The sequence below is a fragment of the Eulemur rufifrons genome, chromosome 16, assembly GCF_041146395.1.
Source record: "Eulemur rufifrons isolate Redbay chromosome 16, OSU_ERuf_1, whole genome shotgun sequence".
Taxonomy (NCBI): Eukaryota; Metazoa; Chordata; class Mammalia; order Primates; family Lemuridae; genus Eulemur; species Eulemur rufifrons.
Window position 1 is genome coordinate 41,010,493 of NC_090998.1, and position 69,582 is coordinate 41,080,074.

General features: G+C 49.6%; 4 protein-coding genes across 4 annotated transcripts in view; all 4 read right to left on the minus strand.

The window, feature by feature from the left end:
• Positions 1–487: 487 nt before the first annotated feature.
• LOC138397408 (keratin, type II cytoskeletal 6A-like) lies at positions 488–5,718 on the minus strand. Its single transcript, XM_069491375.1, has 9 exons — positions 5,179–5,718; positions 4,059–4,273; positions 3,650–3,710; positions 3,396–3,491; positions 3,109–3,273; positions 2,494–2,619; positions 1,086–1,306; positions 837–871; positions 488–723 (listed from the first exon to the last, which is right to left on the minus strand). Exons 1-9 carry the CDS (start codon positions 5,716–5,718, stop codon positions 488–490), a joined length of 1,695 nt encoding a protein of 564 aa, XP_069347476.1.
• An 11,684-nt stretch (positions 5,719–17,402) lies between these two features.
• On the minus strand, positions 17,403–22,701 carry LOC138397228 (keratin, type II cytoskeletal 6A). Its single transcript, XM_069491198.1, has 9 exons — positions 22,096–22,701; positions 20,974–21,188; positions 20,565–20,625; positions 20,311–20,406; positions 20,024–20,188; positions 19,409–19,534; positions 18,001–18,221; positions 17,752–17,786; positions 17,403–17,638 (listed from the first exon to the last, which is right to left on the minus strand). The coding sequence occupies exons 1-9, from the start codon at positions 22,633–22,635 to the stop codon at positions 17,403–17,405; spliced, it is 1,695 nt and encodes a 564-aa protein (XP_069347299.1). The 5' UTR covers positions 22,636–22,701.
• Positions 22,702–36,135: 13,434 nt separating this feature from the next.
• LOC138397352 (keratin, type II cytoskeletal 5) lies at positions 36,136–41,826 on the minus strand. The gene is made up of 9 exons (XM_069491271.1): positions 41,177–41,826; positions 40,365–40,579; positions 39,522–39,582; positions 39,316–39,411; positions 39,010–39,174; positions 38,520–38,645; positions 38,096–38,316; positions 37,291–37,325; positions 36,136–36,816 (listed from the first exon to the last, which is right to left on the minus strand). Exons 1-9 carry the CDS (start codon positions 41,726–41,728, stop codon positions 36,497–36,499), a joined length of 1,791 nt encoding a protein of 596 aa, XP_069347372.1. The 5' UTR covers positions 41,729–41,826; the 3' UTR covers positions 36,136–36,496.
• Positions 41,827–63,983: 22,157 nt separating this feature from the next.
• The window catches only part of KRT71 (keratin 71), an 8,996-nt gene continuing 3,397 nt past the window's right edge, over positions 63,984–69,582 (minus strand). Inside the window, exons 3-9 of the mRNA XM_069491750.1 lie at positions 69,239–69,299; positions 68,627–68,722; positions 68,128–68,292; positions 67,827–67,952; positions 66,247–66,467; positions 65,537–65,571; positions 63,984–64,781 (exon numbers count right to left, since the gene is read on the minus strand). Of these exons, the coding sequence (XP_069347851.1) occupies positions 64,570–64,781; positions 65,537–65,571; positions 66,247–66,467; positions 67,827–67,952; positions 68,128–68,292; positions 68,627–68,722; positions 69,239–69,299 (916 nt within the window). The 3' untranslated portion in view covers positions 63,984–64,569. The remainder of the gene's footprint in view (positions 64,782–65,536; positions 65,572–66,246; positions 66,468–67,826; positions 67,953–68,127; positions 68,293–68,626; positions 68,723–69,238; positions 69,300–69,582) is intronic.

Genomic DNA, 69,582 nt, shown 5'->3' on the forward strand with positions numbered 1-69,582 from the left:
CAGACTCTGTACATCATAGGACTGGTCACTTGTGCCTTCATGGGAGCTAGAGGAGAAGTTCACACCGCTTGTAAGGTGGGAGATTTGGGGCCAGTGGAAATTAAATGCAAGTTGCCCTATTCTGGAACAAGCCCCAGGCAGCATTTTTGGTAATGAAAAGGGGCAGAGATAATTTTGTTCTAATGCTCAGCCTCAGAGATAGAACATGGGAGGCAAGAGATTATAATATAGTAACTAACTGAAGCTCCAGTGGTGATGGAATCATGATGTTAGTCGAGAGTTTGACCTTATGATGGTGAGCAAAGGAAGCTCAGGAGGGTCAGGTGTAGACAGAGAGGAGCAGTGAGGGCACTCAGCATCCAGCCTCGGCTCTCACTCAGAGAGCAGGAGAGACCGGAGGCCAGGAGAGGACAAGCGACCTGAGGAGAGGGCTCTGCAGCCAGACCGGGGCCTGAGGCTTGTGGGACCAAGAGCTGGCGGCAGGACTTCAGTGCTTGTAGCTCTTCTTGCTGGAGGTGGTGGTGGTGGTGTACTTGATGGAGGAACTGCTGCCTCCCACGGAGCTGAGGCCACCCCCCAGGCCTCTGCCACTGCTGGAACTGAAGCCACCTCCAAGGCTGTGACCACTGCTGTAGGAGTAGCCGCTGCCTCCGCCCAGGCCTACGCCACTGCCGACACCACCGGCACCGCCATAGCCACCGGAGACGGTGGACTGCACCACGGCTGTTGTGGGGAGGGGACAAGGACACAAGAAGACACGGTGAGCTCCTTCTGCCAGCCAGAGCCCAAGCAGAAGAGTGCCAGGAAAGGGGAGGAAGGCAAGCAAGGGTACTTACAGATGTTGACTTGTCCGACGCCTTCGCCATTCAGCCTAGAGGGGAGGAACACAGGCAGGGTGAGACCTCAGTGAGCCATTCCTGGGCCCGTGTGGGAAGCTCAATGTGAGCAACAGTCCCTGGGAAACTGCTCTTCCAGGGGTTTTTCAGGACTAGCAATTCTGGACATGGCAGGTGTGCCCTGATGCTGTGCTGGGTGCCAGACATCTAGGTGTGCTCAGGTGCTTGAGCAGGTGCTTAGGGACCCACCTGCACTCCTCGCCCTCCAGCAGCTTGCGGTAGGTGGCGATCTCCACGTCCAGGGCCAGCTTCACATTCATGAGCTCCTGGTACTCCTTCAGCAGCCGGGCCATGTCCTGCTTGGCCTTCTGCAGGGCATCCTCCAGCCCTTCCAGCTTGCTCCTGGCGTCCTTGAGGGCCAGCTCCCCACGCTGCTCTGCATCCGCAATAGCGGCCTGCAGGTTGGCGCACTGGAAGGGAAAGCAAGAGTGAATTCACCTGGATCTGGTGCCTTAGAGCACAGGAGCCTGGCTCTTCCATCCCAGTGAGGAAGGTGCCTGGAGCCCAAAATGGACGGTGAATGAACTTTAACCTTCCTTTCCACTACTTTTCTATTCTGTAGTTTTTGTCTAGTCTGGTTCATTTTACAAACACACATACCCCTTTTCCTTAACCACCCTGCATGAGAATGCGGTTTGTCACTGACGGGAGATGCTACAGTGGACATAAGACAAAGGGACATTGGAAGAAATGGAACTGCGTTTTGTTTGGAATGTTGTCCCCACAGTCAAATCAAGATCGTTTATGAATATCTCATATGGACGCCCACTAACTAACAACAACTTATGAGCATTTTTAAGTGAGGGGATGAGTTTTCGCCTGAAACCGCTGAGACCTTGCCACCTTCCCCCCTGAGTCTCTCGCTCACTTGGGCAGCACTGTGCTTGTCCAACGCCCCTTTTCCTCTGTCTTTTTCACCTGAATCTTGAGCACATTTGCCACAATGTTCCTCAGGCTTTCTTGCCTGCTCTTATCTTTCCAAGTTGCTTCTCTGCAATTCCCAAGTCAATCAGTCTTCTTAAGTAAACTCTCCAATGCCTCTAGCCCAGTGGTTCCCCACCTTCTTGGCACCAGGGAACAGTCTCACGGAAGACAGTTTATCCATGTATAGGTGGGTAGAGGGTGGGGTGTTGGGCAGGAGGTGAAGCTCAGGCTGTGATGCCAGCGATGAGGAGAAGCTTTACATACACTAGCTTGCCCAGGGCTCACCTCCTGGTGTGCACCCACATTCCCAGTTCCTAAGTTTCATGGAAGACAATTTTTCCACAGATAGTGGAGGTGAGGAAAGAGGAGCAGTGTGGAGCTCTGCGGCCTTACCCTAACACTCCAATGACCGGTACTGGTCCATAGGGTAGGGGTTGGTAACCGCAGCTCTAGACTGTATTGCTAATGCTCTGATCAGTTGGCATGACTTCTGTACACCTGTCAATACCAGGCACTAAGTAGGAGCCATGTTTCCTAACCACTGGGGAAGTACATGTCACCCTCTCCCTGCTTTTCCCTTAGACCCTGGGGACCTTCCCAGATGATGGTTAATGACTGGCTGACGGTCTAGCAAGGAAGGGGGGCTTCTCTTCACCACCGGCCCTCACCATACCTGCTTCTTGACGTGGTCGATCTCAGATCTCAGCCTCTGGATCATGCGGTTGATCTCAGCAATCTCCTGCTTGGTGTTGCGCAGGTCGTCCCCGTGTCTGCCCGCGGTGACCTGCAGCTCCTCGTACTGCAGTCCAGAGGTGGAGAGAGAGACAGTGTCTATGAGTTTACACAGGTGAACAGTGACTTTCACTTCTGAATCAGGCATGTGTTGTGCTTGAACCTAACGGCTTCTCCTCAGGGTATTTAAGAAAAGTTGATATGACAGGATTGATAAGACTTGTGAAACCCAATCAAGACCATCCTCATTGTGGGACCACTGAGTGCCTCGTCCCTTAGGGCCTGGCAGTGCTCTGTACTATACGACTAAGAGCCAGCACTGAGGGGGAAGCGAAAAGCAAAGATTCCTAGTGCTTCTCAACATGGGAATAATTCTCATTTTTCCTCTTACACTTAGGCATAATCACTACAAATATCTACTCTGACAGTGCAGGGTACATGTCATGTGAGAGGATGCTAGATTCTTTTCAGTAGATTTCCCCAGTGAAGTCTCTAGCCTTCTGGTATGCAGGGTGGGACACGGGGATTTCCTGGCAGCTGCCACCTCCCTGCTCACCTTGGTCTGGTACCAGGACTCAGCCTCAGCGCGGCTCCTCTGAGCAATCTCCTCATATTGGGCTTTGACTTCGGCGATGATGCTGTCCAGGTCCAGGTTACGGTTGTTGTCCATGGACAGGACCACGGAAGTGTCTGAGATGTGGGTTTGCATCTGAGACAGTTCCTGCAGAACACAAGTTTGTGAGGCCACTTACCCCTGTGCCATTAAAAGCACTACCCGAGCCCATGGATCCTCCCCCTTCACAGACTCCATAGAGCAAACAAAAGGAGAGTGGAGATGCTTACTGCGTCATAGAAGGCTCTCAGGAAATTGATCTCGTCTGTAAGGCTGTCTACCTTGGCTTGCAGTTCAACCTTATTCATGTAGGCAGCATCCACGTCCTGGGGAAAGAGCCGACAACGTGCCGTCAGCTGAGCCCCTGCCCCGTCTACCCACAGTTGAGTCTCCCTGCCAATCCTCCTCTCACAGGTGAGCAGAGACACGGAGTCATTTCTGTCCTTTAGCAAAGAAACCTGACAGCCTGGCTGAATCTGCTCACCTTCTTCAGAGTCACAAATTCATTCTCTGCTGCTGTGCGCTTGTTGATTTCATCTTCATACCTGCAGGAAGGAAGGTGTAAGACTCCACTGAGCCAGTGGTGGCAGGAATCAGAAAAGCAGCCCGTGATCCCACACTGTCCCTATGTGCAATATGTCCTGATTTTTCCTTCCTGCCACAGACAGCCTAAAGGCCAATTTTTGTTGCTACTAAATTTTTCACTTCTCTAATCTCCCTGGTCCTTCCCTGGCTCTCCTTTGTACTTGCAGATTTGTTCCTAGGTAGCAGTTTGTGAGTTTCGTTAGCATGGACATGTTTTGCTAGGAATCCTGCCCCCATCTGGACCTGGTCATCCATTGTCTTGAAGTGTGTGCTTCAGAACGCTGAGCCCATTTTCCCCCTTGACTCACTTGTTCTTGAAGTCCTCCACCGTGTCCTGCATGCCTCTGAGCTCCGAGTCCAGGCGGCTTTTGTCCCCAAGGATGCTGTCCAGCTGCCTCCTGAGGTTGTTGATGTACTGCTCAAACAAAGGCTCCAGGCTCTGCCTCGCAGGCTTGGTGCCCTGCTCCTGGAGCAGGGTCCACTTGGTGTCCAGGACCTTGTTCTGCTGCTCTAGGAACCGCACCTGGAGAGGAGACAAGACGGTCATTTGCCAGACAGGAAGGAAGCAAGAAGTGTCTGTGGCATCATGTTTCCTGGCAGGTCTGCAGTGTCCCACGGTGCTGGGATCCTACAGTGCATGCGGATGGCTCAGGCTGCGTTCTGCTCCCTAAAACCTTTTCCCTTTGCACCCCATAGATTTAACTTGGGAAATTCTCTTATGGAACATTCAGGTGTTCTCCCCTTCTAAATTTTTGAACACAAAAGTGACTTTCAATATTTCCTCCCCATTTTCCAAATATAACCAGAAATCTAGTTTTCAAATAGTGTGTAGCTGACACATTGTGCCCAGTTTTCCTGAGTGACAGGACCTCAGTCAGAGGCATGCTGTGTGCTGCCTAATGACCAGATTCCAGTCCAGCGTCCCCTTCAGTGCTCGTGTCTGCCTTAAAGTATTCTAATTTTATGGTCATTGTTTTTAGGGTAAATTGACATTTCTACATATTGTATAAATATTTCTAAGTCTCTGTTTTCTTAATGTACAGACAATATTTTTTTCTGTTCTTTTTAAAAGAATTCTTTTCTTGCCCAGAAAGAAATTTATCAACTCACATACTACCATCAATTTCTTTGTGGTCTCTGAGCCACCTGAGAGGGAAGAATGAACCCATGCCATCTCTCCTTGCCCCATCTGGGATTCAATGTTATGAAAAGGTGAGAGCTCTTCCCGGGCAGGGATGAGGCCCCTTAACAGGGTCAGTCGTTAGATGCATCTCATCACCTGCCGCCAGCTGTCAGCATGGGGCATCTGGCATCCCCGTGCAGAGCTAGTCTGAACCCCTTGTCCCTCTTTCCTACGTGTCCCCCAGTAGGAGGATTTTTGTTTCTTGCATCCAGAGACTCTGTGGAGGCCACGGCCTCATGTCTCACCTTGTCGATGAAGGAGGCGAACTTGTTGTTGAGGGTCTTGATCTGCTCGCGCTCCTCGGTCCTCACCCGCTGGATGGTGGGGTCGATTTGCAGGTTCAGAGGGGTGAGGAGGTTCTGGTTGATTGTGACCTCTTGGATGCCTCCAGGGGGGCAGACGGGGAAGCCAGAGCCCCCATAGCCACCACCAAAGCCGGCTCCACCACCGAGCCCAAAGCCACCACCAGCTCCACCGCCAAAACCGAATCCACTGCCGGCTCCACCGCCGAAGCCATAGCCACCTCCAACTCTGCTGCCATATCCACCGCTGATGCCACAGCTGCCCCCTCCGAGGGAGATCCTCTTGGAGCCCCCCAGGTTGTAGAGGCTCCGGCTGCCGAAGCCAGCTCCTCCACACACTCCACCAAGGCCACCACTGCCCCGGGAGCGGGACACGGAGACGCTGCTGAAGCCAGAGCGAGAGACCCCGGGGACTCTGGCCGAGCCGGCACTGAAGCCACGGTGGCTGCTGCTGTGGCTCCTTATGGTGGATTTGCTGGACATGGTTCTAGAAGACGAGAAGGCTGAGAGAGCGCGAGAGGCTGGAGGCTGGAGGGAGAGGAGCAGGACTGTGAGGCGAGCTCCGGGCAGCAGTTTATATGTGGTGAGCCTGGGCTGGGCTCAGTCCTGGAAGGTGAGCTTGCACATCGGGAAGGGCTGGGCTTTACGCACGGTGAGATCACACCTGGATTAGTAGAAAAGTTGTGAAATACCAAGATTGCATTTTTTGTTTCCTTTAGTCAGGGAAAATGCTCCTGCCTCCAGCTTTGACTTGATGTCAGCACAATAAGACTATTCTCAATTCATGAAGTTACGAGTTAGTCACTTTCTCATACAAAGGTCCTGCATGTTGTGCTGTGTTCACAGTGTCCTGAGTGATCGCCTGTTCCCCGCCTGCTCCGTCTACCAGCAGAGATTTTGGAAATTTAAAATCATTTTAAGCTAATAGAGTGATCTACAGATTCAATGCAATCCCTATTAAATTACCAACATCATTCTTTACAGACATAGAGAAAATAATTATACACTTTGTATGGAATCAAAGAAGACCCCGTATAGCAAAAGCAATTTTAAGCAACAAAAACAAAATGGGAGGTATTAATTTGCCAGACCTCAAACTATACTACAAGGCCGTGGTTCTTAAAACAGCCTGGTATTGGCACAAGTGCAGGGACACAGACCAGTGGAACACAACAGAAAATCCAAATATAGAACCATCCTCATATAGTCACCTAATTTTCGACAAAGCGGGAAAGAATATACTCTGGGGACAAGAATCCCTATTCAATAAATGGTGCTGGGAGAATTGGTTAGCCACTTGTAGAAGACTGAAACAGGACCCACAGCTTTCACCTCTCACAAAAATCAAATCACGGTGGATAACAGACTTAAACCTTAGGCGTGATACAATCAGAATTCTAGAAGAAAATGTAGGAAAGACTCTTACAGACATTGGCCTAGGCAAAGAATTTATGAAGAAGACCCCCAAGGCAATCACAGCAGCAACAAAAATAAATGAATGGGACATGATTAAATTAAAAAGCTTCTGCACAGCCAAAGAAACAGTCCAGAGAATAAACAGACCACCTACAGAATGGGAAAAAATTTTTGCATACTACACATCAGATAAAGGACTGATAACAAGAATCTATTTAGAACTCAGGAAAATCAGCAAGAAAAAATCAAGCAACCCTATCAAAAAGTGGGCAAAGGACATGAATAGAAATTTTTCAAAAGAAGATATAAAAATGGCTAACAAACATATGAAAAAGTGTTCAACATCTCTAATCATCAGGGAAATGCAAATCAAAACCACAATGAGATATCACTTAACCCCAGTGAGAATGGCCTTTATCAAAAAAACCCAAAACAACACATGTTGGCGTGGGTGTGGAGAGACAGGAACACTAATACACTGCTGGTGGGACTGCAAACTAGTGCAACCTCTGTGGAAAGCATTATGGAGGTATCTTAAACAGATTCAAGTAGACCTGCCATTTGACCCAGCAATCCCATTACTGGGCATATACCCAAAGGAAAAAAGGTCATTCTGTAACAAAGGCACATGTACCCAAATGTTTATAGCAGCACAATTCACAATAGCAAAGATGTGGAAACAACCCAAATGCCCATCAATACATGATTGGATTAGTAAACTGTGGTATATGTATACCATGGAATACTACTCAGCTATAAGGAATGATGAAGATACAACATCTCTATGGTTCTCCTGGAGAGAGTTGGAACCCATTATATTAAGTGAAGTATCCCAAGAATGGAAAAACAAGCATCACATGTACTCACCAGAAAATTGGTTTCCTTGATCATCACCTAAATACAAATCTGGAAACGACACCAATTGGACATTAGACTGAGGTGGGGGGTGGGGGAGGGGATGGGGGTATGCCTACACAATGAGTGCATTGCGCACCGTTTGGGGAGTGGTAACACTTGAAGGTGCTGACTCGGGAAAGGGGGAAGGTGTAATAATGTCCTTTATATCAGAGGTGTTGAAGAAGAGGAAGAAGATGGGGAAATGAGAGAATAGCATCTTTTCTGGGTGGTTTTTTTTTTTTATATATATATTTCTAGACAATAAAGATTTGTTTGTTTTTCAACTTGAAAAAAAAAATAAAATAAAATAAAATCATTTTAAGCTAATAGAAAGATCACCACTTTTTTCAATGATTTCAAATGTGAAATATTGCTTTTCTTTCTTTATGTAATATTTCAAACATGTCGGAAAGTAGAGCACCAGCACAATGGGCCCCTATATCTGTGTCACATAGCTTTGCAAACATTATCTCGTGGCCAACCTATTTCTTCTGTACTTCCACCCTATTTACTCACCAACTCAATTATTTGAAAACAATTTGAAGAAATGATATTATTTCTTCAACAAATGATTCAATATTAATGTCTAATTGATAGTCCCTTTAAAAACATAGCCAACTGTTATTTTTCATCTTAAACATTTATGTATTTATTAACACCAAGTCTCTATTCAATTTTCCATTATCCTTTTATGTATTATTTATTTATTTGAAACAATTGTCCCGACTGGTATTTCAGTCTTTGAGATTTCCTGATTGCTTACTCACAGTGTTTCAAATATGCTATATGTCCTTTGTATTTCTGTAAACAGTTAAAACTTGAGGATTAATAAAATTCTCTTATTTATTTACACTTTCCAGATGTGGATATAGGCCAATGCCTATTTTTATATTGAATATAGTTACTTACACATTTATTTCTACATTTACAAATTGAACAATTAATATACATTTAAGGAAAAACATACAAGGTAAGGCCATTCTCCAGCCACCCAGTTTTTGTGTATATAAGTAAGCAGTGTTATTAGTTCCTTGTGTATCCTTCCAGGAACTTTACCTGGAAATGTTTCTGTGCTTTTTCTGGGGAATATGTGAGATGTGTGTATTGGGGTGTGTGTGTGTGTGTGTGTGTGTGTACACATATATATATGGCTTTTACTGTGTTTTATATATAACATTTGCATACATATATATATTAAAATTTTATATATAAATATGACATACATATACTCTCTTTTCTAATTATGCTTATATTGTTTCTACTTTGTCTTCCATATCTACATATTCTCTTTAGTCCCTTTTTAGTAACTGTTTGCTCTTCTCCATCTTTTCATGTAAGTAAATTTTTATACATTCACCAATGTCTTCCCTCTTCTTGCTGCTTTCACTTTGGCCGTCATTTGTATTTTGCCTTTATTTTTTCTCTGTTCCTTTTCTGAGCTCTGCAAGATAGTGTTTTATGTTTTATTGTCTCAATATATGGTCCATTCTCTTATTTTATAATGGCAATTATTTCACTGAATTTATTGGCTAATATTTTATTGTGCCTTTTTTGTGTTGAGTTTTCTTTAAGTACATTTGGTTTTCCCTATTCCCTTCAGTTTTTAATGCATAGATCTTTTATGGATCATGGAATAGTTCCTTTCTGAATACTGGTCATCTTTGAATGCGATGAGCATGTTCTGAACCTGCCATTTGCAGAAGTATTCTGCCAGTAAGAACCAGGACCATGTACAGGCTAACATGGGTTCTCATGGTGACACAGGGCTGGGTGACTAATTCTTTTAAGCATTAATTCAACCAAGCCAACTAAGATCACTGCAGAGTGGCTCACCAATCACAGGCTCTGTACTTTCTTTGCCTTATTAAGAAAATACTGCCAATATGCAATAAAATGCCATCAATTTGACTGGGCCATGGGGTGCCCAGATATTTGCTCAAACATTAGTCTGGATATGTCTGTGAAGGTGCTCCTGGAAGAGATTAAAATTTGAATTGTTATACTAAGTAAAACAGATTGTCCTTCCTAATGTCAGTGGGGCCATTCAATCAGTTGAAGGCCTGAGCATAATTAAATGGCTGAATAAGTGGATCATCCTTCTGCCTGCCTCAATGTCTTTGAGCTGGGACATTGCTTTTTCCCCTGCCTTTTGACTTAAACTAAAACATCAGCTTCTAGATCTCAAGCCTTTCATGGTTTTGACTAGAACTACACTTTTGGATCTTATGATTCTCAGGCCTTGGGACCAAGTCTAGAACTAGAACTTTGGCTCTCCTAGATCTCTAGCTTGCCATCTTGGGGCTTGTCAACCTCCAAAATTACATCAGCCAGTTATTGATAACAAATCAATATCTCTTTCACTCTCCTTCTCTGTCTTGCCATACATATATGTACATATAGATGTAAATATGTTTCCTATTTTTCTATTTCTTTGGAGAATAGACTCATGCACATACATATTGGTTTAAGAATTGTTAGCCATACCTCTTAGGAAACAATCTTATCAGACAAAGTACAGTTCTTACACACAGTTCATACAATTGCTTTTGCCTTTAGTCTCATAGATTCCACTTTTTTCTCGAGTTACTTAGGTCAGCCTTTCCTTCTATCACCCCCTTCAGTGAAGTTATCTAATACATTTGTAGTGTGCTTATATCCTTTTGTCACATTATATATTCCATCCTAGGATATCTAAACCTCATACATTATTCTTTAAAAGTTTCAAACATTAGGGTTCACCTATAGTATAAATGTCTATGGGTTTTTCTCAATTAAAATCCCAGCAAGTTGTTTTGTGTATGTTAAAAAACTGACTCTGAAGTTTATATTGAGAGGCAAATGGCCCAGAATAGCTAACACACTATAGAAAGAGAAGAACAAAGTCAGAGGACTATAACTATCCTACTTTAAGACTTCTGATGAAGCTACAGTTATCAAGACACCATGATATTTGTGAAAGAATAGACAAATAGATGAAGGACCAAAATAGAGAGCCCAGAATTAGACCCACATAAATATAGTCGACTGAACTTTGACAAAGAAGCAACAGCAATACAATGAAACAAAGACAGTTTTTTCAAAAGATGTTGCTGGGACAACCACACATCTACATGCAGAAAAATGAACCTAGACACAGACATCACACTCTCCACAATAACTAACTCAAAATGGATCATAATTCTAAATATAAACACAGAACTATAAAACTGCTAGAAGATAGCATAGGAGAAAAACTAAATGACTTTGGGTATGCCAATGACTTTTTAAATATAATACTAAAGTCATGAACTATGAAAGAAGTAATTTATAAACTGGGCTTCATTAAAATTAAAACGTCTCTATAAAAGATCCTGTCTTCTCAAGAGAATGAGAAGTCAAGTCACAGACTGAGAGAAAATATTGGGAAAAGATATATCTGATAAATGATATGGACTCTTATTCCAACTATACAAAGAACTCTTAAAATTAACAATAAGAAATAAACAACCTGACTATAAAATGGGCCAAAGTCTTTAACAGACACATCACCAAAGAAGATATACAAATGGCAAATAAGCATATGAAACATGCTCAACATCACATGTCATCAGGCAAATGCAAATTAAAACAATGAAATAACACTACACACCTACTAGATTGGCCAAAATTCAGAGCAATGACAACACCAAATGCTGGCAAAGGTGTGGAGCAACAAGAACTCTCATTCATTGCTTGTAGGAATGCAAAATTGTATAGCCACTTTGGAAGATAGTCTGGCTAGTTTTGTACAAAATGAACATACTCTTGTCATAAAATTAAGCAATGACATTTCTTGGTACTTACTCTAACGAGTTGAAACTTATGCCTATACAAAAACCTGCACAAAGGTATTTATAGCAACTTTATTCCTAATTGCCAAAACTTGGAGGCAACCAAGATGTATTTAGGTAGGTGAGTGAATAAACAATCTGTGCCACATCAGACAGTGAAATATTATTCAGCACTAAGAAGGAATGAGCTATCAGACCATGAAAAGACATGGATGAAACTTAAATGCACATTATTAAGTGAAAGCATACAATCTGAAAAGGATACATACTGTACGATTCCAACCATAAGACATTGTGAAACAGGCAAAACTATGAAGACAGTAAAACGATCAATGGCTATCAAGTGTTAAGGGAGGACGGGGTGTCAATAGACAGAGTGTAGAGGATTTTTAGGGCAGTGCAACTATCCTGTATGATATTACAGTGGTAAAAAGATGTTATTATACATTTTTCCAAACCCAGAGTGAACCCTAATGTAAACTATGAACTTTGGGTAATAATGACATGAATGTAGACATTAACACTTTGATTGTAACACATGTACTACTCCACTGGGGGTTGTTGATAATGGGTGAGGCTGTGATGTTGTGGGGGACAGAGGTATATGGTAAGTCTTTGTACCTTCTGGACAATTTTTATGTAAACCTAAAACTGCTCTAAAGAATAAAGACAATGTGGATGAACCTGGAGGATGTTCTGCTGAGTGAAATAAGCCAGGCACAGAAAGATAAATACTGTGTAATCTCACTTACATGTGGAATCTAAAAATGTTCAACTCACATAAGTAGAGAGTAGAATGATGGTTATCAGAGACTGGGGATGGGGTAGATAGAGGGAATGGGGACTTGCTGGTGAAAGGAAAGAGAGTTTCATTTAGACAGGGGGATAGGTTTTCAGATCTATTGCACAGCAGGGTAGAAATAGTAAGAACATTTGAATATTGCAAAATAAGGGAGAAAATTTCAAATGTCTCACTACAAAAAATCATAAATGAGGTGATGAATATTTTAATTAGATTGATTTAATCATCCCACATTGTATACTTGTGTCAAAACATCATATTGTACATTTATGCAATTATGATTTGTCAATTAAAAATAATATTAATTTAAAAAATCTCCCTGGGCCGGGCGCGGTGGCTCACGCCTGTAATCCTAGCACTCTGGGAGGCCGAGGTGGGCGGATCCTTTGAGCTCAGGAGTTCGAGACCAGCCTGAGCAAGAGCGAGACCCCACCTCTACTAAAAATAGAAAGAAATTATATGGACAGCTAAAAATATATATAGAAAAAATTAGCCGGGCATGGTGGTGCATGCCTGTAGTCCCAGCTACTCGGGAGGCTGAGACAGGAGGATCGCTTGAGCTCAGGAGTTTGAGGTTGCTGTGAGCTAGGCTGACGCCACGGCACTCACTCTAGCCTGGGCAACAGAGTGAGACTCTGTCTCAAAAAAAAAAAAAAAAAAAATCTCCCTGAAATATTCTATGAATTTGAACAAATGCATAATGTCATGGTTTCACCACTACATTGCCACAAGGAAGAGTTTTACCACCCTAAAAATTACCCTGTGTTTCACCTCTTCACCTTGAAAAGATCCTTTGCCTTCCTATATAATCTTTATTCAGTTTGTTGATATTTAAAAAATAGCTTGTTGGAATTTTGATTGGGATTGTGTTGATCTATATATCAAATTAGAAAGAATTGATATCTTAATAATATTGAGTCTTCCAATCCATGAGTATGGAATAGATCTTCATTCATTTACATCTTTGATTTCTTTTATCAGTATTTTGTAGTTTTCCACATAGAGATTCTCTGCATAATTTCTTAGATTTATGCCTAAGTACTTAATCTTTTGGTGCATGCTGAATGGTATTGATTTTTAATTTGAAATTTCAGTCCTTCATTTCTGGTATGTAAGAAAGTACTTACTTTCATCTGATAACCTGTGTCCTATAATTTTGCTATATTTGCTTATTACTTCTAGGAGGGTTTTGGTAGAGTCTTTGGGATTTTCTACGTAGCCTATAATGTCATGGGAGAATAAAGACAGTTGTATTTCTTAATTTCTAATCTATATAACTCTTATTACTCTTTCTCATCTTGTGACTGTAGTTAGACTTCCAGTACAATGTGAAGGATAGTGGAGAGACAGGACATGCTCACCTTGTTCTCAGTCCTAGGGAGAAAGGGTCCATTCTCTCATCATCAAGTATGATGTTAGCTGTATGATTGTTTTTAGACATTGTTTACCAAGTTTAGAAAATTGCTTCCTAGTCCTTCTTTTCTCAGAGTTTTTTTTTTTTTTTAAATATGAATCGATGTTGGGTTAAGTCACACACCTTTTTTGCATCAGTTGTTATAATCATCTGATTTTCCTTCTTTCCAGCCCTGTGATGTGGTGGATTGTATTGATTAATTTGGAAGGATGAACTAGCCTTGCATATCTGAAATAAATTCCAGCTGGTCCTGATGTATAATTCTGTATATATTTGCTCAGATGTAATTTGGTAACATTTTGTTGAATATTTTTGTGTCTATGTTTGTAAGAGGCATTGGTCTATAGTTTTTCTTTCTTGAAATGTCTTCGTCTAGTTTTGATGTCAGTATAATACTGGCCTCCATAGAATGAGTTAGAAAGCATTTTCTGTGCTTTTATTTTCTGGCAGAAATGGTAGAGTATTGGTGCCATTTCATTTTTTAATGTTGGTAGAATTACCCAATGAAAATCTCTAACCCAGTGCTTGCTTTCTTAGAAGTTTATATATTATTAATTCAATTTCTCTAATAATTATATGGATAGTCTCATTATTTGTAGCTATTGTAAATGGGGTAATAGGATTGACTTCTTGATTTCTTTCTCAGCTAGTTTGTTGTTTGCATATAGAAACACCACCGATCTTTGTATGTTAATCATGTATTCTGCAACTTTACTGAATTTGGTTATCAATTCTAAGAGTTTCTTGGTAGAGTCTCTAGGGTTTTTTATATATATGTAAGATCATGTCATCTGCAAACAGGGACAATTTGACTTCCTCCTTTCAAATTGGATGCCCTTTATTTCTTTCTCTTGCCTAATTGCTATGGCTAGGACTTCAGGTACTATATTGAATAAGAGTGGTGAGAATGGGCATCTTCTCTTGTTCCGGTTCTTAGAGGAAAGCTTTTAGCCTTTCCCCATTCAGAAAGACGTTAGTTGTGGGTTTAGCATATATGACCTGTATTAGGTTAAGGTACTTTTCTCTATACCTAATTTATTACGGGTTTTTACCATGAAAGGATGTTGAATTCTATCAAATTATTTTTCTGTATCTGTTGAGATGTTCATGTGGTTTTTGTCCTTCATTGTATTGATGTGATGTATAACATTTATTGATTTATCTCATTCCTGGGGTGAATCCCACTTCATCATGTTGTATTATCTTTTTAATGTGTTGGTGGATTTGGTTTACTAGTATTTTGTTGAGGATTTTTGCATCTTGTGTTGATGTCATCAGGGATACTGGCCTGTAGTTTTCTGTTTTCTGTTGTGCCCTTATCCGGTTTTGTTATCAGGGTTAAGCTGGCCTCATAGAAGGAGTCAGAAAGAATTTTCTCTGCTTCAGTGTTTTGGAATAGTTTGAGAAGAATTGACACAGGGACTAGTTTATAACAATAAATGCTTACATCAAAAAAAAAAAAAAAAACTAGAAGATTCAACCTAAAGATGAACCTTAGAAACTAGAAAAGCAAGAACAAAGTCCAAAATTAATAGAAGAAAAGAAAGAATAAAGAAGAGAGGAGAAAGAAATGAAATTGAGACTAAAACATACAAAAGATTAACAAAACAAAAACTAGGCTTTTGAAAAGATAAACAAAATCTACAAACCACTAGCTAGACTAAGTAAGGACTAAGTCTAAGAAGACCCAAATAAATAAAATCAAAAACAAAAAAAAGACATCACAATGGATACCACAGAAATACAAAGGATCATTAGAGACTACTTGATCAAGTATGTGCCCATAAATTCAAAAACCTAGAGGAAATGGATAGATTCCTGGACACATACAACCTACCAAGATTGAACAAAGAAATAGAAATCCTGAACAGACCAGTCCAAGTAACGAGATTGAATAGCAATGAAAAGGCCTCCAACAAAGAAAAGTCCAAGGCTGCATGACTTCACCACTGAATTCTACCAAACTTTTAAAGAATAATTAATACCAATTCTTACAAAACTAAGTTATCAAATTGGTGACAATTGTCGGTAGTATTCCTTTATTGTATTTTTCATATCCAAGCACCATAGGATTTAAAGCTGTTTAAATACATATGTAGAGATAAACTATTTTAACCTCCTTTTTGTGTATTACTATATCCTAGATAATTTTCCTTGTCGATTATATTCTCTTTCATTATTGCTCAGGGGTACCTGTGGTAAGTGTGCTTGGATTTCAGAAGTCAGTCTTCACCTTACTGCCATCAGGAAAGTTCTGGGCAGAAAGTGAGGGGTTCCCATGTTGCTGGGGAAACAGTTAGAGGGGCTCGGTACTCACAGAGTAGGAACTAGAAGCACCAGTACAATCCAAGATGATGTCTTCGGTAATACGAGAATCTGAGAGTTAGGAGGATAATCACCACTCGTGGACACAACAGGAGTGAAGCGGCTCCAGGACAGTGTGAGTGAACTGACCAACCCCAGTCCTCATCCTGGGTTTTCCCTCATCCATCCCTGGACGTTAAACTGGGACAGGGATGAGATCCTGTCTTCTGAGCGACAAGCACTTGGTCTCTTCGAATCTCTATGAGAGGCTTACGGTGTGAGAAAAGGGGATTTTCTCCTTCTACTGTCTTCACCCCTCAAGGGATAAGAATCTGAGTTTTGTCCTGACTCTTTGGACCCTTAACTTGACCAGTTTGAGTGCTCCAATTTTCCCTGTTGTGCACAAGGTTTCCCAGCTGTGCATGTGCACACACCTTTCTACATTAGTACTGTGGCTTCAGGATGCATTTCTAGAAATTAATTCCACTTCGGTAGTACACACACTTTCCTTGACCTTAATACATGTTGTCAGGCAAGTTTCTTGGTTGTGAAGCCAATTTTACTTATTATTAATAATAAAATATCTGATTCTCTTGTCAAATGTCCCTTGCTCTAATTGATCCGGAATACATTTCTAATCCGGGCATTTAGGCTGAGTACTGGCATAGGGTGAGAAACAGGCTTAGAAACCATGGCAGAGGAACTGTGCCTGTGGTTCCTAGTATGGACGGTTAAGAGCGTAGAGTGACGGTGGACCAGACACCTCCCACTCCACTTGCCAAAAAGGTACATGGACTTTGATGTGGGTAGACACCCTAAATGTGAAGACCTTAAATCACAGTTGCTGAATCTCTCTAAAGGAGGAGAGTTATGTATACAGGGAATGCATTATCATTTAAAAATGAAAACTCCTTTATCAGATGAAAAAGTTTGACAACCTTTGGCCCCAAAGCAAGACAACATCAAACACTATATTATAAATCTGCTTTATTTAGCAATTACAAGGAAGCAAAGAGCAGAGAAAACATCATAGGGATACAGACTCTGTACATCATAGGACTGGTCACTTGTGCCTTCATGGGAGCTAGAGGAGAAGTTCACACCGCTTGTAAGGTGGGAGATTTGGGGCCAGTGGAAATTAAATGCAAGTTGCCCTATTCTGGAACAAGCCCCAGGCAGCATTTTTGGTAATGAAAAGGGGCGAAGATAACTTTGTTCTAATGCTCAGCCTCAGAGATAGAACATGGGAGGCAAGAGATTATAATATAGTAACTAACTGAAGCTCCAGTGGTGATGGAATCATGATGTTAGTCGAGAGTTTGACCTTATGATGGTGAGCAAAGGAAGCTCAGGAGGGTCAGGTGTAGACAGAGAGGAGCAGTGAGGGCACTCAGCATCCAGCCTCGGCTCTCACTCAGAGAGCAGGAGAGACCGGAGGCCAGGAGAGGACAAGCGACCTGAGGAGAGGGCTCTGCAGCCAGACCGGGGCCTGAGGCTTGTGGGACCAAGAGCTGGCGGCAGGACTTCAGTGCTTGTAGCTCTTCTTGCTGGAGGTGGTGGTGGTGGTGTACTTGATGGAGGAACTGCTGCCTCCCACGGAGCTGAGGCCACCCCCCAGGCCTCTGCCACTGCTGGAACTGAAGCCACCTCCAAGGCTGTGACCACTGCTGTAGGAGTAGCCGCTGCCTCCACCCAGGCCTACGCCACTGCCGACACCGCCGGCACCGCCATAGCCACCGGAGACGGTGGACTGCACCACGGCTGTTGTGGGGAGGGGACAAGGACACAAGAAGACACGGTGAGCTCCTTCTGCCAGCCAGAGCCCAAGCAGAAGAGTGCCAGGAAAGGGGAGGAAGGCAAGCAAGGGTACTTACAGATGTTGACTTGTCCGACGCCTTCGCCATTCAGCCTAGAGGGGAGGAACACAAGCAGGGTGAGACCTCAGTGAGCCATTCCTGGCCCCGTGTGGGAAGCTCAATGTGAGCAACAGTCCCCGGGAAACTGCTCTTCCAGGGGTTTTTCAGGACTAGCAATTCTAGCCATGGCAGGTGTGCCCTGATGCTGTGCTGGGTGCCAGACATCTAGGTGTGCTCAGGTGCTTGAGCAGGTGCTTAGGGACCCACCTGCACTCCTCGCCCTCCAGCAGCTTGCGGTAGGTGGCGATCTCCACGTCCAGGGCCAGCTTCACATTCATGAGCTCCTGGTACTCCTTCAGCAGCCGGGCCATGTCCTGCTTGGCCTTCTGCAGGGCATCCTCCAGCCCTTCCAGCTTGCTCCTGGCGTCCTTGAGGGCCAGCTCCCCACGCTGCTCTGCATCCGCAATAGCGGCCTGCAGGTTGGCGCACTGGAAGGGAAAGCAAGAGTGAATTCACCTGGATCTGGTGCCTTAGAGCACAGGAGCCTGGCTCTTCCATCCCAGTGAGGAAGGTGCCTGGAGCCCAAAATGGACGGTGAATGAACTTTAACCTTCCTTTCCACTACTTTTCTATTCTGTAGTTTTTGTCTAGTCTGGTTCATTTTACAAACACACATACCCCTTTTCCTTAACCACCCTGCATGAGAATGTGGTTTGTCACTGATGGGAGACACTACAGTGGACATAAGACAAAGGGACATTGGAAGAAATGGAACTGCGTTTTGTTTGGAATGTTGTCCCCACAGTCAAATCAAGATCGTTTATGAATATCTCATATGGACGCCCACTAACTAACAACAACTTATGAGCATCTTTAAGTGAGGGGATGAGTTTTCACTTGAGACTGCTGAGACCTTGCCACCTTCCCCCCTGAGTCTCTCGCTCATTTGGGCAGCACTGTGCTTGGCCAACGCCCCTTTTCCTCTGTCTTTTTCACCTGAATCTTGAGCACATTTGCCACAATGTTCCTCAGGCTTTCTTGCCTGTTCTTATCTTTCCAAGTTGCTTCTCTGCAATTCCCAAGTCAATCAGTCTTCTTAAGTAAACTCTCCAATGCCTCTAGCCCAGTGGTTCCCCACCTTCTTGGCACCAGGGAACAGTCTCACGGAAGACAGTTTATCCATGTGTAGGTGGGTAGAGGGTGGGATGTTGGGCAGGAGGTGGAGCTCAGGCTGTGATGCCAGCGATGAGAAGAAGCTTTAAATACACTAGCTTGCCCAGGGCTCACCTCCTGGTGTGCACCCACATTCCCAGTTCCTAAGTTTCATGGAAGACAATTTTTCCACAGATAGTGGAGGTGAGGAAAGAGGAGCAGTGTGGAGCTCTGCGGCCTTACCCTAACACTCCAATGACCGGTACTGGTCCATAGGGTAGGGGTTGGTAACCGCAGCTCTAGACTGTATTGCTAATGCTCTAATCAGTTGGCATGGCTTCTGTACACCTGTCAATACCAGGCACTAAGTAGGAGCCATGTCTCCTAACCACTGGGGAAGTACAGGTCCCCCTCTCCCTGCTTTTCCCTTAGATCCTGGGGACCTTCCCAGATGATGATTAATGACTGGCTGACGGTCTAGCAAGGAAGGGGGGCTTCTCTTCACCACTGGCCCTCACCATACCTGCTTCTTGACGTGGTCAATCTCAGATCTCAGCCTCTGGATCATGCGGTTGATCTCAGCAATCTCCTGCTTGGTGTTGCGCAGGTCGTCCCCGTGTCTGCCCGCGGTAACCTGCAGCTCCTCGTACTGCAGTCCAGAGGTGGAGAGAGAGACAGTGTCTATGAGTTTACACAGGTGAACAGTGACTTTCACTTCTGAATCAGGCATGTGTTGAGCTTGAACCTAACGGCTTCTCCTCAGGGTATTTAAGAAAAGTTGATTTGACAGGATTGATAAGACTTGTGAAACCCAATCAAGACCATCCTCATTGTGGGACCACTGAGTGCCTCGTCCCTTAGGGCCTGGCAGTGCTCTGTACTATATGACTAAGAGCCAGCACTGAGGGGGAAGCGAAAAGCAAAGATTCCTAGTGCTTCTCAACATGAGCATCCTTCTCACTTTTCCTCTTACACTTAGGCATAATCTCTACAAATATCTACTCTGACAGTGCAGGGTACATGTCATGTGAGAGGATGCTAGATTCTTTTCAGTAGATTTCCCCAGTGAAGTCTCTAGCCTTCTGGTATGCAGGGTGGGACACGGGGATTTCCTGGCAGCTGCCACCTCCCTGCTCACCTTGGTCTGGTACCAGGACTCAGCCTCAGCGCGGCTCCTCTGAGCAATCTCCTCATATTGGGCTTTGACTTCGGCGATGATGCTGTCCAGGTCCAGGTTACGGTTGTTGTCCATGGACAGGACCACGGAAGTGTCTGAGATGTGGGTTTGCATCTGAGACAGTTCCTGCAGAACACAAGTTTGTGAGGCCACTTACCCCTGTGCCATTAAAAGCACTACCCGAGCCCATGGATCCTCCCCCTTCACAGACTCCATAGAGCAAACAAAAGGAGAGTGGAGATGCTTACTGCGTCATAGAAGGCTCTCAGGAAATTGATCTCGTCTGTAAGGCTGTCTACCTTGGCTTGCAGTTCAACCTTATTCATGTAGGCAGCATCCACGTCCTGGGGAAAGAGCCGACAACGTGCCGTCAGCTGAGCCCCTGCCCCGTCTACCCACAGTTGAGTCTCCCTGCCAATCCTCCTCTCACAGGTGAGCAGAGACACGGAGTCATTTCTGTCCTTTAGCAAAGAAGCCTGACAGCCTGGCTGAATCTGCTCACCTTCTTCAGAGTCACAAATTCATTCTCTGCTGCTGTGCGCTTGTTGATTTCATCTTCGTACCTGCAGGAAGGAAGGTGTAAGACTCCACTGAGCCAGTGGTGGCAGGAATCAGAAAAGCAGCCCGTGATCCCACACTGTCCCTATGTGCAATATGTCCTGATTCTTCCTTCCTGCCACAGACAGCCTAAAGGCCGTTTTCTGTTGCTACTAAATTTTTCACTTCTCTAATCTCCCTGGTCCTTCCCTGGCTCTCCTTTGTACTTGCAGATTTGTTTCTAGGTAGCAGTTTGTGAGTTTCGTTAGCATGGACATGTTTTGGTAGGAATCCTGCCCCCATCTGGACCTGGTCACCCATTGTCTTGAAGTGTGTGCTTCAGAACGCTCAGCCCATTTTCCCCCTTGACTCACTTGTTCTTGAAGTCCTCCACCGTGTCCTGCATGCCTCTGAGCTCCGAGTCCAGGCGGCTTTTGTCCCCAAGGATGCTGTCCAGCTGCCTCCTGAGGTTGTTGATGTACTGCTCGAACAAAGGCTCCAGGTTCTGCCTCACGGTCTTGGTGCCCTGCTCCTGGAGCAGGGTCCACTTGGTGTCCAGGACCTTGTTCTGCTGCTCTAGGAACCGCACCTGGAGAGGAGACAAGACGGTCATTTGCCAGACAGGAAGGAAGCAAGAAGTGTCTGTGGCATCATGTTTCCTGGCAGGTCTGCAGTGTCCCACGGTGCTGGGATCCTACAGTGCATGCGGATGGCTCAGGCTGCGTTCTGCTCCCTAAAACCTTTTCCCTTTGCACCCCATAGATTTAACTTGGGAAATTCTCCTATGGAACATTCAGGTGTTCTCCCCTTCTAAGTTGTTGAGCATTCCAGTGACTTTCAATATTTCCTCCCCATTTTCCAAGCACAGCGAGAAATCTAGTTTTCAAACAGTGTTTACCTGAGATATTGTATCCAGTTTTCCTGAGTGACAGGACCTCAGTCAGAGGCATGCTGTGTGCTGCCTAATGACCAGATTCCAGTCCAGCGTCCCCTTCAGTGCCTGTGTCTGCTCTAAAGTATTCTAATTTTATCGTCATTGTTTTTAGGGAAAATTGGCATTCTACATATTGTACAAATTTTTCTAAGTCTCTTTTCTCTTAGTCTACCAAAAATATCTTTCCCTGTTCTTTAAAAAAAAAAATTTTACAGACTCCAGAGTGTAATTTACCAGCTATAATTGACTACTGTCATATTCTTTGTAGTCTCTGAGCCACCTGAGAGGGAAGAATGAACCCATGCCATCTCTCCTTGCCCCATCTGGGATTCAATGTTATGAAAAGGTGAGAGCTCTTCCCGGGCAGGGATGAGGCCCCTTAACAGGGTCAGTCGTTAGATGCATCTCATCACCTGCTGCCAGCTGTCAGCATGGGGCATCTGGCATCCCCGTGCAGAGCTAGTCTGAACCCCTTGTCCCTCTTTCCTACGTGTCCCCCAGTAGGAGGATTTTTGTTTCTCGCATCCAGAGACTCTGTGGAGGCCACGGCCTCATGTCTCACCTTGTCGATGAAGGAGGCGAACTTGTTGTTGAGGGTCTTGATCTGCTCGCGCTCCTCGGTCCTCACCCGCTGGATGGTGGGGTCGATTTGCAGGTTCAGAGGGGTGAGGAGGTTCTGGTTGATTGTGACCTCTTGGATGCCTCCAGGGGGGCACACGGGGAAGCCAGAGCCCCCATAGCCACCACCAAAGCCGGCTCCACCACCGAGCCCAAAGCCACCACCAGCTCCACCGCCAAAACCGAATCCACTGCCGGCTCCACCGCCGAAGCCATAGCCACCTCCAACTCTGCTGCCATATCCACCGCTGATGCCACAGCTGCCCCCTCCGAGGGAGATCCTCTTGGAGCCCCCCAGGTTGTAGAGGCTCCGGCTGCCGAAGCCAGCTCCTCCACACACTCCACCAAGGCCACCACTGCCCCGGGAGCGGGACACGGAGACGCTGCTGAAGCCAGAGCGAGAGACCCCGGGGACTCTGGCCGAGCCGGCACTGAAGCCACGGTGGCTGCTGCTGTGGCTCCTTATGGTGGATTTGCTGGACATGGTTCTAGAAGATGAGAAGGCTGAGAGAGCGCGAGAGGCTGGAGGCTGGAGGGAGAGGAGCAGGACTGTGAGGCGAGCTCCGGGCAGCAGTTTATATGTGGTGAGCCTGGGCTGGGCTCAGTCCTGGAAGGTGAGCTTGCACATCGGGAAGGGCTGGGCTTTACGCACGATGAGATCACCCACAGTTTCTAGAAAGGTATGAAATACTAAGAGTGCTTTTTGGATTCCTTTAGTCATGGAGAAATTCTCCTGCCTTCCAGCCTTGACTTGATCCTCACACAATACGCCTGGATGTAAATTCACTGAAGTCATGAATTAGTCATGTCCTCAAACAAAGGAGAAAAGGAGCTGATCTGTGATAATTGTCCCTTCCCTGTGCTTCATCAGGCACTCCCTGTGTGCCCCCTTCCCACACAGGCTTTCTGCTTGTCTGGCACCACCCCTCCCATGCCAGTGGGAGTCTCCCTGCGGCGCACTGGCATTTGCCCGAGGCCTGAGCAAGAAGTGGCCTGCTGTGTCTGCTCCCCACGTTCGAACCAGTTCTCCTGGGGCTCCTCGCTGTCCTTCCTGGTGGCCTGGGCATGGGCATGGGGCTACTATGGGGATAACACCATTCTTGGTAAGGTAGGAGGGACAGAGTAGTTGAGCTCCTACACTGGAAGGATGGCCTTTGCTCTCTTTCCTGTGTGATACGCTGCCCACTTGGCACTCTCCTGAGAGAACACAGGAGAGGACATTGCCCAAGATGCCTCTGCCCACAGACCTGACTTCTGCAAGGACTTTCTGCCCATGCTGGCACCTCCCTCCCCAGGGTTCACTTTGCCATTGAGCTTATTCTCATGTTAATCTGCCTGTTCAGTGAAATTCAAAGACACCCTTCTCCCTGCTGTTTTGGAACATTTACTTAGAGCTTAATTTAAAGGTCTAAGATGAATAGGACAAAAATCATTAAGGAATCCACAGAATTTTTATTCCCACAGATTTTGACATTTCTTAGAGAATCCAGAACCAGACAGTTTAATGGGGCATGTACGGAAAGTTGAGGGGCATATAGAAGCAGTGAGTCATAAAAATGTGCCCTTACAAGTGTGACGATGTCACAAGTAAATTCCATATTTTTATTTCTAATCTTGGTACTTGAAATGTTAATTCCCTATACACCTTTTCAGGCTGTCAAATGAGAGTGGTGCTTGGTTTAGAGGTGAATGAAGTTCATTTTTTTACAGTCCATGCATTAAGTACTGTGTATGAGGAGAACTGAGGCAACTGTGGGTATGTTATTCCATGAGAACATATGCTTAAATGAGCAAGCATAAGAGGAAAGACAGACTCTCACATTCAGATGAGCCTGAGGACAGCTCTCATCACCATTGTAACAGCACTGCCATCTCCCCAACATTCTGGGGGACAAGGCATTCAGGAGGGCTGGGTGTTCCCCATCCAAATGAGGTGCTAACTCAGCGTCTGGTGGAAAGAGGTACCTTCTCCAGACAACGGAAGCAGCTCCCCTCCCTCCACCCTGGTTGCACAATGGTTGACCAAGAATGTGCTTCCACCCAGTTCTGGGAAAGAAGTGTTCCTTCTCATGGTATGTGCTCTGATCTGCTCCACTCTCTTGGGATAGAGGGTTTAGGCTTGGCACGGGTGATGCTGCAATGGGTAAGAAGGTTGGCAAGTCAGGTGGGAGCAACATTCATTTGCCCAATGTCCTGTGTCTGTGCCGATGCGCAGTGTCTACGGCTGCTTTCACACTACAACAGCAGGGTTCAGTAGCTGCAACAGAGCTTGTACGACTCCCAAAGCCTAAACTATTCACTATTTGTCCCTTTAAAAAAACATTTGCCAACCCCTGGTTAAGAGCATTGGCTCTGGAGTCAGAGTGCTCAGGCTCCTGACCAAGCTCCCAGGTGTCCTTGTGAAAATACTTAATCCCTTTGTGCTTTGTTTCCACACCTGTAAACTGTGGGCGAAGACAGCACTAACCCCAGAGTGTCGTTGTGAGGCTCAAATGAGATAATTTATGTGACGGTCTTAGCACAGTGTCTGGCACGTCTGGTCTCAATGAAGATGAGCAAATATTATTCTTACAGGGAAATAGGAGAATGTGTGGTATGCAGGGATCTATGAGAAGCTTCAAGAGCTGGAACACAGGTGCAATACCTGGGTATGTGGCAGCAGGGGGGCCACGGGGAGGACGGAGAGGGAAATGAAACCAGCATTTCCGGCTTGTGCCACCTGAGTAAGGACCTAGGAAGCTGTGCGGAGAGATTCGCCCTGGCTCCCCAGGCTGTGTAGCGCCACAGAGGCAGAAGAGCGATGCGCAAGCTGCAGGCGCTCCTCCGAGCAGCAGCACAGGCAGACAGGATTTCCGCTCCGGGGAAGGCAGCCTGTTGTCTGAGCGGCTGGAAGGAAAGGTGGTTGGAGAGAGTCCTTGGCAGGAGGCTGGCAGGCTGCTCTCCCTGGTCTCCGGTCACGGTTCCCTGCTCACCCTCTGCTGGGTCTCACGCTGTCCTCTGGGTTGTGCACACAGGGACAGATTGCCACCAGCCAGCACAGGGGACCTCATCAGTTCCTCTTTTAGTATTGATTTTATATCTTTTTTATTGTGAGGGTGAACTCTTCCCTGAATGAAGAATGTAATTTAATCACAGCAGAGATCTCACACTCAACCATTTAGCCTATCAGAGGATGGGTTAACTTCAACATCTTACCCAATCCCAGGCTTGGCTTGTGCACCAGACACCACCAGCAGTGTAAAGTATCATGTTTAATTTCCTGACACAAGTATTTATAAGACATTCACACACACACACACACACACACACACAAAGAGCTTTAATCCCCATCACCATCTGCAGGGAATGCTTTGGGGACCAATTCCAGTAACCTGGTGGCGTGAGGTCAGTGGGAAGACCCAAGAGAGGTGATGAGGGCATCTAAGACAATGGAGGGGGAGCTGGGGAGGAGGAACCCCCACTCCCCCACAGATCTGTTTCTGATTCCACTTCTCCCCAGCCCCACCACCTTTAAAGGGTCAAGTTTGTACTTGGTTCATTTGCCCTTGATTTTCTATGTCCTTCTTTATCAGGGTGTTTCCCAGCCCACTCTCAGACTGCCATCCCGGGCTGAGCCCTGCTTCCTCCCTCCCCCAGAGTCCAGCTGGTCCTCTCCCCTCTGGCCTCTGCTTTATCCTCCCCGAGAGGGTAGTGTTCATAGGCAGTGGGGGCTTCCTGGGTGGTTAGAGAACTGGCTTTTCAGATGAAATCCCTGGATCACATCCAGCAGTGGAGCCCAGGGCAGTTCTGTTTTCCCAGAGGAGCCGGGTGGTGAAGGCATGAACCTCATAATAAGATTAGAACAAAGGGTGTTAGTTTAGGCAACTATGTGAGAGAAACAGAAGCAAGCAGGTGAGTAACTGGAGTGACAGCGACCTCCTCCCCGGCAGGCTGCTGAAGCCAGCCTCTTCTCCCTGCCAGGAGAGCTTCGGCCGGAAGCCATCTCTGACTGCCGTCGTGTGTAGAATGCCTTTGTTGTAGGCTCAGGGGTTAACCTGCACTTCTGGAATTGTTCCCAGCGTGGAGAAATGGCAGAGGGCACCCCTGCAGCCTGAGCTCATGGAAAGTCTGCCTCATGAGGATTTGCCTGCTGTCTGCCTCCCTGGGTGGAGCTGGCCACCGGGAATGAGGGCTAGGCTATTGTCATCATCATCAAAAGCTTAAGACTAAGTGCCTAATCCTGCAAGCCACAGCTCAGGATGATGCTGTTCAGAGAGAATCCCACAGACCCAGTTCTTCCCTAGGGAGCACCCACTGAAAGAAAAACAGGTGCAACTGCACGTGTAAGGGACACAGATAGCAGCGCCGAGGCTCGGGTGGAAAGTGCAGCCTCCTGCGGGAGAGTGGTTCATAAGGACTGAAACTCTCAGAATCGCATTGCTTGGTACCTAGGTTGTTTGTGAACATGTAATATGCACTTAACAGTAGAGCTTCCTTTGTGTTTTTCAATTTTCACACACGGGCCACGCATTTTTCACAGAGAACACTGCAACAGGCTGCGTATCTGGACACGATCCCTGAGTGGCTCTCTCTGCAGCTGCAGGAAGTCTCTGACAGCTCCATTTTCCTGTGGGACCTCAGGACGGTCGTGGAGACCAGAGGGCACCGAAAGAACATTTTCCCCAGTACTTAACACGATGCTGGAGCACTGGTCTGCCTCTGGAACTGTGGTCACAAATCCAGAGGGGATGTGTCAAGAGCCTCGTCCTCACAGACTTGAGGGGGCAAAGGGAAGCACCGCGGCTGCCCCTTCAGCTGTGAGATGTAGAACGTGACAGGGTGTGAACTGGGACACTCACTAGCCTGCAGGATCCATGCGTGTCCTGTGCTTCGAGGGACATGAAATCACTCTGATCGTTCCCTTGTAAACCGATTTTGGTACGTTTTCCTATAAAACCTAGTTACGGAGCATCACACTTTGAAAGCGCTCAGCTCTTCTTGACTCGCCCAGTCCGTGCTGGGGCAGGTAGGTGCATTGGGATGTCTGAGTCCCTGAGAGTGTGTGATTGGGCTGGGCTCTGAAGGGCACGTCTGGAGGAAGGGGACAACCCTCGGCTTTCCTGGCCAGTGTGGGGACCCCTGAGGAGGAGCGATGTGTGTCCTGTGAAGGCACATTTGGTGATCTGAGGCAGGAAGTGATGGCAGGGTGAAAAGAGTTGCTTTAGAGAAGACGGGAGGTGGGAAAGGGGTGGGCTGGACACAGGATCAGCTGGGGCCAGCCTGGGCGAGCAGGGTAAAGGCACAGGTGAGGGTGAGGGTTCTGCCGTCACGTGCCCGAGGTCCTCGGCAAGGACGGGGTGGAAGGGAGCTCCAGAGGGACAGTAAAATCTCCAAGAAGAGTCACCAGCAACTGGTTTTTTCCTCTCTGCACTGCCTCCTCAGGTCCCCACCTCCCTTCTCATCCTGTCTCCACTTGGAGCTACTGGTTTCCACTTCCTCACCGCTGCAGGGCCTGCTGTACAATACTGTGTCATTTTTTTTAAGTGCAGTTGGGGAAAATTACTCCAACAATCCCCCAAAGACATACACTAGGCACCTGGCTTAGACTATGCAGGTGATGGGCTGCGTGCAGCCCGATAGCAGGATGTCTGACTACCTCTGCCCATGGCTCACCTCCCTTTATGTCAGTAAAGGGGAAATATCTTGTTAATCGTGATATCTTGGGTAACTCCCCCAAATTTGGACTGCTTTGGAGTAATTCCTACCCCTAAAATTTATCTCCAAATCATTTGACTCTTAGAGTACAAATACTGTAGAGAGCAAACAAGCCTCTGTCTCCTCTGAGATTTCCTGGCTGTTGTGACTACCTCTGTCTGTTCATCCCTTATAATCTCACTTTAAGCCTAGGGTTGGGATTAGTGACAGATCGTTGATGCTCTGGCACAAGTCTGTGGAACTAATGCTGCAAGTGAGGCCTCAGGGGAGCTGCTAAATTGACTTTCTCTCTCCTTTGCTCTGGCCTCCCCTCAGCAGCTTCAGGAAAAGAGCCTGGATTTTTCCAGATAGACACAAGAACACGCAGCATGACTAGGGAAGTCTGGATCCCGTGGCAGAGATTGTGGATTGGCCATTCCAGGTTCCATTTCCAACACACTCCTTTCCTTCCTATCTCCACGACAGAAACTGGAAAAGTGAAATAGTTTTTCTTTTTTTCAAAAAAAAAAAAAAAAAAAAAAGAGAATTTTGTTTATTGAAGTATAAATGCACAGATCTTAAGTGTAGAGTTCAATCTATTTTGACAAATATAGGCACCTCTATAACCCACACATTATTAAGATATAGAGTATCCCCATTACTCCAGAGAATTCCTTCGTGCCCCTTTCCTATGAATCCCACTGCCCCAAGAAAACACTGTTTTGATTTTTCCACCAAGGAAGCATACAGTATATACCATGTACATATATATGTGTGTGTGTGTATATATATATATATATATATATATATATATATAAAATGTGTATATGTACTTTTTTGTGTGTCTGGCATTTTTTACTCAAAAATTGTTTTTGAGGTTCATCCAGGTTGTTGTGAGTGTTAGTGGATGAATGGTGTGCCATTGTATGACTATACCACAGTTTGTTTATCCATTCCTGCTAATGAGTTCCTGGGGTATTTCCAGTTTGGGATTGCCTTCAAGAAAGCAATTATAAACATAGTTCTGTGGACATATGCCTTACTTTTGCTTAAATAAACACCTGGAAATGGAATTACTGCATCAAGCGTAAATGTATATTAGTTTTCCAAAGTAGTTGTACCATTGTAAAAAAGAGACTTTACTTTTTAGAACAACTTTAGATTCATGGCAAACTTGAGCAAAGGTCCAGAGAGGTACCATATACCCCTGCCCCCGCACATGTGTAGCCTCCCTGTTATCAACATCCTCCACCAGAGTGGGACATTTGTTATGATTGATGAACCTACATGGATGCGCCATTATTACTCAAAGTCCATAGTTCACCTCAGAGTTCACTTTTGGTGTTGTAAATTCTATGGGTCTTGAAAAATGCATAATGACACATATCCACCATTATATTAATAGTATACAGAACAGTTTCACTGCCTTAAATATCCTCTGTGCTCTGTTTATTCATCCCTTCTTCTCTCGTAACCATTGGCAACCACTGATCTTTTTACTATCTCGGTAGTTTTGTTTTTTACAGAATGTCATATAGTTGGAATTGTATGGTATGCAGCCTTTTCAGATTGGCTTCTTTCACTTAGTAATGTGTGTATAAGTTTCCTCTGTATCTTTTTATGGCTTGATAGCTCATTACTTTTTAGTGCTGAATAATATTTCATTGTCTGGATGGGCCACAGATGTTTATTCATTTGCCTACTGAAGGACATCTTGGTTGCTTCCAAGTTTTGGCAATTAGGAATAAACTTACTGTAAATATGCATGTGCAAGCTTCTGTGAGAGCATAAGTTCTCAACTCATTTGAGTAAATACCAAGGAGTGCAATTGCTGGATCATATGGTAAGAGTACGTGTAGTTTTGTAAGAAACTGCCAAACCGTCTTCCAAAGTGGCTATACCATTTTGCATTCCCATGAGCAATGAATTAGAGTCCTTGTTGCTCCACATCCTTGCCAGCATTTGATGTTGTCGGTGTTCTAGATTTTGGCTACTCTAATAGATATTTAGTGGTATCTCATTGTTACTTTAATTTGCATCTCCCTGATGATGTAATATTTTACAGCTTTTCACATGCTTATTTGACATCTGTGTATCTTCTTTGGTGATGTGTCTGTTAGGGACTTTGACCCATTTTATAATTGGATGGTTTGTTTCTTATTGCTGAATTTTAATGATATGAAATTATATTTTATTCTTTATACAGTTTGGATAACAGTACTTTATCAGATATGTTTTTGCCAATATTTTCTTCCAGTCTGTGGCTTGATTTGTTATTCTCTTGACAGTACCTTTTGAAGAGTAGAAGTTTTAATTGAAATGAAGTCCAGAATGTAAATTATTTCTTTTGTAGATCATGCCTTTGGTGTTGTATCTAAAAAGTCATCACCATACCCAATGTCATCTAGGTTTTCTCCAGTGTTACCTTCTAGGAATTTCGTAGTTTTACATTTTACATTTATGGGTATGTTCAATTTTGTTTTTTTTTTTTTTTTTTTTTTTGTTGAGACAGAGTCTCACTTTGTTGCCCAGGCTAGAGTGAGTGCCGTGGCGTCAGCTTAGCTCACAGCAACCTCAAACTCCTGGGCTTAAGCGATCCTACTGCCTCAGCCTCCCGAGTAGCTGGGACTACAGGCATGCGCCACTATGCCCGGCTAATTTTTTCTATATAGATTTTTAGGTGTCCATATAATGTCTTTCTATTTTTAGTAGAGACGGGGTCTCGCTCAGGCTGGTCTCGAACTCCTGACCTTGAGCAATCCACCCGCCTCGGCCTCCCAGAGTGCTAGGATTACAGGCGTGAGCCACCGCGCCCGGCCTACATTTATGGGTATGTTCAATTTTGAATTAATTTTTGAGGAGAGTGTTAGCTCTGTGTTCAATTTTTTTTTTTTTTTTTTTTTTTTTTGGCATGTGAATATTCAGTTGTTCAGTACCATTTGTTGAAAAGACTATCTTTGCTTCACTGTATTGCCTTTGCTCCTTTGTCAAGGACTAGCTGACTATATTTGTGTGGGTCTAATTCTGGGCTTTCTATTATGTTCTATTGATCTATTCATCAATTCTTTCCCCAATAAAACACTGTCTTGATTACTGTAGATTCATAGTAAGTCTTGAAGCCAGGTATTGTCAGTCCTCTGACTTTGTTCTTCTTCAATATTGCATTGGGCATTTTATGTCTTTTGCGTCTTTATAAGACTTTAGAATCAGATTTTTTATATACACAAAATAACTTTCTGGGGTTTTGATTGGGGTTACATTGAATCTATAGATCAAGTTTGGAAGAACTGACAGCTTGACAATATTGAGTCTTCCTATCCTTGAACATGGAATATTTCTCCATTTATTTAGTTATTTAATTTCTTTCATTAGAGTTTTATGTTTTCTTCATGTAGATCTGTACATATTTTGTTAGATTTATACCAACTATTTCATTTTTGGAGGTGCTAATGTAAGGTATCATGTTTTTAGTTTCAAGTTCTAATTGTTCATTGCTGGTATACAGGAAAATGATTGTCTTTTGTATATTAACCTTGTGTCGTGCAATCTTGCTATAATCCCTTGTTAGTTTCATGAGTTTTTTGGTTGAATCTTTTTTCTACATAGACAATCATGTCATGTGATACAAAGTTTTATTTGTTCCCACCCAATTTGTATACCTTTTATTTCCTTTTATTGTCATATTGCACTAACTAGGACTTCTAGTTGATTTTGAGAAGGAGTGATGAGAAGGGATACCCTTGCCTGTTCCTCATTACACCATTAAGTATGATGTTAGCTGTAGGTTTTTTGAAGATGTTCTTTATCAAGTTGAGGAAGTTCCCCTCTACTCCAACCTTGCTAAGAGTTTTTATTATGAATGGTGTTAAATTCTGTGAAATGCTTTTTCTGTACCTATTGATATAATTGTGTGATTTTTTAGCTTATTTTGTGATGGATTGTATTAAGTGATTTTCAAATGTTGAACCAACCTTACGTACCTGGGATAAATCCCACCTGGTCATGGTGTATAATTATTTTTATACATTGTTAGATGTGATTTGCTAATATTTTGTGGGGGATTTTTGCATCTATGCTTGTGAGAGATAATGATCTGTGGTTTTTTGTACTTCTAATATCTTTTTCTAGTTTTGGTATTAGAGTGATACTGGCTTTGTAGAATGCGTTAGGAAGTATTTCCTGTGCTTCTATCTTCTGGAAGAAATTGTAGAGAATTGGAACAATTTCTTCCTCAAATGTTTAGCAGAATTCACCAGTGAACCCATCCAAGCCTGGTACTTTCTGTTTTGGAAAGTTATTCATTATTGATTCAACTTCCTTAATAGATACAGTCCTATTGAATTTATTTCTTCTTGTGTGAGTTTTAGCAGATTGTGTCTTTCAAGCAATTGGCCCATTTCATTTAGGTTATCAAATTTGTGGGCATACAGTTGTTTATAGTATTTCTTTATTATCCTTTTAATGCCCATAGAGTCTATAGTGATGTCTATTCATTCATTTCTGATATTGATAAATTGTGTCCTTTCTCTTTTTTTCTTAGCCTGGTTAGAAGCCTATCAATTTTATTGATCTTTTCAAAGAAATGGCTTTTAATTTCATTGACTTTCTCTGTTAATTTCATATTTTTAATTTCATTAATTTCTGCTCTAATTTTTATTATTTCTTTTCTTCTGCTTACTTTGAATTTAATTTACTATTTTTATTCTACTTTCAAAGGTGGAACTTAGATTATTGATTTTAGGTCTTTCTTCGTTTCTATTATATACATTCACTGGTATAAATTTCTCCCTACACACTCCTTTCATTGCATCCCATAAATTTTGATATGTTATATTTTCATTTTATTTAATTCAAAATATTTAAAAATTTCCCTTGAGATTTCTTCCTTAACTCCTGTGTTATTTGGAAGCATGGTGTTTTATCCCTACATATTTTGTGATTTTAAATCTATCTTTCTGTTATTCATTTCTAGCTTATTTCCATTGTGGTCTGGGAGCATACATTGTATGATTTCTATTCTTTTACATTTGTTAAGTGGTGTTTTATGCCCCATAATGCAGTTTATCTTGGTAAATGTTCCACGTAAACTTGAAAAGAATGTGTGTTCTGCTCTTTTTTGGATAAAGATGAGAGTTATATTCAGGTGATTGATGATGCTATCGAGTTCAACTGTCTTTACTGATTTTCTGATAGAAAATGAATAGAAATATTTTCTAATAAAAAATAGAGGGATTTGAAATCTCCAACTATAACAGTGGATTCATCTGTTTCTCCATGATATTCTGTAGGTTTTTGCCTCACATATTTTCATGCTTTATTGTTAAGCACATATACATTAAAGATTGTTATGTCTTAGAATTAAGGATTGTTATTGAGCCTCTGTATCATTAGGTAATGCTCCTCTTTATCCTTGATAATTTTCCTTGCTCTGAAGTCTGTCTTGTCCAAAATTAATCCAGCTACTCCAGCTTTCTTTTGACTAGTGTTGGCATGGCATGTCTTTCTCCATCTCTTTACTTTTAATCATGTCTTTATGTTTAAAGTGGGTTTCTTATAGACAACATATAATTGGTTCTTGTTTTCTGATCCATTCTGATAATCTCTGTCTTTAAATTGAGCATTTAGACCATTCACACTTAAAGTAATTATTGATATATTACTAGTTGGATTAATATCTACCATATTTATTACTGTCTTCTGGTTATTGCCCTTGTTCTTTCTTCCTTTTTTTGTCTTTCATTCTTTTTTCACTTTTTGTGGTTTTAATTGAGCATTTTATATGATTCTATTTTCTCTCCTTTCTTAGTATATTGATTATACTTCTTGTTACTCCTTCTTTCAGTGGTTGCCCTAGAGTTTGCAACATACATTTACAACGAATTCAAGTCCACTTTCAAATAACACTATACTGCTTCATAGGTACTGCTTTGGCTTGCAATTTGGCTCTGCTATTTGCCTGCAAGCAGGCACTTTAGAGCTGCTGTGTGCTGGCTAGTGGGCTCTTTGAGTGGTGTTGCTGCCCGCTGTCAAGCTTGCACTTTGAGCTGTGTTGCTTTGTGCTGCATTTGCTGAGTTTTATCAAGCCTCTTTATAAATTTAACTGACCCAAGTCAGAGGTTTCAATAATTGGCATTTGGAGACAGGAGTGTGAGATTGGGGCCCACCTTAATGTGGCCCTGGGTCATGTGTCTCAGCTCAGACATATCTGTGTGTCTCATATTGAGTTGTGTTTCATGATTCCAGCATAAACCAGGACTGATGCTAGGTCCAGGGGAGTGGCTCTTACCCTATGACTATTGCTTGTGTGTCTCAAGCAGGTGCTGGCCCTCATTCTGTGGAGTGCTCAGGCAAAAGATTTATAACCTGTGTGATATATGGTCCCACCAGCTGATCACTCATGTGGAGGAAGAGCAGTTACTATGTGGCATGCTGAGGCCACGTTTCTAAAAGCAGGTGCCTTGCTAGGACCCTCTAAAATGTTCTGGCTGCTGCCATTGCTACCTATGCCTCTGGTGCCAAAAAAAGATCCTCATTCTCTGGGCTATAGGGAAAAACACACATGGCACACTCAAGGGGTTAATTCAACTATTTCCATGGGGAAGCCCCTTAAGCCTGATGATACTGATTTGTGGCTTTCTGGAGAATGAAATTTATAAATACGACCAGGGTAGAGAGAATTCCTCCTTTGCCAAAGTATTCAGAAAGGGGGGCTGGGGAGGAGGGAGACCTGGAAACAAGGGGAGGAAATAAAAAACTGATACAGAAGTCCAAAATTTGATGTAATTAAAAATCCAAATTTTACAAAAAGAATTTATACACCAAAAAGATAAAAAAGATGTGCAGATTGGTTTTGTGCCCCTACCACATAGATCTGAATTTACTTTCACATCTGCTGAAATACAATTGACAAATTTCATGGCCTCAATCCATGCTGGAGCACAAATTACACTTATACCTGGGCATCCACTGACTTTAAACAAGGCACCCCTGTAATCTTGGAGAAGTTGCTGAACACAAAATAGAGAACAAACAGGTATACCTCACCTTAGTTATCAGAACTACTGACTTGCCTAACTTCCTGGTGATCATAGCATCTCCTAAAGTATACCACAGTGGGCACGGACAGCCTGACTCAATAAATAATAGATTAAAACTAAGTTAAGTCCTTGGCACTTACAAATTAGCTTGACAAAGTGGTTCCCTGTGGGCCTCCCCTGGCCCCTTTAAAATAGTTAGCGTGCTCCAAGGTAAACTCAAGTAGGACCAAGAAGGAATGGAACCCATTAGACAGAAATCTATTTAGAGAAAGGGTGATTATATCTACTGTTTTGCCCTCAACAATCTAGTTTGGCCTATTTTTAAACTTGGGAAGAATGAACAGTGCCTCACAGTGGATTGCCACAACCTTAATGCCTTGGTCACACCCATTAAGGCCCCAATATCATTGAATATTGATATCAATATTGATACCCAATATCACTGAAATTACAGACTTACCCAGGCAGCAATTGGTAAATATTTTCTTCTTATGGATTTGGCTAATAACGTTCTGTTGATTCCCCATTTCAACAGCCTCTCAGCCCCAGCCAGCTTCACCTCTGAAGGGATGCAACACACCTTTCCTGGAGTACCTCAACAGCATTGCCATTGCAGTCTTTGCAGAGAAGACCTTGAATGCACCTGACTTTCTCCAGCAGCACAGATGTGATTTACACTGATGAATCCTCCAAGGGGATTGATGTGACCACTCAGTCAGGACATACAAATACTCACAAAGGAGCTCACAAAAAGAGGGTGTGCCATTGTCCTACGCATAGAGCAACGTCCTGCCACCTCAGCTAACTTCCTGAAATTATTTGGCAAACCATCCCCGACACTGTCAAGAAAGAGCAAATGATCCTGTCAGTACCCACAATGGTAGAATAGGCACAACATCTTTTAGGCCTGTTGGGTTCTGAAAGAAACATACGCTTCATTTACAAATTTTACCTAAACCCACTTACGCTGTTACTTGCAAATCGGGCCACCTTGAATGGGCCTGCCTTCAACAAAAGGCTCTAACATCCATCCCAAGTGCAGTACAACAGACACTCCCATCAGTGCCCTCCACAAGCTCCTTCGTTGCAGAGGCTTTACCAGCCCCTCTCATGCTTCTTGGAGAGTCCAGACCACCCCTGATGGCCACTCTCCCTTCAGGGTTATCCCATCTCCCCGTAAATTGTCAAAGGAACCAACCACATCTGGATAGATCGACCCTCATGGGGTCTCTAGGGTGGTTGCAGACCTGGAAAAAACAATTCTGCACAATAGTTTATATTATAAAAGCATTTTATTGAACACACTCTGGAGGAAGTCAGAAACCAGAACAAAATTTGGGGTTGGGGTGGGGATTCTGCTTTGATGGTTTAGATACTAGAAAACTTTGGATTCTGGTTAAATCAAGGACGTGGGGACCTAAATGCGGATTTGAAGCAGAATATAGAATTGCGACATGGGAGACAAGAGACTGGGGATTGGGCCCTCCCAGGAACCAAAGATTGTGGTTCTGCAATAGGCTTGGTCTAGACTAGTCTCCAGAAAAAGGGGAAACTTGGCCGGGGCAACTGCCTAGAAGAGGCCGTCTCCACGGGCTGGGTTGCTGCACTTGGGAGGCAGTGTCTTGCAGCAGGCTCTTAGCTCTTGAAGCTCTTCCGGGAGGAGGAGGTGGTGGAGACAAACTTGACGCTGGAGCTGCTGCCTCCGCCGCTGCCAAAGCCCACCCCCAGGCCTCGGCCACTGCCTGCACTGAAGCCAGAGCCCCCCACACTAAGCCCACTGCCCAAGCCTCCACTGCTGCTGGAGTAGTAGCTCCCACCGCCACCTCCGCCAAGACCTCCACCGAGACCACCACCAAGACCACCACCAAGACCACCACCGAGACCTCCGCTGAGGCCACCACCGTAGCCACCGCCACCGCTGCCATAGCCAGAGGAGACGCTGCTTGTGACGACAGCTGCAAGGAAAAGAGGGAGAACTCAGTGACATCAGTGTGTCAGGTGGATCCTATGTGGCCAACTTATTTGAACCTGCTGGCGTTGGAGACTATACCTGCCCCCTTTTACAGAGTAGCACACAAGCTCCGGAAGAACAAAGTCATTTAGTTAAGGTCCCTAAAAATGCTGGTGAACTTAAGGGGCAAGGCACAGTGCTAGGTACTGGGGGCGGGGGAGGGAAAGGCAGGGGCAAGGTCCAAGATGTGGAGGATGCGTGGCCACATTGTCTTATCCAAGAGGTAAGACATGAGCGGTCAGGACAGTGCTTCCCGTCCTGATCTGTGTCCTTCCCGCCACACCCACTTTTCACTATGTGTGTTAAATAACCGTATGCTGGGATGGGCATCTCTGGTATCTAGAAACAGCAGGATTCTGAGTTGGCACCAAATAACCCCCATTATCGTCATTGTTAATGACTGTTCAAAGTTACTTACAGATGTTGACTGGTCCAACTCCTTCTCCGCTCAGCCTGAAAGGGGAAAAATTAAAATTAAATTATAACTCCCATAGTAGTGATTAGAGCTCATTTCATAAGCCAGGAATCCGTGTGCCCACAAAACTGCTTAAATTAGAGGGAGTTTCTGGAGGGACTTTCCGATGAAGAGAGATTGACCTAGAAACAAGTTGTCAAAGGCAGATTATAATTCCCATCATCCTCCACCCAGTGCGTGGAAGGCATGAGTAAGAGGTTGCGGGGAAATATGAATATGTATAAAGCAGTTTTTGCCTGGGAGGAGCTCACATTCTGTGGGAGAACTCGGCAGGGACAAAAATGCCTCAGACAAAGGAAGAAATGAGTGGTGGCAGAAGATTGAAGAAAATGGAGCATGTTGAGAATCCAAAGGCAGGTGAGTTGAACTCAGCTGGAGCAATCATGAAAGGCTTCCTGAAGGAGGAGGTCCTTGAAGAATGGGGAGGGCAAGGGGGGATATGGGTATGGCACAGACATTGAGGTTGGGAAAAGAACATGCCCAAAAGCAGAAATGGAGCATGTTAAGGACATGTTTGTTGAGTTTCTTAGTTTTCTGGAGCAGAGGCAGGGCCTGAGAACACTAGTGCAGCAAAAGGCCAGAAAAGAGGGTTGAGGCCGGCTGCATGCCCACGTGTCAGATTGAAATCAGACTGATGACGTGTCATTATCACACACCAGACAGCGATCCCTTGTACGTGTGTTGTGCGCCCTGCAGTGCAGAAGCTTCACTTTATCCAATGAGAGGCCGGGCGCCTCTGTGTGCCCACCTGCACTCCTCGCCCTCCAGCAGCTTGCGGTAGGTGGCGATCTCCACGTCCAGGGCCAGCTTGGTGTTCATCAGCTCCTGGTACTCGCGCAGCAGCCGCGCCATGTCCTGCTTGGCCTTCTGCAGGGCGTCCTCCAGCTCGGCCAGCTTGTTCCTGGCGTCCTTGAGCGCCAGCTCCCCACGCTGCTCGGCATCGGCAATGGCGTTCTGCAGGTTGGCGCACTACAGAGGGGAAGGAGGGAAGAGTGGGGACACTGGGCACTGGTAGCTGAGCAGGGCCTGAGGTGTCTCTTTCTGAGATTCTGGGTCAGGAAAACCAAACTATCTAGAGCCCCGGAGAGAACCCGGTGCATCTGTCCTGGTCACTGTGGGTCTCCCTTTCAGAGCTCAAGCCTCTCCCTTGCTGCCTTTCAGCCTCGCCCTACCTGCTTCTTGACATTGTCGATCTCAGATCTCAGTCTCTGGATCATGCGGTTCATCTCAGAGATCTCATGCTTGGTGTTGCGGAGGTCATCGCCGTGCCGGCCAGCTGTCTGCTGCAGCTCCTCGTACTGATGCCACCAGAAAAGAGAAAAGGTTCTGTTTACATGAGGATGAAAAGCGCCTTCCCAAAGTTCGCAGCCCGTGAGCTGCCAAGCGGTGGCACGTGGTATGGTTATCTAAGGTCTGGTTCAGGCTGATTCAGGCTCTCCTAGCGGTATGAGATTCAGAGTGTGATAGCGGTGTGAGATTCAGAGTGAGAGTCTGTTTTCAGATTCTTGGGTATTTTTGGAAAATGCACACAAGGCTGTTCCCAGAACTCATCCCAACAGGCCTTAGCAGGTTTCAGGAGCCCCCGCCTTAGTGTCGCCATGGCCTGCAATCCTAGACACGTGTCCGTACCCTCACTCAGGAGACATCCACCAGAGCACCCACCTTGGTCTGGTACCAGGACTCGGCCTCGGTCCGGCTGCGGTTGGCGATCTCCTCGTACTGGGCCTTGACCTCAGCGATGATGCTGTCCAGGTCCAGGTTGCGGTTGTTGTCCATGGAGAGGACCACAGATGTGTCAGAGACATGTGTTTGCATCTGGGACAGCTCCTGCGGGGAGATTTGAAATCAGTCATCTGATTCTGTGTTATTCAATGTCAGTTTCATTCAAATCTTCCACTCATTGTGGTACGTCAACTTGAGAAAAGAATAATTGAAAACTTGCTTGAAAAATTGAGGTAAGTTTCTTACCGCATCAAAGAACATCTTCATGAAGTTGATCTCGTCCATCAGTGCATCGACCTTGGCCTCCAGCTCCACCTTGTTCATGTAGGCAGCGTCCACGTCCTGGGGAAACAGGGAGGTTGGCACGCACACACTTCCACCCTGCCCTAAGTGAGCTCTGCTCTTAGGAGGGCATGGCCACAGGCCACAAGTTCTCTCCTACCCACACCCACCTTCTTAAGCATCACAAACTCATTCTCGGCAGTGGTACGCTTGTTGATTTCATCTTCATACCTGGCGGTGAAAGGGAAGAGAAGTGTTTGTCAGAGGACGAGGAGTAGATGAGGGGTCTTTGTTGCATAAAGTCAAGTGTGAGGCTGCTTTCCCTGTGGGAAGGGGTTCCTCCCATCTAGGCAGAGAGGGAGGGGACACTGGCAGTGTGAGTCTCTGGGCCAGGTCCTTACCCATGAGGATCTTGCTTTCTCTGTAACTGCCTACCAGAGAATCATTCTATTATTGCAATAATTCAGTTGCTTCAAGAATATTCCTATAGAAAAGCTGTATACTGTTTCTCTCCAACTCCACAGCTAATCAATTTCTCTAGTGCTTTTCTCAGCTTTCACAGGCTTTTTTAAAAAAGAAACAGAACAAAAAACTAGCCGCTCAGTGGCTGCTGCATAAGAGTATAGAAATTATTTGAGCCACCAAGCTGGGTTATTATCATCACTTCCTGCTTTGAGGCGAATCCATCCAAAGGCCTGTGCAGTGTACTTTGAGTTTACTGGGGAGGACAGCACAGAAAGCAAGAGTTACATGACTGCATGTTGTACCACGTAGTGCCAAGGGTGCAGTGCTCGTTGCTCTGGCTGTTGGCTAAGTGCCTTGCAGAGAGGCTGAGCCTAGGGCTGAAACTTTCTAAACATGGACCTGTTGTTTTGTTTTAGTATCGTAGGTATCCATAGAAGGTATGTACTTGTAGCCCATAGGGAAGGCATAAGTAGAAGACTGGTTATGGTTATGACACCCCTCTGGTGCCAAGAAGCTATCACCCCCCCCATCTTCAACCCCCAATTCACTTGTTCTTGAAGTCCTCCACCAGGTCTTGCATGTTCCTCAGCTCCGAGTCCAGGCGGCCTCTCTCCCCGAGAATGCTGTCCAGCTGCCTCCTGAGGTTGTTGATGTACTGCTCGAACAAAGGCTCCAGGTTCTGCCTCACGGTCTTGGTGCCCTGCTCCTGGAGCAGGGTCCACTTGGTGTCCAGGACCTTGTTCTGCTGCTCTAGGAACCGCACCTGGAGAGGAGCAGAGTTTGAAGATGGAGGAATTTGGATTTCATGTTTCAGTGATAACTCACTAACGGGCCTCCCATCTCCTGCTTCCCCCACAAACCTTTCCCATGTGCAGTAGCTGGCCCTGTGGCCCAGGATGGGAGGTCCAGAGTGAGGCACCCAACCTCACTCTTCTAGGGGATACAGGACACTTGTCCAGGGCACAGAGAGCATTAGGAATGGCTGGGTGGCCCAGGGCAGTGGTGGCTGCAAAGGCACTCAGGCTGCGGCCAACGCACTCGTCTGCCTCCCTGTTGCAATCAGCCCCGTTACGCAAGGCACAGAATTCACCCCTCTGTCCAAAAGCAGTCAAGGAGCCCTTATGGGGTAACCTCTGACTGGGAAGAAATAAGACTGTCCCCTCCAAGCTGCCCATCTAATTAAGAAAGTGCCCACAAATCCAGGACACAGAAAAAAAATGGAAACACGTAACTGCAAACTATGAAGCTATTTTCACAAAGACAAAAAAACCTTCCCTCTCCCCTCTGTTTTTGACATTTATTCCAGACTCACAGCGATTTTTTTTCTTTTCTTTTTTTGTTACAAAAGATCACGTCTCACCTTGTCGATGAAGGAGGCGAACTTGTTGTTGAGGGTCTTGATCTGCTCTCGCTCCTCAGTCCTCACCCGCTGGATGGCAGGGTCGATTTGCAGGTTTAGGGGAGTCAGGAGACTCTGGTTGACGGTGACCTCTTGGATTCCTCCAGGGGGGCACACGGGGAAGCCAGGGCCACCAAAGCCACCTCCAAAGCCAGCTCCACCACCGAGCCCAAAGCCACCACCAGCTCCACCGCCAAAACCGAATCCACTGCCGGCTCCACCTCCGAAGCCATAGCCACCTCCAGCACCGGCACCAAATCGATTCCTGAAGCTGCCGCCACTAGCGCTGATGGAGATCCTCTTGGTGCCCCCCAGGTTGTAGAGGCTCCGGCTGCCAAAGCCACCCGCTCCACCAGCACCCCCAAGGCTGACCCTGCCGAAGCCACCACCGCCACCCCCAGCCCGGGACACAGAGGTGAAACTGGTGCGGGAGACAGATGGGGTGATGGCAGAGGCGGCGCTGAAGGAGCGGCTGCCCCCACTCCGGAAGGACACGCTTGACTGGCGAGACATGGTGGCTCGTTCCTCGTGGAGCAAGAGAACCGGGCACTGGTGGGCTGGAAGGTGCTGGAGAGAACAGAGCTCAGCAGGACGCAGAAGGTGGCTCTGTTACCCAGGAGCAGCAATGCCCCCTTTTTATCCCCTCCAGAACTGGGCTGGGCGGGAGAGCTGTCGAGCTGAGTGATTAAGTGGGCTGGGCATGCCCGGGGGGCAGCTGTGAGCTCACCCGTCACACCTGCACAGTGCAGGGTGCAAACTCTTTCTTCCTGGCAGGCTCTGCTCAGTTAGAAATAACCTTGCCTTGCAGCACTGGTCTCTTGGCAGCAAGTTGGCGATGCTGCCAGCAAGTCTCTCTGCACTATGGGGGCTGCGGGCTGGGAGCAGCCCAAGGAGGGTGCCAGGAAGTGAGGGGCATGGGCCACGGCCACTGTCCTGGAGACCCTTACAGGACCAGGGGTGACAGACCCCAGCACAGCACACATGGGACATCTGCCCTTCCACTTAGGGGAGCTGTCAGTGGGGGCAGAGGCGTCCACCACCTGGCAGTGATGTGCTCTCACACCTTTCCAGGCAGGTTGCTGCAGGGATCTCACGTCTTGGAAAGGCAATCCACGACCCGATACCTTGGGTATGTGCCAGAGGGAAAAACCGCTTTGTCCTTCCCTGCGCACTTTCTTTCCTGGGGAGGACAGCTGTCCCAGAGCCCACTGGGCAGGTTCCCCTGCAAGGTTCAGACCAGACAGGCTCCCCCAGACCTCAAGTTCCAGAGAGAGAGAATGTGGGAAGCCCTCCGCCCCTGCTTGCAAAGCTCCTCCTAACGTAGCATTGTCTGTCCCCTTTGACCTTTTCCTTGCTCTTCGGCCTGAGCAGGACCCTGCGGGGGCTGAACAAACCCGGGGGTCCCGCGTGGTCCCTTACGAAAAGCCCTGAGGCTCAGCAGGCAGTTGTGTCTCCCTTCTGGGGAGCTGCTCTGCGGGCTCCAGCCCCCCAGGTGCGTTGCAGCCAGCTCCTGGTTCTTCCACGGGAAGGAATGACTCACCGTATCTGTTGGTACAGGCTGGAGGCCGCCACAAACACATACCTGCAGGAGCTTCTAATCTCATCAGAAACATGTTGAGAGCCGGCCGGCCTGTTATAACGGCAAACCTGCCTGCTCCACGCAGCGGGAACGGCTGCGCTCTCTCTGCGCCCAGCCCAGGCTGCTTCGGGGCCAAGGGAATGGAAAACGGGATTCTGAGACTATGGACTGTGCAGCCAGAAAGAGTAGACCCCGCAGGTTTGCAGGCCCGGGCGGCCGGCACAGAGCCTGGCAGCCGCTTTAGGGAGGCCCCGTGAGATCCCCTCTGCAAACTTGTCTGCGGGGCTGTCCTACCAGGTGGGGGGAAGGGGACTGTGGTGAGGTGTCCCCAGCCACACCCCCTCTTTCCGCAGCAGACCTGCATAGGGCCGCCTCTCTGCCTCCCCAAACAGAAGCAGGGCTCGGGCCCTTAAGAACTGTGGGGGCCTCTGTGGGCCAGGGCTAGAGGCTTGGAACAGGTTCCAAGCCTCGGGCTGAGGGGCTCCGTCCTCAAGAGTAAAAAGAATCAGGACCCAGCCCAGGCTCAGGAATCTCCAGTCTGGGCCTGTGGTTGGCCACAAGGAAGCCGAGGTTGTGGGAAAATGACTCCACTTGCCGGGGTCAGCCAGGGTGGTGGTTGCTGCCCCGAGGGCTGTGGTGAGAAAGCAGCTGACAGTGAGTCCCGTCAGACAGACCGACGGCCAGAGCTGGCCTGACAGGCCCTGGGCAATGAGGCCTGGGCTGCCTGTCTGCCTGGAGAATTTCTGAGACTCTCAGATGAATTCTACCGAGCTCACCAATTGCACACTTGGTTGCCTTTTGAAGATCATGTGAGTGTCTTGGAGGCCTGAGAATTATTGGGGGCCCCTCAGCTCCTGATAGAACAGGCTCAAGCCTGAAGCAAGTGCCTGGGACTCTTAGGAGTTCCTCCTCTCCCCTGGAAGATCACTATCAAGGCATGTCCCCTCTGCCACACACACACACAGGTCCTGGGTAGAGCCCCACTGCCCTCGGGGAAGCCCCTCCCTGCCCCAGACACTGGGACATTCTCTTCTCCCCATTCACCCTCCTCCCAGCTGTGTTGTGAAGAGACAGGACTTGGCAGAACAGGAATGCATTCTGGCCAGTCTGAGAATGACTAGCGTGTGCCAAGCTCCGATCCAGGTGCCAGGGACCAAAGGTGGGTGTGTGGCGAGTAGCTGTAGCAGGGAGTGTTTGGGTGTCTCGGCAGGGGAAAGTGGTGCTCCTCTGTCCGAGCTCTGTGGGAACCTTCCCCAGGCAGCAGGGCAAGCCCTCCTTCAGTGCCAGATGTAGACGGGCATAAATAATGGAGCTGCCCCCTGTGGGGCGCCGGGCACCAGCACCACTGCAGGGTGGGACAGTCCCACCCCAGGCTGGAATTCCACTGTGGCGGGAAGAGCCGATTACAGCGCGCTCCAGCGAGCGTGTGTGTCGGCCACCCCACCGAGGGAGTCACCTAGGCTTGGCAGGACTTGCCACTTGCTTCTTCTCTGGCATTGTTTTCCACATCAGCAAGACACAGTGAGGGCTAAGCGATCTCTCCGGCAGCTGGCCCTGCTGCTCTCCCCGTCAGGGAAGGGGCAGTAGGATGACTGGCAGCCCCCCTCCCAGAGGCGTGGGGGAGTGGGACATGGGCAGGGCTTCCCAGGGAAGCACTCACAGGCACCAGGCAGGGAGAACCTTTGGTTCACGGGGCAAGGAGTAGGCAAATCCTGCCACCCCAGCCCAGGACTCTCCCCTCAGAGCCTCCACCCCAATCTGGATGTCTTCAATAGAAGATATGTTTAATAGGGCATAATAAATACGGTCCCCAAGGTTAGGGAACAGCTTGGCATAGCCCACGCCCTCAGCCAGCCTGAGCGCTGGAGGTACTCAGCTAATGTTCTTTTCACTGAACTGATATGAAGTCATCTCCCTCCATTCCTTTCCCAGATCTTTATGTGAATTCCCCATATTATATATACATACTATGCATGAGAGTATAACATAGATGCATATGATATATATTATGTACATAATATTAATATATATATTCCCATATATTTATGTGACTCCTCCAGCCACATGCTGAGTCCCAGAGTCCTGCCCATCTGCCTTTGTCTCTGGGTCCATGCCTACAGGGCAAGTCTCTTGTCCACTGCGAACCGGGCACCCTTTGAGACAGCGTTCGTGACTCTTTCTTCCTTAGACTGCTCCCCCGACCCCAAGCCTGGCGAGCATTCTGCATCTGAGCTCACCAGTAGCCCCCATGCCCTGCCCCAGCCCCCAGCCCCCTCCTCCAGGACAGAAAGGAAGCTACAGTGTTCCTGTCCTTGCAGCCCTTCCACCCCTTGCGTGGTCAGCACAAAAAGTGGGGAGCAATAGTTGAGGCTTGAGTCACCTTATTCACTGGGCTGTGGTTGGCAGCCCCATCGGGGAGCCGGGAGCCAGATTCGCAGGATGGGGCAGGGCGGATAGAGTGCTGTGCCAGCCCCAGATAACTCTTCCCAAAGCCCTAGCCTCCGGGAGGAATTGAGAGAATTTTCCTGCCTCCACCCAAAGCCAGCGGGAACCCTGCCCCCACCCCAAATCTGATCTCAGCTGGTTTCTTGGGATCTCAGGGACACAGGAGATTGGCCCCTCCGTGGACCAGGGAGCTGGACATACCATGCCTCCCTCATGCAGCTGAGTCCGGCCGAGGCTGCCTTGCAATGCTGGGAACCCCGCCCAGTGTCGCTAGGACTTTCGGGTCCAAGTCTGAAAACAGGCCTGGGTAGACACGCAAATGTCCAGAGGTAAAGCCACCACTCAGCCTTGGCTCAGGCGGGCTTTGCAGGCAGCTCCCTGCTGCCATTATTGGGGTCATAGTGACAAGTGACCTTCTGGAGTTGAGTTTTCCGGTGCAAGGGCTTCACACAAATTGTGGGTCACAGCACAGGCGCAGAACCTCATGGCCCCACTCTGGACCATGTCTTAATCCTAATCAAACCCTTGAATGGTTCTGGGCCCCGGGACCTGTGGCCCACCTCTCACTGCAGTGTCCCCCTTGGGGGCTGGGAGACAAGGGCGGGCCCGGGCTCACTGGTGGGGAGGGGGCCGTGCCAGCTGGAATTTTAGCTGAGAGCTCACTGGGGCTGAGCAGGAAGGGCAGGGCAGACCTGCAGGAGGCCTCGGGAGCAGCTTGGCCCCCATCCCTCAGATTCAGCAAGCAATCGGCCCTCGCGGGCAAGAGCACAGCTTCCCTCCAGCAGGCCCCTGCAAGTCTGGGAATGCGCTTCCCTTGTTTGAAGGGTGTTTTGCCAACGACATCGTAATGTCTTTGAAATCCCCCTCGGTTGATTGAAACTATGGGCTGGAAATCAACAAATACTTTAATTAGTCAGCGGGACTAAAAAAGGACATACAGCAGAAACCTCTGCGCTTTGCTTTCTCACACACAGTGGTTTCACTTTTTAGATAAACATTTATATAGGACTTACCGTGTGCCAGGCGCTGCCCTTCACACTTTACGTGTATAAATCTAACATCGGAACATGCAAAGAAAGGCTTTTACTGTGTTCTCAGGGTTTGCTTTGGCGGCACACATGGGCATGCGTGTCTGGGACTCTGGGAACTTACAGCCTTTCTGTGCAGTGGAGCAGCAGGGACACGACTCGTTTACCCAGGTCGTGCCTCGCAGGATCAGAGGCACGGAAGGAAGCTTTTTGCACATTCCTAACTTGCCCCATGTTCCTTTTCTCCCTGCTCCTGTCTGTCCCCTCCTCAGCAGGCATAATTAGGGACGGACGGCAGAGGTAGACTGGCGCCGCCTTCTCTCAGAGTTTGGGTTTGGTGCACCTGCTCCTCGTCCTGAGAGGGAAGGCCAAGGCACAGGGGACAGAGCCCTGCGTCCGCCTGGCTTTCCCTTTTGCTTTGGCGAGCTCCTAACCTGGGCGAGTCAGTGCACAGTGGTGCTATGTTGGTAGAGAAAAGAAAGTAAACAATGGCGTCGAGGCTGGGGATGTCGCCTCTCGCAGGGCCATCTTCGGGAAACGTGCTTGGCGTGTGGATGGTCTTCAGGGCACACGGCACCTTGCGGGCCCCAGGCCCACCCTGCGCACACACTTGCACCTCCTGTCTTCACGTCCCACAAGCACAAGCCACCACTGACTTCGCCCACTGTCCACCTGGACCAATAATCACTGTCGAGAGTTAGTGGAAACAGAGTAAGGCTTTTTCCAGGGGAGACACAATGTGAAAAGCAGCTGAGAAAAGAGAGCAGGCGCGAACACTAGTGCCAGTCACCGAACCAGGACTTCATTCAACATGCGTGTCTGAGCCGTTGCCGGGCGCCATGCACTGGGTGCTTCTGGACTTCGGCTGTGTCCCTGTGTCCTTCCCATGTCCTCCTCCAGACCCCAGGGCTGAGAACAGGGCTGGGTCTCCTCCCCAGAGCTCCTCACCAGGCCAGGACGGTAACCCACACCACTTGGCAGTGACAGGGTGGCCGAGCCAAGGCTGGGTTAAGGAATCCTGCCTGCCTTGGTTTCAGAAAACACCCAGACCCCCGATCCATCCACAGAGGAAGAGGCTGAGTTCAGGGAGGTGAAGCCCTCAGCAGAGGGGGTGACAGCCAGGGCCAGGTCCTGGTCCCCTCCTGCATGCTGCCCATTGCCCTGCGATGCCAGCAAGACCGTGTTTGTCTCCCACTCCAAGACTGCGTGTGTTGGTCCCCTTGGGAGGACCATTTCCCGAGGCCTGAGTGCACCGGGGGGCTGGCTGCTGGCCGCTGACCGCCGTGGGTGATGGCGGTTTTACCACTCTCCCTCTCCACTGTGGAGCCCTGAGAACTTCTGGTGCTGGCTGGTCTCTCCAGGGAGCTTTTCCCCTGAGGCATTTGCCTGCAGCAGGCCACTGGGTCCCACCAGCCTGTGGGCGCTGACCACCCCACCCCACCAACTGATATGAGGAAGGAGAACTCACACGAGCATGGCTCCATCCGCCCCTGTTCAGAGCCCCGCACTGCCCTTGGCTGGCTCTCTGGTCAAATCTATGTCCTCTGAGGCGTTTTCAAGGGCCCCCATCATTCCTCGTTCTGTTGACATGTCCCTGGGTCCCCACGGCCTTTCAGCCCCAAGGCCACCCTGCAGCCAGGGGATCCACTCCACCCTCACCTCTGTGTCTACCCGCTTGGTGCTGGCTCTGCCCCTTCCCTCTGGACTCTCCATGATCCCACAACAATTCAAAACACGAGCTGGGTCAGTGCGCCGGATGTGCTTCGTGGCATGATGGAAGATGATCGCAGTAGCCGCAGTTAGGTAGCACTGGGTGTGTGCCAGGCAGGGTTCCGGATATGTCAACTCCTTTACCCCTCACAACCTCATGGGCTGGGTCTATTGTCGTCCATTTCACAGAGGAGGAAACTGATGTCCAGAGAATATAAGTATCCAGTAGGCAGTGGAGCCTAGACGTGGGCCCAGGCAAGTGTGGCTCCAAAAGCCCTTGTCTCCACCACTGCGGATGTTCAGGGTGTCGGCGCACAACCATGATGCGACTGCAGAGGACGACTCCGGACAGGCTCTGAGGGCAGCAAACACGGTGGGTCTTAGATGCCACTCAGCAATGTCCCTCAGTGTCTTCTAGAAACCCCGAGGGAGCAGGCCCTCTATCCTGGAGTAGGGACAGACAGATGGACCCTTGGGAGAGCCCCTCTCCTCTCTGGACTGCCAGAACCCAGGGTGGGGCAGCTGAGACTCTGGGGAAAGACTCCAGGGGATCGGAGTTATTCTGTGCCGTGTCTCCAGGGACAAAGCTTGGGGACCACCACTTGACACAGCTCCCTACTGCCCCGGCACCAGGCCCAGGGCAAAGGCCCAGACGCCTCCTTGGACCATCCTTCCAGCTGCCTGCAATGCGCTGACAACTGCTGCCCTAGCACCTTGGGGCGGGTCTTGGCTCAAACTTCAGCTATTCCTTCATTTCTCATTTCTCCCAACCCCACAACTACTTATGGCCAAAACTCCCAAACATGCCCCTACAACACTTCGCTCAGGATGAGCGGAGGCCACGAACACGAAATGGAATGACCCAGCTGGGGAGTTATTTGGCATTTTTCTTCCTTTTTTTTTTTTTTTGGTTTTATAACATTAACGTTTAATTTTGTAAGTAGGAATATCGATGTTTATATACATATATATTTTTAAATTGTGTCAAAATACACACAACATAAAATTTATTGTCTTAACCATTCTTAAATGTACAATTCAGTATTGTTAAGTACATTCACATTATTGTGCAGTTATTTGGCATTTTTCACCCTTTAGGATGAGCCAAGCCCCCAGTGGCCTCAGAGATGACCTGCTCCTTACACAAGGCCACCCCACTTAGAAAAGAAATTAATCCCATTTCATTGAGACATGGAGCCTCATTGCTTTTGGTGACACTCGGCCTGATTTCCTTCGGCCCTTCGTTGAAGTGCTTGCTATGCGCCTGACATCGTGCTAAGATTTAACATATACTATCTTATTCACTACTCACATTATCCACAGGTATTAAGGACTATTATAATATTATCCCGGTTTTGTGAACCTCAAAAAGGTTCTAAAGTTGTACAGCTAATACGTGCCCAAACCGGAGTTGGACGCCAGGTCTGTCTGCTCCTGGTCCGTGTGCTCTCAGCTAGCACATAAGTGGTGGTGCTGAGGGGTCTTGAGGAGCACGGCACCTCCATGATCTCCATCAGTGGCTCATACATTAAAGCCACCTCAAATAGACATCTCACCTAAACAGCACAGTGCGCTCCTCTGCAAACCAGCTTGGAGACAGACCAGCCACGCCACTGTCTCCTTCTAGCCAGATCACCACCTCTAAGCCCCAATCCCTACCCAGGAAGAAATTCCGGGGTGCCACAAGGGTCCACAACACCATGACTCCTGAGCAAGATGGATCTTCCCAACCCTCTAGATCTATGAGTCCCAAATGCTCTCCACCTACCCACCAGCCTCCCAGGCAGGGGCCCTGCCAAGGAGTGAACAAAAGCTCTATTCAAGATGACCCTCCCCCGCCCGCCAGGCCCTGCTTCCTTCCTCAGCCGCTGAGAGTCCCAACCGGTTTCTCAGTCTCCCTGAGGGCTTGTCCCACCCATCGGCCTCCACACCCTCCAGGCCACCCCAGAAGGGAGAGCCCCGGTGTCCAGGGCTAGGGAGACATGCGGCGGCTACTGATGCCTCGCAGCCCACGCCATGCCCGTCTCCAGCCACCAGCTGACCTGGGCACCTCTGAGGGCTGGGCCCCCTCACTCTGGCATCAACCAGGGCCTCCTGAAGGCTGGCACACTGCCCTCAGCAGAGAACAAAAACACGTTATGGTCTGCACGGCCTCAGACATAACATGGCTCCATTGTTCTGAGCGTGGAAAATGAGCTCACGCTAACCCTGAGAACTGAGGTTAGCCAGGTCCCTGGGTAAGAACCTCCTTTGCTGGAGAACACGCAGTAGCTTCCCCCTGGCCTCATCCTCAATGCCTCTGGGTCCCCCTTGCTCACCATCTTCCCTACCGTCCGTGGTAAGCAGGATAATGACTCCCAGTGATGTCCACGTCCCAATCCCTGGACCCTGGGAATGTTTGTCATGTCGCACGGCAAAGGGAAACTCAGGCTGCAGGTGGTGTGAAGGGTGCTAGCCAGCTGACCTTAACATGGGAAGATGACCCTGGACTATCCAGGTGGGCTGACTATGATCCCAAGGGTCCTTAAATATGAACAAGTGAAGTGGCAGAGGAGGTCAGAGTGATGCCATGGGATGAACTTGACCCCCTGTAGGAGCAGATGAGCGAGGAGAAAACTCCCCCAGAGCCTGCAGAGGGATGCAGCTCCGCCAAGACCTCCATTTAGCCCAGCGAGACCCACTTCAGACTCTGACCTCCAGGTCCGTGACGTGGCGCATTTGCACTGTTTTATTGCTGAGTTTGCGGTAACTTGTAGCCGCAGCAGGACGCCACCTCTAGACGAACTGTCTCTGTCTAGGTTCTGCTGCGGCCAAAGGGGTCTGCTCTTTGCCCTCCACACTCAGGTTACCCTCTCCCAGCTTCCAGTCCCCTTCCCTGCCCCCCAGCCCACCTGCCCTCCTCACCCTGAATCCGGCTCCTCACAGCTGCCCTCCTGCTGAGGCCCACTGCCCACTGCACACACTGTGCGGGGCAGCAGACACTGGGCCAGTCTACAGAGCAGTGAGCAGGCCACTGTCACCACCTGCTCAACGCCACCAGGCTCCTCTGCTGGACGTGTGCTTTACTGCCCCGGGGTCTCTGTGCATTCGGGTTTTGTCTCCCGGTCTCAGATTGAGTGCTCGCTGTGGGCTGTGTCCCGAGTCCACCTTCCTCAGACTGGCTTTCTCTCCCAGCCTCCACAATCCCCCGCCCCTGGGCTCTGCAGGAGCTGTGCCCAGCGCCAAGGGACAGGCTCAGGTGCTCACTGTCCCACCAAGGGCAGGAGGAGCTCGGGCTGGACTCACACCTGCCCTGGCTGCACGTTGACGGGTGAGCCACCCAGCCCATGCCTGCTCCACCTGGGGGCTCGCCGCTCCTGCGTGTCTGGCCTGCTTGCAGCAGAGCACCCTACCTTGCCAGCCTTCTCCTGGGTGTTAGAGGGGATCGGTCTCTCGGTAGATCAGTGGCCTCATTTCCTGGACAACTGACTCCGCCCACTGCTGCTTTTACCCACCTTAGTTTCATCCCCAACGCCTGCTGCCAGCTGCAGGTCCTCACGCCGGAAAGGCCGAGCAAGGCAAGAGGGCAGTTTGCAGGAAAGGGTCTGGCTGGTGAGGCAGGTGTCTGTGCTGAAATGTGACACAATGACTGGTTATATTATCTCTCTGAGTTTCTTGGCCTGATGGGACAAACGTAGGCATTCCCAAGTGGCCCAGTTGCTTGTGGGGGAGGTAGAGGAAACCATCCCCACCCTTTCTCCAGACAGCCCCAAAGGGTTCACCCCAAAAGGAATGGGCTCCATCCATCTTCTCTAGGCCCCAGAGCCTTCTTGTGTGGCAGAGAACAGGTGCTCCCTTTGTGTTAGAATCTTGACAGAGACTCCACTCCTTGCGAAGAGGGGCATGCCTAATAGGTTTATCTCATAATGACCTCAGCGGGGAACACAGGCTAAAGACAGAGCCTTTGACCTGAAAATAGCTTTGGGCTGCTCAGGAATCCTGCCCTGCACTTCACCCTCCACGCTCGTGAGTGTTCCCACGGCCTGCACCCTCTCCACACCCCTCCAGGGACGTGGGCATGGCTGGGTCCCAGCTCTTCCACTCTCGGGGGACAGCTCCAGATGGACGTGGAAGGGACAGAGCAGGGGAGACCTTGAGCATGCACCCCAAGGAAACCAGTCCAGCATGGATGTTCTAACACCCAGACCTCGGGCTCAGATTACCAATTTGGGTCCCACCTCGTGAGTCACTTGGGCAGGCATCTCCGAAGGCCTCCAGCACCATCAATCACTTGATCACCTTAGTCAGGTCCCAGGGCTCGAGCTCAGCCTCAGGCTGGGTGGCAGGTTGGACACATTCTTCCTTCTGATCTGCTCAGTCCTGCAGTTTTCCATGGCCAAGAATCCTGAGATGTCTGAGGCAGGGTCTGCATCCAAAAATCCCTGGAGGGTGGAGGGGAGGAGCACTTCTCTGATGCTTCCAGAGTCTGCACTCCTGCTCCTGTCATCTCGCTCTCGAGCAGAGGTGGCCCTTCACCCACCTGGGAAGCATCTCCTGCCAGGCAGCCACGCACTGGGCCTGGAGTGACGGCGGCCACCCAGCCACCCGTTCCCAGGCCCTCCTCTGAGAGCACACTGGCTCTCTCTCCCCTTCACCGCCCCTTGCTGGAGGGTCTCGCCACCCTTGCTGGGGGCACCAGTGGAGGGGAGCTCACCACGCACGAGAACCCCTGTCTAACTCAGACGGTCCCCACAATCAGCACGGTCCTCCTCACTGAGCATTGAAATCTGCCTCCCTCCAGCACCACCTCCACTCCGCAGAGCTGCACAGAAGAGACCAGGCCTCTACCTCTTTGACAGATACGTCTGTATTTGGAGATATTTCTTAGTCTCGCTCCCCCAGGGCACTGACTCGCAGGGAGAACAATGTGATTATATCCCAAGCTATCTGCTGCTGCCAGCCCTGCTTACAGCCCTCGGAGCCGGAGCCGTCTGTAGCCCTGCAGCCAGCCCTAAACCAGCCCAGCCTCGCTGGCCTGCCCAGCCGGTGCCCCTTCAGCCACCGCTGATATTTATGGCTCCTTAAATATCTCCCAAACTGCAGTCCTTCGAGTGCCACTGTCAGGAGTTTGGCCATGTTCACAAACCACCTGTACTATCATTGTTTCCTCTAATACATTTTCTAAAATTGGTTTACATGTTCACCTAGTATATTTATTTCATAAGAAAACTTAGTTAACTACCAAATTACATATTTTCTAATATATATCAACATAATGCTGTGACAACCATAAAACAGCAGTGACACGAAGCCTGAAATGGTTTTGTGTGCCCACAGTGGCAGGCCACCCCTGGGTGGGAAGCACGGCTTCACACGCCTGTGCTCCCTCCTCCCCCTCCTCGAGCCTTTGCCCCAGACGCCTTCCTGACACGGCTCCAATTTACTCCTTCCCGGGGCCCTGGGGACTAGGGCTAGGCCTTGCCTCTGTTTCCTGGCTCCCTGTCCTCCTCCAGCCTGGAAGTTTGGAGAACAGCTCTCTGATCTCAAGCCTCTTCTCCCACCAAACAAGGACTGCTCCCCCGCCCATCCCCTGCACTTAGTGGAAAGGTGGGCTATGGAGCAAGGGGCGACATCTGGGCTGTTTGACATCGTCAGGACACCCAGCTGTGAGCCTGGACGACCAGGTACACCTGAGCCGGAGTTAGGGCGGCAGGGAGTAAATTTCTGTGATGATAGATCAAGTGTCTGCAAACCACTAATGAGCACTCGGAAAGTCAATTACAGTCCTTAGAGGGTGAGAGGGTGAGTGTAGCGACAGCAGCTTCTGACCAGGCCGTCAAAACAACAGGGGCTGTGGGAGGTTCAGCCCAGGTGTGCGCTGGGGGAGGGGGGTGACCAAGGCACCCAACCCTGCCCCACCTGTGATAGGTAGTGCCTACCCAGAGATGCCAGGAACCACACTCACTGCCCTCTGGCGAGACCCGGGAGAGACTCCTGAAAAGCCTGTCACCTCGAGGCCTTTGGCCCCCCTGGTCACAGGGCCCCTTGCTGGGCCTTGGCTGTCTCTGGTAGTTCCTGCCTGTCCCCAGTGCCAACTCCAGCCTCACCTTTCCCCTCCCAGACCCTTACTGTTGGTCCCACACAGCATCCCCAACTTCCCCGGGAGCCCTAAGGGCCCCTGCTACTCCAGGACTCGGTTCTGTGTCTTCAGATGCCAGATCTGAGACACAAGAGGGAGGCAGTGACATTTCTCTCTCCCCTGTCCACGCTCTGGCTCCTCAGGATAGGAGAGAGCGTGGGCTGCCACTTCTGGCTGGGGGCCCTAAGTGGCTCTAAATTTCCTTATTTACATAAATTGGGGTGCTAACAAGATTGTTAAGGCTCTAATAAGGAAATATCCTTAAAGAATCCAGCTCACGGCCTGACGCACAGCCCCAGTTTAACAATAGCTATTTCATTATTCCTACCTTCCACGTTTATCTCCACATGTATTTCCCATTCCCATCTACTCCTTTGCTATTCCTTCCTCCTGTCCTCTGACACCCGAAGCTTGGCCTAGGTGTCCCAAGTGTGGGTGCTGTATCCAGAGCACCCTTCTACTTAATCAAGAGTGGCCTTTGCCCTGGAACTTTCCAGCTGCCCTCTCCCCACAGAGCCAGACGTCTGCAAGGCTACTTAGATGTGCTCAGGGAAGCCACACTGCCCTCTTCCAGCCCAGCTCAGCTGACTAAAACCCCAGAACCAACCAGCAACCCCCAGCCCACGCGCAGACCTGTGCAAGCCCTTCGCCCAGGTCCATCCTCTGGAAAGCAAATTGCCGCACTGCTGGGCAGGCCATGGGTGTCTGCAGGGTGTGGATGGGGCTTAGATGTGTAGGCTGGGGACAAAGCCAAGGGTAGGAAGAGAAAGGGGCAGCTGCATGCCAGGTGCTGGGAGCTCTCTCCACGCTGCCATGTTAGGACATGGAAGTCCGAGGAGTCCAAGAATAAATACTCCATTGGAGTATTGATGCCTCCTGGGTCCTACCCTGGACTTGGTAGGAACAAGAGCACCTCTACCCACTCCTGGGCCACTGGCCTGGAGACATTTTGGAAATGGAGCCTTAGTCTTGATGTATGGAGGAGCTGCAGGATGTCTGGGGTTCTCAGGAGGGTCAGCAGAAGAGAGAGCCACGAAGCGTTTGGCTTGCTCCTTGGGGCTGGCTGGGCTAAGGGTAGCCACACAGAGAGGAAGCCCCAGGGACAGTATGCAAAGCTGAGGTGTGAAAACACCCAGACCTTTTCAGAGGCTGATGTAAGCTAATAACCTTATTAGCTGTTTTTGTTGTTTTTTGCCCTTAGGCATTTTCATAATAATTGTCCCATATTCTGTGCCATTTTCTCAGTTCTTTTGAGTGTCCTGAACTCAACCATCTTCACATAAGGGGAAAGACTTTACGTTTGTTTTCGTCAGTGATTATCCTAGACCCAGACATCTAGAACTAAGTTACTCTCTGGAATAGACACACAAATGTGTGAGTTGGGCATAAAATCATACATTGAATATATCCTTATCTAGATAGAGTCACCTGGGCCTGATTCTTCCACCTGCTATGTGACCTCACTGAGATTAGGTTCCCCATCTGTAAACTGAGGCACTGACCTAGTCGCTCTCTATATGAACCCTAGGATCACCACCACTCATAAACTCTGGTACTTACCCTCTATTCTTCCTTCCCTATTCTGTAGTCACCCAGGGCTCTCATCTTCTTCCCAAAGCATCATTCACATGCCTGCTCCTTTGCTTTTGCTTTCACAGCTACTGACACTCGGAATTACCTTATTCCACCTTTTATCCCTTAAGAAGGCCATGTTTTAAATCCCAGCTCAAATGGCCCTTCATCCAGAGAGCACCACCCTCCATCACCCTGTTGGAAGACCCACTTTGGAGGCTGGAAAGGAAATCTGGAAGCTCATCCAGCGCAGCCCTCTCATATGACAGACAAGGATACTGAGGGCAAAAAAGGGCAGTGACTTGGGGACAGATCCAGGTCTGGAACCCAAAGACCTTTTAACTTTGCCACCTCCGGGATTTACAACCGTCGGGGCCACCATGATAGCTTGCACATGTTATTGTCTTCGTGGGCATCTGTGTCTCCTTTAGCCCATAAGACCTCTGAGGGCAGAATCATATTGTGTTCATTCTATGCCCCTCCTGTGCTGCACCAATGCTCCAGCATAATCCCTGTGCCAGATGGGACTCGACATGTCTGTTAAGTCTAACTAAAAATAAATCCCATTTTGATCCCTGCCAAAAAACCGTATGTCCCATTTGAAGACTTCCCTGTGTTCTTATCTCTGACTGGTGGTGTGGTAGAGAAAGCTCAAGGGGTTTGAAAAAGCCAATTGTTAAATTTTAAAGAATTTTGTGAGCCTGTTATCAATCACTGCCGTAATTCAAATTAAATTATCTACAGTTATAGTTAAATAAATTACATGAAAAACAAAGAAAAGAAATGCCTAAAACTCATTGCTTTCTAATTTTACTACACTCCACTATTATCCAAGTTCTTGTTATTTACATTCACTGAATCTACACAGTGGAAATACTATATGATGGCAGGTGCTGCACATCTCTTTCCAACTCTGTAATCAGTGGTATCATGTTGGTAGCTTGAAATCACCATTGTGGGAGAATTTACACCAAGGGAATTGGCAAACACTGCAAACCAATCTTGGCTACTTCATCACAAGCATCCTCATCATTTCATCCAGTTGGTTGCAGTAGACATCCACCGCAATGGATTGAGCAGGTTTCATGATGCTGTAGTGGATGATACCAGCGCTGGACCACCAAATAGACACCATTAGCTTTCATGATGAATATTCAGTTTTGAACTGTGTTTCAGCACTTCATCTTTATCCAACCATTGTACCGAGTGCTTGCAATTGTCAAAAAGAATCCATTTTTCATCACACATAACAATACAATGTAGAAATGGTTTGCCTTTATGTTGTGACAGCAAAGAAAGGTAAGCTTCAAGATGATTTCTCTTCTGATGCTTGTTTAACTCATGTGGAACCCATCTCTCCAGCTTCTTTACCTTGCCCATTTGTTTCAAATGGACCAATATTGGTGGACTAGCAATGTCAAATCTTGCTGCTAATTCATGCATAGGTTGAGATGGATTTGCTTCCACTACAGCTTTCAGCTCATCATTATCCACCTTGGTCTCAGGTCGCCCATGTGGTTCATTTTCAAGATTAAAATCACCAGAACAGAGCTTCTCAAACCTTCGGTGTACTGTGAATTCATTAGTCACATCCTTCCCAACACTTTGTTGATATTTTGAGCTGTCTGCGTATCATTTCCATGACAGAACTCATATTAAAAAGGAACACAAATTTTTGACTTATACATGGCTTCACAAAAATTGCTCTAAAAAAAAATCTGAAAGATAATCAGAGACAAAACATGCGTTGAAAGACTGAGGATGCACCTTCCCAATAAAAATAAAACAAGAAGTGTCAAAGTGAAAAATGTCAGAGATATCAACTGTCCAACTTAGTACTTAAGGAAATCGAACATTTCATTCTTAATAACCTGCTAGCAGCCCTCTTTAAAGTAAATCACTATCTTAGCAGCATATATATGCCAGGATCCAGGCACAGTTTAAGGTGATTACAGGGTTTCAGTTCAGGGAGAAGAACAGGGGGACGTACCATTGTGGTGGGGGGAGAAGGACATTGTGGGCTCTGAAGCTCTGTGTCAGTCCCCTGAAAGAGGCCAAGTTCCAGAAACATGAGCTAATGCACACTGGGCAGGGGCACAAGATGAAGAAGTGGGGGACAAACACTCGCTGCTGGGAAATCAATTTAGGACCAGAGTCCCCAGAGAAGCCCTAAAAATCACCCACAGTTCCCTGGGTGGTCTTCATGATATCTAACAATAACAGTAGTAATAATAATAATTATAATTATAGCACCTCACGTCAATTGTGCCATTACTATGGGCCAGGCATTTTATGCCTAAATCACAACAATGTGAGCAAATAGTTATTGTTATTATTACTGTTATTGTTATGATTTTTATCCTCACTTTTGCAGAAGAGGAAGCAGACACGGGAAGGTGAGTGCTCGCTGGAAGAGGCAGCCCTACTGGAGTCGGGCCGGAGCCCAGGCCCTTCACCCCCTGTCCCCGCCCCTGAGGGTCATCGCCCTCGTTCCTGACATTCTCTTTATGTCCTTCCCCTTCACTAGTCCTTTTGATGAGCTTCTAAACACGGTGCCGCTGACTGCATGGTCTTATTCCCATTGTTTAGATGAGGACACCAAGGTACAAAGAGTCGCCTGAGAAAGGAACACGCTTGATGCATTTCTCATGCGTCCAGAGCAATTGAGAAAAATAAGCGCAGTGCGGTAAATTTTTCGTGCGCCTAACTTCATTTTGTCTAAAGCAGTGGCCCCCAACCTTTATGACACCAGGGACCAGTTTCATGGAAGATGATTTTTCCACGAACGGGTGAGGGTGGGGGTGGTGGAGCTCCACAGCCTGGTCCCTAGCAGGCTGTGGACCTGCTCTGGTCCGTGGCCCTGGGGTTGGGGATCACAGATTTAAAGGACTGAACTTAGTCTGGGAGAATGTCCTTTCTACTGTTAAAGTGTCCCTTTCTTTTATGAAATGGTAAAGGTCGTAGGTGGTAATCGTTGCATTTTTAATGTCCTATTTTGGCAAAATAAAAGGCTGGCAGCCGAGCATCTGGTTTGAAACCCTCCTCCATGATGGCAGACTCCCAGCATTGACCCTAATGGCCTGGCACCCAGGGCTTGCTCTGCTCTCTCTCACTGGACACCTCTTCCAGGCTGGGCCCTCACGCAGGGGCACCGATGCTGCTCAGAGAACATGAAGGACGTTCAAAGGGCCGTGGCCCTGCTCCCTCTCACTGAGTTGGGAAAATGCCTCCACACCCCTGGCCGTGGATTAAGGGGCCCCAGACACAGGAAGGCCTAGGGCTGCAGAACTCGCCTGCCGAGGACGTGCAACAGGACTGCCCCAGTCTTTCTGGCTTCAGAGGGTGCGGTGTCCCCAACCCTCTGCTCCAGCCCTGCCCCAGCCTGCACGGGGGCCCCTCTCCCTGATGCGCCCGTTGCTTGCTTGGGGGAGAAAATGGAGCAAGAATCCTCCCACCCCCACCCTTGTCACATCTACCCCTAGGGCAGTCCAAGGTTATGATTCACCTGCCTTTTATTTGTTTTGAGGATTTTTCATGGCAAGCCAGAGGCCCTCTCTCTCAACTTGGCTCGATTCCAAGACCATCAAAGATCTATTCAAACCAAAAAAATCAGGACCTGTGAAGGCATCTGGTTCCCAGAGGATGAATATTTCCTACTTGTTATAAATGGAGATAACCCTTGTATAAACTGAGCTCCCTGGTTACCTGTTTTAGGGCCTGCCCTTCACTTCTGGGTCGTCGGTGGATTTTCCTCCGCCTTCCACCAGCACCGGCCACGGGCCACGGGCCACAGGCCACGGGCCATGACTGTGTTCTAGGCAGGAACCTGGGCTTGAGCTGGGAAGGCCACGGCTGAGTGAGGGGATGTTAGAGGACGGGCCCGGGGACAGGCGGCGAGCCTGGGCAGGCCGAGGGCTGGGCCAGCTGAGAAGAGCCCGTCCTCACTGGGGGCAGCAGGGCGAGCTGTCGGGAGAGGGCTCGTGTCGCAGGAGGTGGAGGGCAGACACGAGGCAGAATTTCTCCAAGGCCAGAAGTTAGACATGAGCACTAAGAGTCTCCTAAGGAAAGAGGAGGTGCCTGTCAGGGGTGCTCTCAGAGGTGGTGGCTGTGCTTAGCGGCTGGACCTGCCACCACACTGATGTCTGAAGGAAGACAGTTCCCAAAAGGGTCCACTCACATGCGTGGCTGATGCCACCTCCTTCCTGCTTCTCCAGACCCTTCTTGCTGGTCTTGGGTTTCATTTTGGTGCTTGTGGTCCCAGAGCTCAGGGCAAATTGCCCACCCAGTCTGCTTGGGCCCCTGTCCCTCCTCACCCCCACCCACCCCGCAGCCCTCCTCTTCCTCCTCCTCCCCCCCCCACCTCCCCCACACCCCTGCTGGCCCTGGGGCCCACACGACCTTGCTGCCCCGGCCACCCCTGGACAGGGCCTCAGGGGAAGTGAGTGTGGAGCTGGGACCTCAGCGCTGCCTGATCCCCCACCATCGAGGGGATCGGTCTCTGTGGCCTGGGGGTGATGGTGGGCCACAGCATCAGCAGACAGCCTGCAGTAGGGGAACCCAGAGAAAGGGGCCCCAACCCAGTGCCTGGGACCCAGAGACATCGGGCTTCAGCTGATGGAACAGGAAGAAGTTCCATGGAAAGTGGGCAGGGAGCCTGCAGGGCGTCAGGGCAGGGGGAAAGGTGTGGCCGCTGGGTGGGCAGAGGCGACAGTTCCCAGCACAGGAGGCAGAGTGGTGGTGTGGAAAGAGTGTGGGCTTGAGAGAAACCGACCTCACCGAATCCTGGCTCTGCAGCCCTGGATTGAGCACGTCTGTGTCTTGGGAACAATAACAGCCACCTCGGAGAGATGATGCAGGTGACGCTCCCAGGCTCCAGAGCCTGGCCCAGAGCAGGTGCTCCGTAAACATCGGTCTCCCGTCCCCTGCCGGGCGCTCTGGGCCTGAAGTGCAGCCCAGGCCAGGGGGATGTGGCTCCACAGACGGAGAAAGGAGCCGAGCAGTGGTCGAGGCAGGGAGGCCCTCAGACACCCAGCGGGACCCCCAGGTGGCAGGCGGGACTGTTATGCTCTCCTCACCCCCCGAGCTGTCCTGTGAGTGCCCAGCTCCATGTCCACAGCCAGCTGGACCCACAGCAGCCCCGAGTTGTCCCCCAGCTGGGCTGCGATGTCTGACGGGCCCTCTGCAGGGTGCCCTCCAGCCAGGGGTCCCAGGGGCCGGTTCCCGTCAGTACCCACAGTGACAGCCCGGAGTTAGAGCCCTGCGGGGAGGGGAGTGAGCCCACCAGCTAAGGTGGAGTCCACGTGGTGTGCCAGGCACACGCTAGGGATGCCAAGCTGAAGGCTGTCCACCTCTGGTCACGGGCGCCGGGAGGTGACAGAAAGCAGCAGGATAATGGAGAGGGCATTGGTCGAGCCTCACAGGCCTTCACTGCCAGGGTTTGAGAGAGGCTCTGCCGGGAATAAGCTAGGACTCCTCTCCTCACCCCTTCCCTCATTGTCACGGCAGCCACAGCCCCCTCGACCCCTTGGATGCCCTCCTAGCCCTGCCCCTGCCCCTCAGCCCGGCTCCAGGCTCCCTCTTGCACAAATCGGCCCTGCCCAGCAGAGCTGTCCAGCTGCTTCTAGCGCTGTCTTGGACAAGTCTCTGTCTCCAGCCTGAAAGACACCCCAGCAACTCTGTCACAGCTGGTGCTTGGCCTACTGACACTTTGGTCCTGGCTGGTGAGATAAATAGAGTGGTTCCTGCTGCACAGTACAGAGGCCACCCCACAGCAGGACACCAGGGCCTCTGCCATGTTCACCCCGCAGCTGGTCTCTTCCTGGAACCTGCCAGGTGGGAGAAGCGGGCAGGTGGCAGCACGGCCAAGGACAGCTGCTGTCTAGACTTGGGAGGCGGAGCCCTGCCCCCACACTCCTCCCCTCAGCCCCCTAAAAGGCAGGCAACAGGCAGGGTGTCTCTGGGGTCTCCTCCAGCCCAGGGTGGTTGTAGACACACAGGGCTCTCATCCTCGACTTTTCAGCTGTGAGATGGCAGCAGCAGCAGTCCCTCCGCCCAGAGCTGTTCTCAGACAGCGGGTGTGAAAATGCTTCACAGGCTGCACAGTGACGGATAGTGCCCATCAGAGAGGACAGACGTGCACCCTTCCTGCGCTGGTGACCACGCCAGCATTGGTAAGTCGCTCGTGCCGTCCTTTCCCTCTAGATCTAGGCACAGCCGCAGAATCCTTCGGGCCACACTCTAGGTTCTTAGCTCGGCTGCTCATGGCAGTCCCTTTGCCGACTTTCAGAAGATTCCAGTCCACGCTTGGGCCCTAATCCCAGTAGTCTGACTCAATCGGTTTGGGGTAGGGGTTTGGACATCAGTATTTTTTCAAGTTCCAGGTTATTTTTCAGCCTGTGTAAAGAGCCTGCATTGCTTTTGGCAACCACAGCCAAATGCCCATGCCGATTCACAAGGTGTACCAGAGTGGCCGCCCTGCTTGCTTGTCATCGTCATTATTTCCTTTCCCCAGACCCCTCACTTGCTCCCAAAATTGTCCGCCAAGTCTTGCCTGGTCTGCTGCCCGGCTGAGCCCTCCCGTGCGGGGACCTGCCGCCCTGTTAGCTCAGATCCCTGCCATGGGCCTCACTCGGTGCAGGGCTCCCGACCGCCTCCTGCAGAGGGGTCCGGTCTCCAGCACCTTGTTCTGTGGCTCTAGAAAACAGACTTGGAACCTGGGACGGCCCTGCCCGCTCAGGAGACCCCGTGAGCCTGGGGTATAAAGGGGTGGTGGGAGAGTCCTTCACTCCTTCCCCAAATCTGGATGTTGAACCAGCAGCATCCAGAGAAACCATCACCCCCAGATTTGAGAATTTAGCTGTTTCTTTAAGCCTAGAAAGTTTCTTCAACTAGAAAGTTCTTTCTGCTCTCTGACCTCAGTCCTTACCATTGCAAAGGGAGCAGGCTGGCAGAGGCAAAAGGCGTGTGTGGTGCCTTCACTGAGGAAATGGCAATGTCTATGCCCAGTCCTGGAAACACACACACACACACACCCCCCCCTTGCCTTGTCAACCAAGGGGGCAAACTTGTCTGCTCACGCCCACCTGCTAGATGGTGGTGCTCACAAGCTGAGGGCAGCCAGGGGGCTGGCTACCTCCTGGGCAGGGGGCTTTCGAGCCTAGCTCTGTGGTCTTGCCCTAAGCCCCAGCCACTATCCTGAATGTTCCAGCCACCAGCCCAGCCCATCCATCCCTTCCTCCAAACCCTCCAACTCCCTCTGCCATCGCGCTTCCTCTTCTTGCCCCAAACCCTCCTCCCCAACTCTCTAGCCCAGCCTCAACCTCAGGCCCCTCCCCCAAATCCCCAGCCCCCCACCCACCACCCATTCCTCTATGAAACTGAAACCCTCTTCCTTCCCCACAAACAACGCCCTTAGCATGGTTACCCTGCGAATAGATTGGTGCCCACCACCCGTAGTGACTTTGGCTTCCCATCCACCCACAATGCCCCGTCCCTCCTCTACCTCCCCGCTCCCTGCCACAGACACAGGGCTGGCCTGGGGAGTCTGTCAGTCCACCCTCTTGACACCCCTCCTCACCTAGACAGGACTGGCCACCGCCACAGTGGTTCTGTGGGGTGGATGAGGCAAGTCTTGGGAGGCACCAACTGCACAGTCACTGAAATTCACAGCCTGCCCCCACCCCATGGTGGCCGCCAGCTCACTCCACCCCAATCCTGCCCCAGCTTCCAAGGACTTGTTACTCATCTTTCCATCGGAGAGGCCTGGAGTGTGGGACCCCCCACCAGCTCCGCCCCCTCCTGGCTGACCCCCCAGGAGGCCAGACCTCTGAGCAGTGAGGCCAGGGCTGGACGAATGCACACACTGTGCACCAAGCCCCCACCTTCCCACTAGGAAAGTCCAGTCTCAGAAAGAGGCAGGTCCCTGCCAGGAACATGACTGTTTCTCTCATCGGACACAGTTCATACTCCTATTGAAGCCACCAGCCAGGGGCACGCCCAGCCTCTCTGTGCGTGTCCTTTCCTCTCTCCCCGCCCCTCCTCCTGCCTCCCCCGCAGGCTCTGCTCCACATCCCATGCCCTGCAGTCTCCCACCCCGCTTCCTCGTGTGCGCTGGGAGTTTGCTCTTCTGCTCTACAGAGAAGTTTAACACGGAAATACGGGCCTCGTGGGTGATGCACAGGGGTGTACTTATGTGTGTCTGTGTCTGTGCTGCGTGTGTTCACGTGTGTGTCTGTGTGTGTCCGTGTGTGTGTGCACACTTACGCATCTGGATGGAGGTACATGTGCACACGTGGACGACTCAGAGACCAGGCCATCAGATCGTGCTGTTTATTGAGGATGCAACAGGGGGGACCTTGAAGAACAAGGGAGAAGTGAGCAGTGTCTCTTCTCTGCTTGTGGGTGCAGGAGAGTGAAGAGAGAGACCTTGACTTGTGCTTGGTCCCCCTCAGAATGAGCTGTGAGACTGAGCCAGGGTAGGATGGGGACTGGGCCACGCTCGGTTGTTTGTCCTTCGGTCATCCTTTTCTTGCACGCGGAGCCAGCTCCCAGCACAGGCAGGTGCCGAGACAAAGGCCCCGGGAGCCAGGCAGAGTAGTGAGCGCTGAGCCAGAGGCCGGGCAGAGGAGGGAGGCTGGGAGCCAGGAACACGGCTGTGGTGTGGCTGGGACCACAGCCAAGGAGTGACTGACCAGAGTGTGCAGGGAGGAGTTTCACCAAGCTTGGGCATCAGGCCTGTCCAGGTCAGGAAGATACAGGCTGGGAGAGCGGGTGGCCAAGGCCAGTGCAGGCGTGTGGGAGCAGGACCAGCAGGGTGGAGGGGGAGCTGACAGTGGGCTGCGGGCGGGGCACAGAGTGGGAGCCAGAGCCGGGGCACGGGGGGAGGGCCTCGGTGCAGCCCTCTCTACCGACTGGCTTTCTTGGAGGGGGCACTCAGGCTGGAGCCCTTCCCCAGGGTATCCTTGTAGTCGCTGGCACTGCCCCGGCTCCTGCCCTCCCCACCACGGACACTGCACACTCCAGAGATGCAGCTGCTGCTGCTGGCCACGTAGCCACCGCTGACCGTGCTGGGCCGGAAGCCGTAGCCGCTGCTGCCGCTGGTGCTGCTGATGATGGCTGCAGAGGAGGTGCCAGGTCAACAGCTGCCCAGGCAGAGCTGGGGGAGGCCGCCTCTCCCCAGGGCAGATGGGGCTCTTCTTGGAGCAGTGGGGTGGGTGGGGGGCCCGGTCACAGCCGCTCCCTCCCCTGGGGAGCATCTCCTGTGTCCTGTCCTTGGCTTGCTCAGCTTGTACCTGGTCTGGCTGAGTCTGACCCCATTAATGCTCAGAGGTATCTCCTTGGTACAGGTACCTATGCACCCACCTGTCCTCTTGGACACGACCCACGGCCCCTTCCATTAGCCTCTTCGCTATACTTCCCAGCCTCTAACCTCTCCCTCCCACTGGCTGTCCCACAAATGGCATCTTCCCAAAGTTTTGGTTTAACTCTTTTAGTCCTGCTGAGAAACGCAGAGATCCAGTACTGCCAGCCCGACCTCTGAGGCTCCTCATTCTCTAATTCCCGCAGGCCCCTCTAATTTCCCAGCCCCGTCTGATGGCAACTTGCAAACCTGTCTCCCTGAGCCTCGTACAGACATCGTGTTCCAGCAATGAGACCTTTGTTTCCCCATTCCTGTGGCAATAGCTTTTCCTAGCTGCCATGTCCCGAGAACACAGAGGGAGGAGGCCCGGGCTGGGAGTTAGACCTCCTTTCCGGCCATGGCTGTGTCATTGGCTTTGCGATCTCGGACACAGCTTTTCCCTTTCTGGTACTTAGATTCCTTGCCTACACACAGATTCTACAGTTCTAGGTCAAAGTGTGCAAGTACTTACAGATGCTGACAGGGGAGGGGAATTCTCCTGACATCCTGTTGAGAGGAACAAAGTGAGAAAGAGCCATCAGCCAGCCACGGCCTCTTCAAGCCACTGCCCCCACTGGCCTGATGTGGGTGTCTGAACCCAGCAGGCACCTGGAAATTCCAGGGTTTCTTGGATGCAAGTAGAGCCTGAGAAGCTTTGGGGACCTCCTGAATCTTTGGGGTATCAAGGCGACAACCTCATCAAACAATAGTTTGCAAGAGGGGCACATGTGGGGCCAGTGCACCCTCCTCCCAGGGGTCAGGCCCACACACCTCCTTCCTGTGCCCTGGAGCACTGGCTGTCCCGGCACCCTGACCAGCCCATGCTGCTCCCGGACAGGTCAGGAGGAGGGAACAAGGAAGCAGAATAGAGTAATGGGGTTTGGGGAGAGCAGACAGTGGGAGGTTCCTAGTAAGTTCAAGAAGGATGAGCTAAACCACACAGCAACCCCCCCCCCCGCCCCCGTCCACAGTGCCCGCCGTGCAGCAAGCACTCGTGGTATGTTATGGGTGGATACTCACATCCACTCATGGGTGCTGTTACTTAGTACTACCATTGTTTCTATCATCACCACCCGTCATGCCCCTAGAACTCCTCTCATCTGGAGTGGGATGTGTTAGGCCTTCTCCTTTGGTTCTTCCTAAACCCTCGGGGGCCCTCCTGCCAGGGCACGCCCCGCCCACCTGCACTCCTCGCTCTCCAGCAGCTTCCTGTAGGTGGCGATCTCCATGTCCAGGGCCAGCTTCAGGCTCAGGAGCTCCTGGTACTCGCGCAGCATCCGCGCCAGCTCCTCCTTGGCCTGGTGCAGGGCGGCCTCCAGCTCGTCCAGCTTGGCCCGGGCGTCCTTCAGGGCGTTGTCTCCCCGCTGCTCGGCATCGGCGATGGCCGTCTCCAGGTTGGACGCCTAAACAAGGAATCAGGGAGGGCAGAAAACTAGAAGGGGCAGTCAGAGTCGTCCACATCCAAATCCCTTCTGGTCCGCAGAGCCGGGGCAGACGGCCTGCCTCCGCCCCACTCGCCGCCACACTTGGCCTGCAGTCAGAGCCCTTGGGGCTGGCGAGTCCCTCCCTAGCTCTAGCTCCGCTCTCGTGTTTAGACGTGTGGTGACGGGAGCCACGCAGCCCTGCCCTCCTGAGACCACACAACTGAGCCCACTTCAGTTCAGGGAACAGAAATTACCCAGCCACACTGCACTGAGGGCACAGAATGAACGGGAGGAAGACTGGCTTTCTGCTCTCGAGCTGGTTCAGGCCTAGGAGGAGAGATCGTCGGAATGTGGCGTGATAGGCGCAGTGACAGCGGCTGCGCAGGTGCGTGGACCACAGGGAAGGAGACTCCCCCGGAGCAGCTGTTACTCACTGAGGCTTACTGTACCCAGCACTACGCTGGGCACTGTACGTGCTGTGTACGCACCTTAGCTCATTCCGTCCTCACGGCACCTGCCAAGTGAGCGCGGGGAGCTTGTCCAAGATCCCAGGGCTACTCAGTGTTAGAGCCCCCGGGAGACTGGAGAGAGCACTGCACTAGGAGTCAGGAAGCCTTGGTTCAGACCACAGCTCTGCCACTTACCAGCCCTTATCCTCCCTGAGCCTCAGTTTCCTCATCTGTAACAACGGGGATGGCAACCACTGCCTCTCGGGGGCTTTGTGAGGGTTGAGTGTGATAAACTGACAGGCACTGCTGCTATTGTTAAGATAAAGTATCTCTCGTGTTCCCACCTCCTGCAGCCAGGCTGCGCTCTACGTTCCTGGGGGCGACCCCTAGTAAGTCCTTAATATGGCACTTTAATGGGTGTCCCCGAGGCCATCCCTCCTTCTCAATCCTTAACTCCACAAACGTGTATTCAGCCGCAGCTCCGCGCCAGACACTGCGAGACGCTGGGGAAACAACAGGCCACAGAGCAGCCTGCTCCCTGCCTCCTTCCCGTCTGATGGGAGGCGGGGAGGCAAGCGTTGGGCAATGACAGAAAGTGTGACAAGGCCAGAGGAGCACAGGTGGCAAGAGGACACAATGCCAGGGCAAGGGCCCAGCCCAGTGCCGAGGAGGCTTCCTGGGGAGGGAGCTTCAAGGCAGAGGTCTTGGAGTGAGTAGGGATGAGGCGCCCCAGAGACGTCCTGCTCCAGGTGTTGGAAGCAGTGGCCTCACCAGCCTCCTCGCTTCTCCTGGGCAGAGATTTGGGAGGCCAGTGTTCTCAGCAACTCGTCTCCCCTCTGCTCGTGCTCACCTGTGCGTGGCCACTGGCCACAGGCCACGGTGCTCTTACCTGCTTCTTCACGTTCTCAATCTCTGAGCGGATTCTCTGGATGAGCCGGGTGAGCTCTGAGATTTCGTTCTTGGTGTTTTTGAGGTCGTCCCCATGTCGGCCAGCGGCCAGCTGCAGCTCCTGGAACTGGAGAGCCCCCGAGCGCAGAGCCATGAATGAGTGTGTCATGGGAGTACATGCTATCCCGGGGTCAGGGCACCGTGGACACGTGCCTGGACACTGCCTCTGTTCTGTGCACAGTCAGGCCCAGCCCGGTGCCTGCTGGCATCCCCCTCCCTGGCCCGGCCCCAGCCCAGCCCACCTTGGTCTGGTACAGCGCCTCGGCCTCGGCCTTGCTCTTCAAGGCGATGTCCTCGTACTGGGCACGGACCTCGTCAATGATGCTGTCCAGGTCCAGGTTGCGGTTGTTGTCCATGGACAGGATGACGGACATGTCACTGATGTGGGACTGGATCTGAGCGATCTCCTGCAGGGGAAATGGGCATGGCGTCTCCGCTTGACCACTGTTGGAGGCCAACAACCTCCCCCGAGCAAGGTGAGCAAATTCTGGTAATGCCAACTTCGGGGCCCAGAACCCAAGACTGCACCTCCCTGAGCAAAGCAAGTTCCCTTTGGGGCCCCTGCCAGATTCCCACCACCATGGAGCGCGGGCCTGGCCCGCTCCCTCCCACTCAGAGGTGAGGACTGAGGAGCCTCTCGGCTGAAGTGGGAGACGCGTGACTGGGGTCCCTGTGGTTCTCCTGGCCCCTAGAACAGAGTTTCACCCACTGGAGGAGAACGGAGTGGGCACACAGACTTACGGCTTCAAAGAGACACCTGAGGAACTTGATCTCATTCTCCATGGAGTCCACCTTGGCCTGCAGCTCCACCTTATTGGCATAAGCCGCATCCACATCCTGAAAGATGCCCAGCAGTGCCCGGTCACCGCTGGTGCAGCCAGGAAGGCAGCGCCCACCCCGGCCTGGGTGCCCAGCCTGGGGGAGTGGTCACTCTGTTTTCTCCGCGTGGCTCACGGAGGAGCACAAGGCCCATCCCCACCCCATTCTGAGAATCTGCTCCCTCGGCAGGAGTGAGGTGCCCCTCTCAGGAGGGCACCCCAGCCAGGCCGCTGCCAGGGGCTTCCCTGTGATGCCCGAGCAGGGGAGCCTCTGGCTGCAGGGGAGCCCCTTTGTGTTATCCTCTGTTATTCTTCTCCGGGGACAAACCATGCCCACGTCAAACACTCAGGGGGGCGTCCTCTCGCCAGCATCCTCCCTGCCTTCTCATTCCTTTTTCTGGCAAGTCTTTCCTCATGGTTTTTCTCTGCCATCAGCCCCTGTCTCTGAGTCAGTCCACTCTGGGGTGGGTAGCAGAGTGCACTGGCAGGTTGGGCCCCAGGCCAGCCCCAGGACTCAGGTCCTGCTGTCCCTCACCTTCTTGAGCAGCACAAACTCATTCTCGGCAGCCGTCCGCTTGTTGATTTCATCCTCAAACCTGCGGGAAGCCAGGGCATGTCGGTTAGCAATCTCACCGAGAGCCTTGTCTGCCCAGGGAAGACCCTGAGCGAGGAGCGGTGTGCCAGTCAGAGGGCACAGGTGCTGGGGGCCGCAGAGTACAGAGCCAGAGGGATAGCCAGGCAAGGAAGGCTCCCTGGAGGAGGGGACTGCCAAGTTTGGAAGAAGGCAGTTGCTGTAGATCCAGCTTGGAAAATGAGGAAGGAGCATGTGGAGCGAATGCCCTGTGGGAACTGTCAGAGGAAGCAAGAAGGGAGCTGCTC

Bases quoted from the DNA above. Each gene is read 5' to 3' on its own strand.
- LOC138397352 (XM_069491271.1), bottom strand. From the start codon at position 41,728: ATGTCTCGCCAGTCAAGCGTGTCCTTCCGGAGTGGGGGCAGCCGCTCC. The intron at 40,580-41,176 runs GTGAGACGTGAT...GCTCCTCTCCAG, and splicing joins TCGCCTCCTTCATCGACAAG to GTGCGGTTCCTAGAGCAGCA. The intron at 37,326-38,095 runs GTGGGCACACAG...TTCCCCTTTCAG, and splicing joins CTGGAGGGCGAGGAGTGCAG to GCTGAGCGGAGAAGGAGTTG.
- LOC138397228 (XM_069491198.1), bottom strand. From the start codon at position 22,635: ATGTCCAGCAAATCCACCATAAGGAGCCACAGCAGCAGCCACCGTGGC. The intron at 20,189-20,310 runs GTAAGCATCTCC...TGTGTTCTGCAG, and splicing joins TGAGAGCCTTCTATGACGCA to GAACTGTCTCAGATGCAAAC. The intron at 17,639-17,751 runs GTAAGTACCCTT...TCCCCACAACAG, and splicing joins CGTCGGACAAGTCAACATCT to CCGTGGTGCAGTCCACCGTC.
- LOC138397408 (XM_069491375.1), bottom strand. From the start codon at position 5,718: ATGTCCAGCAAATCCACCATAAGGAGCCACAGCAGCAGCCACCGTGGC. The intron at 3,274-3,395 runs GTAAGCATCTCC...TGTGTTCTGCAG, and splicing joins TGAGAGCCTTCTATGACGCA to GAACTGTCTCAGATGCAAAC. The intron at 1,307-2,493 runs GTATGGTGAGGG...TTTCCCTTCCAG, and splicing joins TCGACCACGTCAAGAAGCAG to TGCGCCAACCTGCAGGCCGC.